General features: G+C 46.9%; 1 protein-coding gene and 1 long non-coding RNA gene across 3 annotated transcripts; one reads left to right on the top strand and one right to left on the bottom strand.

The window, feature by feature from the left end:
• Window positions 1–25,309: 25,309 nt before the first annotated feature.
• LOC141271754 (uncharacterized) lies at window positions 25,310–53,549 on the bottom strand. Of its 2 annotated transcripts, XM_073681857.1 has the most exons (9): window positions 53,412–53,464; window positions 50,001–50,086; window positions 48,761–49,635; window positions 48,194–48,304; window positions 47,713–47,856; window positions 45,416–46,064; window positions 31,838–32,079; window positions 31,303–31,478; window positions 25,310–28,736 (listed from the first exon to the last, which is right to left on the bottom strand). In XM_073681857.1, exons 3-9 carry the CDS (start codon window positions 48,794–48,796, stop codon window positions 27,113–27,115), a joined length of 2,982 nt encoding a protein of 993 aa, XP_073537958.1. In that variant the 5' UTR covers window positions 48,797–49,635; window positions 50,001–50,086; window positions 53,412–53,464; the 3' UTR covers window positions 25,310–27,112. The 2 variants fall into 2 exon arrangements, with proteins under 2 accessions (XP_073537958.1, XP_073537959.1); XM_073681858.1 differs by lacking the exon at window positions 50,001–50,086 and having other exon boundaries at window positions 53,412–53,549.
• LOC141271757 (uncharacterized) lies at window positions 26,443–57,290 on the top strand. Its single transcript, XR_012321931.1, has 3 exons — window positions 26,443–26,824; window positions 28,966–29,104; window positions 56,901–57,290. It is a non-coding gene; the product is annotated as an uncharacterized lncRNA (long non-coding RNA).
• The last annotated feature ends 14,799 nt before the right edge of the window (window positions 57,291–72,089 follow it).

The raw sequence follows: 72,089 nt of genomic DNA, 5'->3' as shown, positions 1-72,089 counted from the left end.
CTTGGCACTCTCTTGATGAGCTTCAAGAGGTAGTCACCGGAAATGGTCTTCCAACAATCTTGAAGGAGTTCCCAGAGATGCTTAGCACTTGTTGGCCCTTTTGCCTTCACTCTGCGGTCCAGCTCACCCCAAACCATCTCGATTGGGTTCAGGTCTGGTGACTGTGGAGGCCAGGTCATCTGGCGTAGCACCCCATCGCTCTCCCTCTTCGTCAAATAGCCCTTACACAGCCTGGAGGTGTGTTTGGGGTCATTGTCCTGTTGAAAAATAAATTTGGATTTGGTACACTAATGACATCTTGATGAGATTATCAGCAGTACTGTTATGAGTATTTCTTTTTACAAATCCTGCAAGGAAAACAGTGAAAGTAGCTCCGTAAAGCGTAATGACCTGAAGGCGTTTTCTGGATGCAATTCACCACAATGTACATTAATTCGATCATTGTCAGAATGCTTTCTAAGAGGGATATTCCTGATGGATTTGTTGACATCACAAATTGTGGAAAAAAGGTTGAAATCGTAAGTAGGTACAAAGTTCTCACCATATGATGAGTCTGTGTTGGTCGTCAGTTGACTTATCTGACCTCTAATATGGGTATACAGGTGATATAAGTGTAAATCTATACCTACCTGTATGCCTCATATTAGAGGTCTTGTTGCTATGAAATGTTTTTTTATTCCTACAAGTTTGATGCGTTCCCGTCCCGGGGCCCGCAAGAAATCCCGCCTCATGCGTGAATTACAATGTTCCCCCCTCCCCTGCCATCCGTGCAGTTGCCGCTGCCAAACCACACACCTGCGCACTTCTCCTTTTACCCAAGGCACACTTCTTCCTGCCATCTATGTTCATTGCACTGCAGGGATCTTGTGCGCAGTCGCCATGAAGTCAGTGACTCGTTAAATGGCACCTACGTATTATTACGACATGGCGATCACGCCGGGAGTCAGTTGATTCAGACAGCTGACACCTGGCACTCAGTGCCAGGAGTGGTGCCCGCACGGCTCCTGGCACTTTAACCCCGGCGATCGCAGCATTTAGAGACCGATCAGATGCAGGGAAGCCCCTCTACTCTTGGATCAGACACCCCGTGCCATCAGCACAGGATCCCGATCGTTTCCATAGCAAGTTACTTGAATCATGCTCAGTGCATGATCAAAGTAACTTGCGTCTGCTGCACTGACAGGTTATAATGCACAGCAGTGATCCTGCACTGCTATATATTATAGCTGCGATCAGACTGCAGAAAGTGAAAGTCCCATAGTGGGACTAAGTAAAAAAGTGGAAAAAAAAACAACAAAAGTACACATATTTGGTATCGCCACGTCCGGAACGACCTGACAAAACTGTCCCACTAGTTAACCCCTTTAGTGAACACGTTAAAAATAAAAAACTAAGCAAAAAACATTGCTTTATCATCAAACATCAAGTGGAATAAAACGTGATCAAAAAAACAAATGTAAATAAAATTTGTACCGCTGAAAACGTCATCTTGGCCCGCAAAAAACAAACTGCCATACAGCTCCATCAGGGGCTCCCTAAACACGACATGGCGTCCGCTAATTATTCAAGCAAATTTTACATTCAAAAAGTCAAATGGCGCTTTTTTCCTTCGGAGCCCTGCCGTGCGCCCAAACAGTGGTTTTCCCCCACATATGGCGTATTGCTTACTCAGGAGAAATTGCACAACAAATGGTATGGCGAAATTTCTCCTGTTAACCTTATGAAAATGCAAAATTGGTGGCTGAAAAACATTTTTGCGGGAAAAATTTGAAAAATTTTACGGCTCAATGTTATAAACTTCTGTGAAGCACCTGGGGGTGCAAGGTGCTCACCACACATCTAGACAAGTTCCCTGAAGAGTCTATTTTCCAAAATGGTGTCACTTGTGGGGGTTTCCACTGTTTAGGTACATCAGGGGCTCCCCAAACGCGACATGGCGTCCGCTAAATATTCAAGCAAATTTTACTTTCAAAAAGTCAAATGTGCTCCTTCCATTCCAAGCCCTGAAACACCGAACATGAGGTCGGTGAAAAACCTTTATTTCACAAGCAATTGGTTACATGGTGGCACTGCAGAAGCGGGTGCCCACACTACATAAAATACAATGAATGTATAAATACACAAATAGTTAAATATATAATATATATACATACATGTACATACACACACATGTATTCTGAACCACAAAGGAGCAAGTATGTACAAGTAGAATGAGGCCAAGTGTATAAAGCAATATACCTAGTGCAGCATGTCAATGATACTGGGGTAGCCTAAAAATAATAACAAGACAAGTGCCCAGAAGATGCTGGTTAGATGTTAGAGGAAGTGTTCAACGTGAGGGCCAGGTCAAAACTTGTAGACAAGCAGACAAGATAGGTAACATGCCTTATACTTCTGCTCTAAGGGGTCCAGGGTACCGAGTATGCGCCACGCTCTGTACCCTGGACCACTTAGGTAATAAGCCTTCTATGACGTCATATTTGGTGTTTCTGCTTTGGGTTTTGGCTTGCAAAACACAGATTTCATTAGAATAGATTGTGGGCTCCATTAGCTGAGCCCCTAAGGTGGCAGAAACACCCCCCCCCCCCAGGTGACCCCATATTGGAAACTTCACTGCCTAAGGAATTAATCTAGGGGTGTAGTAAGTATTTTGAACCCATAGGTGCCTTACAGAATTTTATAGCATTGAGTCATGGAAATATGACATTTTAGTGGTAAAAATGCAATTTTTGTATTTGCTACAAATTTGTCAGGTACACAATGGTTAATAGGTGAAACTGAACCCCATAATTTATTAAATAATATCTCCTGAAAGCGGTGATGTCCCATATGTCATCAGAAATTAGTTAGCCCACACCTCAGGGGCCACTCATTGCCATGGTGACCCGATGTCATCATGACAACATCCGGGTGACTAGAGCTAACAAGTTATTTAGGTCATGTGCAGTGCATGATCTACCTAACTGGTGTCAGTGCACCACTGACTGTTATAAAGCATAGCAAAGCTCCTGAATATATTATATATATATATATATATACATACATACAGTGCCTACAAGTAGTATTCAACCCCCTGCAGATTTAGCTGGTTTGATAAGATGCAAATAAGTTAGAGCCTTCAAACTGCAAACGAGAGTAGGTTTTATGAACAGAAGCATAAATCTTACAAAGCAAAAAGTTATGTTGCTCAGTTGAATTTTATTAAATTTTAAACATAAAAGTGTGGGTCAATTATTATACAACCCCTATGTTTAATATTTTGTGGAATAACACTTGTTTGCAATTACAGCTAATAATCATCTTTTATAAGACCTGATCAGGCCGGCACAGGTCTGTGGAGTTATCTTGGCCCACTCCTCCATGCAGATCTTCTCCAAGTTATCTAGGTTCTTTGGGTGTCTCATGTGGACTTTATTCTTGAGCTCCTTCCACAAGTTTTCAATTGGGTTAAGGTCAGGAGACTGACTAGGCCACTCCAACACCTTGACTTTTTCACTCTTGAACCAGGCCTTGGTTTTCTTGGCTGTGTGCTTTGGGTCGTTGTCTTGTTGGAAGATGAAATTACGACCCATCTTAAGATCCTTGATGGAGGAGCGGAGGTTCTTGGCCAAAATCTCCAGGTAGGCCGTGCTATCCATCTTCCCATGGATGCGGACCAGATGGCCAGGCCCCTTGGCTGAGAAACAGCCCCACAGCATGATGCTGCCACCACCATGCTTGACTGTAGGGATGGTATTCTTGGGGTCGTATGCAGTGCCATCCAGTCTCCAAACGTCACGTGTGTGGTTGGCACCAAAGATCTCGATCTTGGTCTCATCAGACCATAGAACCTTGAACCAGTCTGTCTCAGAGTCCTCCAAGTGATCATGAGCAAACTGTAGACGAGCCTTGACATGACGCTTTGAAAGTAAAGGTACCATACAGGCTCGTCTGGAACGGAGACCATTGCGGTGGAGTACGTTACTTATGGTATTGACTGAAACCAATGTCCCCACTGCCATGAGATCTTCCCAGAGCTCCTTCCTTGTTGTCCTTGGGTTAGCCTTGACTCTTCGGACAAGCCTGGCCTCGGCACGGGAGGACACTTTCAAAGGCTGTCCTGGCCGTGGAAGGCTAACAGTAGTTCCATAAGCCTTCCACTTACGGATGATGCTCCCAACAGTGGAGACAGGTAGGCCCAACTCCTTGGAAAGGGTTTTGTACCCCTTGCCAGCCTTGTGACCCTCCACGATCTTGTCTCTGATGTTCTTGGAATGCTCCTTTGTCTTTCCCATGTTGACCAGGTCTGAGTGCTGTTCACAAGTTTGGGGAGGGTCTTAAATAGTCAGAAAAGGCTGGCAAAAGATCTTTAATCCACACATGTGAAGCTCATTATTCTTGGTGCCTGAACTACTTCTTAATACTTTTGGGGGACCAAACAGAATTCTTGTGGTTTGAGGGGTTGAATAATAAATGACACCCTGAATTAACTTTTAACGTTATAAAAAAAAAAAAAAAAAAGCAAAAACAAAAACAAAACTTGCTGCAGTGCATTTCCCACTTCCAGGCTGATCTACAGTACAAATGTCACAATGCCAAGTTAATTCCGCATGTGTCAACCAGCTAAATCTGCAGGGGGTTGAATACTACTTGTAGGCACTGTATATATATATATATATATATATATATATATATATAACACATACATGCAGTTGTGCTCAAAAGTTTACCTACCCCAGCAGAATTTTTCATTTTTTGGCCTTGTTTCAGAGAATATGAATGATAAAGTTTTTTTGTTTTCTCCACTCATGGTTATTGGTTGGGTGAAGCCATTTATTGTCAAACTACTGTGTTTTCTCTTTTTATATCTTAATGACAACCAAAAACATCTAAATGACCCTGAGCAAAAGTTCACATACCCTGGTGATTTTTGCCTGATAACATGCACAGAATTTGACCCAAATGGGTTTGAATGGCTACTAAAGGTAACATCCTCACCTGTGACCTGTTTGCTTGTAATCAGTGTGTGTGTGTAAAAGCTAAGTGAGTTTCTGGGATCCAGACAGACTCTTGCATCTTTCATCCAGCCACTGACATTTCTGGATTGTGAGTCATGGGGAAAGCAAAAGAATTGTCAATGGATCTACGGGAAATGGTAGCTGAACTGTATAACACAGGAAAGGGATACAAAAAAATATCCAAGGAATTGATAATGCCAGTCAGCAGCATTCAAACTATGATTAACAAATGGAAAATCAGGAGCTCTGTAAAAATCAAACCACGGTCAGTTAGACCAACAAAAATTTCGGCCACAACTGCCAGGAAAATTGTTCGGGATGCAAAGAAAAACCCACAAATAACATCAGCTGAACATCAGGACTCTCTGAAAACTATTGATGTGGCAGTTTCAAGATGCACAATAAGGAGGCACTTGAAGAAAAATGGGCTGCATGGTCGAGTCGCCAGAAGAAAGCCATTACTGTGCAAATGCCACAAAGTATCTCACCTAGAATACGCCAAACAGCATAGAGACAAGCCTCAAAACTTCTGGAACAAGGTAATTTGGAATGATGAGACCAAAATTGAACTTTTTGGCCACAACCATAAACGTTACATTTGGAAAGAGGTCAACAAGGCCTATGATAAAAAGGAACACCATTCCTACAGTAAAGCACGGAGGTGAATTGCTGATGTTTTGGGGATGTATGAGCTACAATGGCACAGGAAACTTGGTAAAAGTTGAAGGAAGGATGAATGCAGCATGTTATCAGCAAATACTGGAGGCAAATTTGCACTCATAAGCCCAGAAGCTGCGCATGGGACCTACTTGGACGTTCCAACATAACGATGATCCAAAACACAAGGCCAAGTCGACCTGTCATTGGCTACAGCACAACAAAGTGAAGGTTCTGGAGTGGTCATCTCAGTCTCCTGACCTCAATATCATTGAGCCACTCTGGGGAGATCTCAAGCGCGCAGTTCATGCTAGACAGCCCAGGAATTTACAGGAACTGGAGGCTGTTTGCCAAGAAGAATGGGCAGCTTTACCATATGAGAAAATAAAGAACCTCATCCACAACTACCACAAAAGACTTCAAGCTGTCATTGATGTTAGAGGGGGCAATACACGGTATTAAGAACTGGGGTATGTGAACTTTTGATCAGGGTCATTTGGATGTTTTTGGTTGTCATTAAGATTTAAAAAGAGAAAACACAGTAGTTTGACAATAAATGGCTTCACCCAACCAATAACCATGAGTGGAGAAAAAGTTTTTTTGTTATCATTCATATTCTCTGAAACAAGGCCAAGAATGGAAAAATTCTGCCAGGGTATGTAAACTTTTGAGCACAACTGTAAGAGATTTCAAGAATGTGGAATGTTAATTGGAAGATATAGGAACTGCAAGTTGTCAGGCAGTAATGGGCAAGCTGAAAGGATATATAGGAGAGATGAATGTATGTGATCCCTATGGTATGTTGTTTTATTATTGTATGTACTGGTTTCTTGTTTTGTCAAAAAAAAAAAGAACTAATGAAAAAAATCTCAAAAATGTATTGGATTAAAAAGAAAAAGACTAAGAAAAAGTCTTCTCCACTGTGTGGGTTCTCTGGTGCCTAATCAAATCTGATTTCTGGTTAAAACATTTCCCACATTCTGAACATGAAAAAGGCTTCTCCCCTGTGTGAGTTCTCTGGTGCTTAACTTAAGCTGATTTATCGTAAAAACATTTCCCACATTCTGCACATGAAAAAGGCTTCTCCCCTTTGTGAATTCTCTGGTGGCTAACCAAAGATGATTTCTGTTTAAAACATTTCCCACATTCTGAACATGAAAAAGGCTTCTCCCCTGTGTGAGTTCTCTTGTGCTTAACCAAAGATGATTTCTGGTTAAAACATTTCCCACATTCTGAACATGAAAAAGGCTTCTCCCCTGTGTGGGTTCTCTGGTGCTTAATCAAATCTGATTTCTGGTTAAAACATTTCCCACATTCTGAACATAAAAAAGGCTTCTCCCTTGTGTGAGTTCTCTGGTGCTTAACCAAAGCTGATTTATCGTTAAAACATTTCCCACATTCTGAACATGAAAAAGGCTTCTCCCCTGTGTGAATTCTCTGGTGGTTAACCAAAGGTGATTTATGGTTAAAACATTTCCCACATTCTGAACATGAAAACGGCTTCTCCCGTGTGTGAGTTCTCTGGTGCTTAACCAAAGATGATTTATCGTTAAAACATTTCTCACATTCTGAACATGAAAAAGGCTTCTCCCCTGTGTGGGTTCTTTGGTGCTTGACAAAATATGATTTATGGTTAAAACATTTCCCACATTCTGAACAGGTAAAAGGCTTCTCTCCTGTGTGAATTCTCTGGTGCTTAACCAAAGCGGATTTATCGTTAAAACATTTCCCACATTCTGAACATGAAAAAGGCTTCTCCCCTGTGTGGGTTCTCTGGTGGATATTAAGATGTGCTTTCTGGTTGAAACATTTTTCACATTCTGAACAGGTAAAAGGCTTCTCCCTTGTGTGAATTCTCTGGTGCTTGACCAAAGCTGATTTCTGGTTAAAACATTTCCCACATTCTGAACATGAAAAAGGCTTCTCCCCTGTGTGAGTTCTCTGGTGGATATTAAGATGTGCTTTCTGGTTGAAACATTTTTCACATTCTGAACAGGGCTTCTCCCCTATGTGAAGTCTCTGGTGCTTAACCAAAGCTGATTTATCGTTAAAACATTTCCCATATTTGGAACAAAAAAATCTATTGTCCGCTGAGTGTATTTTTTCATGTTTAAGAAAATACTTTTCAAGGGTAAAACTATTTCCATTTTCTGAACATGAAAATGACTTCGTTCCTTTATGAGCAGTTTGTTTTGTAATGCTTATTTTTTTATTTTGATTTTCCTTAGTAGTCGGTAATGAATCAGAGGACAGGAGCTGTTTCATAGGACTAGATGATAGATCTTTGCTGTGAAGTGATGATGGGATATCTGGAGTAATGGCATTCACTTCAATTGTATCCTGTGGGATCTCAAGATCATCAGATTTAAAAATTGAAGATGTCAGCCTTCCCTCTGATCTCCTGGTACAGTCATCTGCCAAGAAAAAAACAATTATTAATTTTGAATAAAATATCCCTGAAATTTATATTTTTGAACATTTCTACTTAAAACGTCTGTAGAAACGACAAGTTATTGACAGAATGACAGAGAAACGTGAAAACCTCATAGAGCGTTGTGTCCAACTGTTTGTTCATTCCAAAATATGGAATAAGAAGCCATCAAAAAATGTTATGTAGGCAAAAATTATACCAATGAAAACTTCTTCTCATCAATAAATCAATCCAGCAAAGTCCGCTCTCCCAAAGTCAAATCTCCCCCTCGCTTCTGAGCCTTGCAGTGTGCCCAAACCACATTTAGCATCCATGTATTTGACATTACTATAGTGAGAAGAACCCACTTAATTTACGGTGTGTGTCTCCTGGAGCACAATCTGGGCACTCTGTGTTGGGTAATAAAATGGCCAATGTGGAATTTTCACTCTCCACCATCCATTGCGTGCTAATTTCCAGAAAGTGCCTGTGGAATCAAAATAATCGCTACGTCTATAGATTAATTCACTGCGGGTTATAATTTCCAAAATGGAGTCACTTTGTTATATCAAAGAAGTTGTCCAGTACTTTTTTTCAATTGCCCCAATGTCCCCCAATGTATTTACCCTGTGCCCATAAGTCTTTTTGTAATTACCTTATGCAGTCCTTCTTGCCTGTGAGCGGCACTATCTCTGGCCGCTCTCAGGCATCACGTGACCCCCGATAGCGTCACTCACAGGCAAGAAGGACAGCAGAAGGTAATTACAAAAATTCTTATGGGCACAGGGTAAATACATTGGGGGACATTGGGCAATTGTTAAAAGTACTGGACAACTTCTTTAAGGCTTCTGTAAATAGTGTGTCCAATCCCTGGGATCTGCTCCCCCGACGTCTGCTTCTGTCACCAGGCGCCGCCTTAATCATTCTGCAGGTAGCGCTGGTGATGGAGGAGACGTTGGAACCAGAAGCTCTGGGCAGCGCAGGCTCTGTCCAGCCACTAAGATTAGGGTGCCTGGGACCTGTAGTACCATACAGTTTGGCAGTATGGGTGTGTGTGCTGTCCAGCTGGAGTAATCTGCTTCATCCAATCGGAAAGCACCACACCCTACTAAAGCTTATGGTATATTGCCGGAAGCTGCCAGATACAGCCTTGTTCTCCTCTGGTTCAGTCCTCTGTGCTCAGCTCCCGGCTTGTGTATTTGTTTCCTGTTGTGACCCTGGCCCATTTACTGACTACTCTTGTGTCTTCTGATTGGTATTTTCTCTGCCCTCCTGGTTCTGACCCGGCTATCTGACTATTCTTATTGGGGTTAAAGGGTGATGAGCGAGGCAATCCCTGAGATCAGGAAAATGGAGTATACAGCACCAAGTCTGTTCATGGTAGCCATCTTTTGAGCTGCCAGATGACAATGAACAGTGCCCCCAATACATTGTGTCTGAAATATATTCCAGCAAGATCTGCATTCAGATAGCTAAATGGCGCTCCTTCTATACAACCAGTACAACCTTATATAGAGTATTGGTGGATTCAAGAGAAGTTGGTAAATAGTTTGTAAGGTCCATTTGTTTCCTATTATCCTTTGTGAAGAATTCCAAAGTTATCACCACATAAAGTGACACAGATTTGAAAATGCGCCCTGATAGGAACACAAAACTGGCTACAGGAGTTAAATCAGAGTATTTTGGGAACTAACTGCTGCAGTCAAAAACTGTGACTATAGACAATAACACATCTACTGAAATGATCAAACTCAACAGTCTCCATCAGTAAGTAGTGAGTAACTAGTGGTGAAACCTCTCTGGGGTAATTACAGTATGGCGCTTGGTGGCTGTTAGTAATCTAAACTATCGGAAGGGCCAATATTTTCTGTCAGATGAGTTTCTAGAAGAAATATTAGACATTGAAACAGAACTTTTTATAATAGAGCAGAGATGAGGTGTCTTAAATGTAGACCTCGGGCATTGGGAAGAGGTAATGGAGACCTTCTTTTAAAGACTACCAGGGAGTTACAGACTCACATAAGTGAGGCAGGCCGATCCCACCACAATCAAACAAAGTGAACCTGTAAAAAAAGACAGAATAAAAGATATGTTACATCCCCAACAACAAAGTATATATAAGGGAGAGCTCCAACACTAAACCGGAGTAGCACTCATTTATGGTGGACCATTGGAGCTACTAAGAGTCCTGACCAGGAGAGTAGAGAAAGTATTAGTGCCCCCCTTTCAGGAGAGATTGTGCAGTCATCTGAATTCCTTAGGATTGATAACATAATGGAATTTATGATGTGGAGTGAATCCATGAAACCAGGGCTGGAGCCATGCCACCACATCTCCTGCAGGCGTGAATAAATGTATATTACAGCCATCAGCCACACACAGCTTAGAGATTTATCAAGATCCTGTTTGAAGTTAGTCGGTTTAAAAAGAAATTGAAAAGTCAGGATAAAGGGAAACTCTGTTGTTATTGTACAGAAATTCACACTTGGCCTCACTGCACATTTAATGTTGTCGATCATAAAAGTGAAGTTTGTCCAGAAAGACTGGACCTGGTCTTGTAGGGATCATATGTGCACATTCAGCAGCACAGAAGGGAGAGAAGGTAGATTCATCCAATAAGATATCAGGGGTCTAGGAAGCCAACAGCATCATTACCCTCCGCTTTCTCTTACAGGCCCATCATAATTTTGATTTTCTCACTTGTCAGCACATATTACATACTCTGCCATTTGGCTTTGCAGTTTACAGATCTGGGCAGGTAACGGTCAGCATCTCCTAATCCCAGGGGGTAGGTGGATCCTCCAGGTTGTAAGTTCTACAGAAAAGATCTTTTACAATTACACAAAGTAATGTGAACATTTTCGGATGGAGGAAAATGTTGTGGTCTAGCGGTAAAATGGTGATCACACGATTGTGATACAGCTGGACTACACCAGCGATAAAACAGCCACAGCCGGTGACTGAGAAGAATCTGTGACTTCTCTGCATTTAGTGGTCACTACTCACCTGGGTAGTCATATGTAGGAATCTCCTTCTTACACCACTCATCACCCCTTAAATATGTCTCTGTAGTATTAATATGGGTCAGATCTTCACCCTGAAACAAATATTGTAAACATGGAGAAGTCACATCTATGATCAGCTCTAATCCTGCCATCTCCACCGTTCTCATTACACAAATATAAATACTGGTGGATAAAACAAGACTGAACACAAGACCTTCACAGCCATCTACACATCATAGGAGAGATCTCATGACACCTTCTCTCCATCTACCTGATGATCCTGAGGAACATTGGGATCTTCTTCTTTACAGTCATGTGGAAGAAGAGGATGGGGACATCTCTCTGGTGTTGTCCTCTTACTGGATAGATCTGGAGGAAACACATACAGGGACTGAATTCATTCTTTACATACAGATAATTATAGGCCGTGTGTATTTAGTCCTGTCTATTACCTGGTGATGTGAGGGGCTGGGGAACCTCCATCATGACGTCCTTGTACAGATCTTTGCGTCCTTCTAAATACTCCCACTCCTCCATGGAGAAATAGACAGCGACATCCTGACACCTTATAGGAACCTGACACATACAATGATATCGTCATCCCCCGATCCCTTGATAGCGTTACTGTATAATGTCCCAGCATTCCCAATAGTGTCACCTCTCCAGTCAGCAGCTCAATCATCTTGTAGGTGAGTTCTAGGATCTTCTGGTCATTGATGTCCTCATGTATCAGGGGGTGAGGTGGAGGTCCTGTGATTGGGCTCAGTGGTCTTCTCCATCCCTCAGACACAGGGTCCTGACAGCCCTCACTAGAGGTCTTCCTCCCTACTGTGTAATCCAGGTTATGGAGAGACACATTAATAAATCTCGCTCCAGACATTTCCAGAGTCCTCACCTCTCCAGTTCTGTCCATCTGTTATTCCCATAGATAAGAATGATGTAATGTGACGTCATCAGAATCTCTCACCTCTCCAGTAAGCCAGAAGAGGATCTCTAGGGTGAGGTGTAATAACCTCTCCGCCATCTTGTCTCTGTCAATATCCATCCTTGATAGGTGATTTAGAAAAATTCTCTTATATAGAAGCTCTTCACTGAGAGGATCTGATATTGTAGAGAGCTGAATGAGAAGAAGATGAGCCGATGTAACATCATAAAGAATTCTGTGTATTAATACAATTACTGGAGACAAAAAGGGAAATATATCAGAAGATGTGTAGATGTTGTATTCTCTAGTCTTTTATGGACTGGAACATAAGTTGAATTGCTGACTTAGACATCTCCTCCATACTTCCAATCACTGGCTAAGTTGGCCACTGGTTCAGTAAGAATCACCCAGAAACCCAAGCAGCAATGGTATTTTTATTATTTTCACAACATTCTGCTTTTGTCCCTGACATACTAATAAAACCTATATATTTTAGGCCACAGACAACAAGCAGTTTCTTCCTCGGAGTCTGCAGCTGAATACGTTTCTTATAGACTCATCTTCCATAACGCTAATTCTCGTCATATACATTACACGTGACATGAGAAATAACAACTTCATGATGAGGACGACATCTTCATCTTCTAATACGGCTCTAGAAACAAATTTGGCCAGAGTCCGTCACTAACTACATCATCACCGACTGTCTATATGAATGTTTCCCGTCTTTCCCAGGTTGTAATCTTTTATCACGTTAGATCTCATTTATAAGAGCTTGTTTGTAAGAACACCAAGACAGGAGTTATTTGATGCTAATGTCTCCATGTACAGTGTTTTTTTTTCCTGGATATCATGTTTCTAAAAGCATTTTCCTATAGGTTTCCATAAATTACATGAAAAACACCAAAAAAAGAAAACCAAGTGGTTAACACATAAAATAAAATTGGAGTTGGCGGGACTGTGACAACATTATACTGTAAGAGAGTGGGCTGTGCATTATACTACATGGATGACTGTGGGCTGTGCATTATACTACATGGATGACTATGGGCTGTGCATTATACTACATGTATGACTATGGGCTGTGCATTATACTACATGAATGACTATGGGCTGTGCATTATACTACATGAATGACTGTGGGCTGTGCATTATACTATGTATGACTGTGGGCTGTGCATTATACTACATGTACGGACTATGGGCTGTGCATTATACTACATGGATGACTATGGGCTGTGCATTATACTGCATGGATGACTATGGGCTGTGCATTATACTACATGGATAACTATGGGCTGTGCATTATACTACATGGATGACTGTGGGCTGTGCATTATACTACATGGATGACTGTGGGCTGTGCATTATACTACATGGATGACTATGGGCTGTGCATTATACTACATGAATGACTATGGGCTGTGCATTATACTACATGAATGACTGTGGGCTGTGCATTATACTACATGAATGACTGTGGGCTGTGCATTACACTACATGGATGACTGTGGGTTGTGCATTATACTACATGTATGACTATGGGCGGTGCATTATACTACATGTAACAGTATGGGCTGTGCATTACACTACATGAATGACTGTGGGCAGTGCATTATACTACATGGATGGACTATGGGCTGTGCATTATACTACATGGATGGACTATGGGCTGTGCATTATACTACATGTACGGACTATAGGCTGTGCATTATACTACATGTACGGACTATGGGCGGTGCATTATACTACATGTAACAGTATGGGCTGTGCAATACACTACATGTACGGACTATGGTCTGTGCATTATACTACATGGATGACTATCGGCTGTGCATTATACTACATGGATGACTATGGGCTGTGCATTATACTACATGGATGACTATGGGCTGTGCATTATACTACATGGATGACTGTGGGCTGTGCATTATACTACATGGATGACTGTGGGCTGTGCATTATACTACATGGATGACTGTGGGCTGTGCATTATACTACATGGATGACTGTGGGCTGTGCATTATACTACATGAATGACTGTGGGCTGTGCATTATACTACATGAATGACTGTGGGCTGTGCATTATACTACATGAATGACTATGGGCTGTGCATTATACTACATGAATGACTGTGGGCTGTGCATTATACTACATGTACGGACTGTGGGCTGTGCATTATACTACATGTACGGACTGTGGGCTGTGCATTATACTACATGTACGGACTATGGGCTGTGCATTATACTGCATGTACGGACTACGGGCTGCGCATTATACTACATGTACGGACTGTGGGCTGTGCATTATACTACATGTACGGACTGTGGGCTGTGCATTATACTACATGTACGGACTATGAGCTGTGCATTATACTACATGTACGGACTGTGGGCTGTGCATTATACTACATGTACGGACTATGGGCTGTGCATTATACTACATGTACGGACTATGGGCTGTGTATTATACTACATGTACGGACTATGGGCAGTGCATTATACTACATGTACGGACTGTGGGCTGTGCATTATACTACATGAATGACTGTGGGCTGTGCATTATACTACATGTACGGACTGTGGGCTGTGCATTATACTACATGGATGACTGTGGGCTGTGCATTATACTACATGAATGACTGTGGGCTGTGTATTATACTACATGGATGACTGTGGGCTGTGCATTATACTACATGGATGACTGTGGGCTGTGCATTATACTACATGGATGACTGTGGGCTGTGCATTATACTACATGGATGACTATGGGCCGTGCATTATACTACATGAATGACTGTGGGCTGTGCATTATACTACATGAATGACTGTGGGCTGTGCATTATACTACATGAATGACTGTGGGCTGTGCATTATACTACATGGATGACTATGGGCTGTGCATTATACTACATGGATGGACTATGGGCTGTGAATTATACTACATGTACGGACTATAGGCTGTGCATTATACTACATGGATGACTATGGGCTGTGCATTATACTACATGTGTGGACTATGGGCTGTGCATTATACTACATGTACGGACTATGGGCTGTGCATTATACTACATGGATGACTATGGGCTGTGCATTATACTACTGTGTATGACTATGGGCTGTGCATTATACTACATGTACGGACCAGGGGCTGTGCATTATACTACATGTACGGACTATGGGCTGTGCATTATACTACATGTACAGACTATGGGCGGTGCATTATACTACATGTAACAGTATGGGCTGTGCATTATACTACATGTAACAGTATGGGCTGTGCAATACACTACATGTACGGACTATGGGCTGTGCATTATACTACATGGATGACTATAGGCTGTGCATTATACTACATGTGTGGACTATGGACTGTGCATTATACTACATGTATGACTATGGGCGGTGCATTATACTACATGTAACAGTATGGGCTGTGCATTATACTACATGAATGACTGTGGGCTGTGCATTATACTACATGTATGGGCTGTGCATTATACTAAATGTATGGGTTGTGCATTATACCACATGTATGGACTGTGGGCTGTGCATTATACTACATGTAACAGTATGGGCTGTGCATTATACTACATGAATGACTGTGGGCTGTGCATTATACTACATGTATGGGCTGTGCATTATACTAAATGTATGGGTTGTGCATTATACTACATGTATGGACTATGGGCTGTGAATTATACTACATGTACGGACTATAGGCTGTGCATTATACTACATGTGTGGACTATGGGCTGTGCATTATACTACATGGATGACTATGGGCTGTGCATTATACTACATGTACGGACTATAGGATGTGCATTATACTACATGTATGACTATGGGCTGTGCATTATACTACATGTACGGACTATGGGCTGTGCATTATACTACATGTACGGACCAGGGGCTGTGCATTATACTACATGTGTGGACTATGGACTGTGCATTATACTACATGTGTGGACTATGGGCTGTGCATTACACTACATGTACGGACTATGGGCTGTGCATTATACTACATGTACGGACTATGGGCTGTGCATTATACTACATGTACAGACTATGGGCTGTGCATTATACTACATGTACAGACTATGGGCTGTGCATTATACTACATGTACGGACTATGGGCTGTGCATTATACTACATGTACGGACTATGGGCTGTGCATTATACTACATGTACAGACTATGGGCTGTGCATTATACTACATGTACGGACTATGGGCTGTGCATTACACTACATGTACGGACTATGGGCTGTGCATTATACTACATGGATGACTATGGGCTGTGCATTATACTACATGTACAGACTATGGGCTGTGCATTATACTACATGTACGGACTATGGGCTGTGCATTATACTACATGTACGGACTATGGGCTGTGCATTATACTACATGGATGACTGTGGGCTGTGCATTATACTACATGTGTGGACTATGGGCTGTGCATTACACTACATGTACGGACTATGGGCTGTGCATTATACTACATGGATGACTATGGGCTGTGTATTATACTACATGGATGAGTATGGGCTGTGCATTATACTGCATGGATGACTATGGACTGTGCATTATACTACATGGATGACTGTGGGCTGTGCATTATACTACATGGATGACTATGGGCTGTGCATTATACTACATGTGTGGACTATGGGCTGTGCATTACACTACATGTATGGACTATGGGCTGTGCATTATACTACATGTATGGACTATGGGCTGTGCATTATACTACATGAATTACTGTGGACTGTGTATTATACTACATGTACGGACTATGGGCTGTGCATTATACTACATGGATGACTATGGGCTGTGCATTATACTACATGGATGACTATGGGCTGTGCATTATACTACATGGATGACTATGGGCTGTGCATTATACTACATGGATGACTATGGGCTGTGCATTATACTACATGGATGAGTATGGGCTGTGCATTATACTACATGGATGACTATGGGCTGTGCGTTATACTGCATGAATGACTATGGGCTGTGCATTATACTGTATGGAGGATTATGGGGAGTGCATTATACTTCTGTTATGGGGCCCCATCACTTCTATGTTTGCCCCTGGTGAGTGTAATAGTTTATTTTTTTCTATACACTAAAGAACAGAGGCAGAACAGGGGACATATACCAGGTTGGGGCCAATGATAAGGGACATACATATACAGTGGGTACAGAAAGTATTCAGACCCCTTTAAATTTTTCACTCTTTGTTTCATTGCAGCCATTTGGTAAATTCAAAAAAGTTATTTTTTTTTCTCATTAACCCCTTTACCACCAAAGGTGGTTTGCACGTTAATGACCAGGCCAATTTTTACAATTCTGACCACTGTCACTTTATGAGGTAATTACTCTGGAACGCTTCAACGGATCCCCCTGATTCTGTGGTTGTTTTTCGTGACATATTGTACTTCATGATTATGGTAAAATTTCTTCGATATCACTTTTTCAATTTTCAAAATTTTAATTTTTATGCCCTTAAATCAGAGAGATATATCTCACAAAATAGTTAATAAATAACATTTACCACATGTCTTCTTTACATCAGCACAATTTTGGAACCAAAATTTTTTTTTATTGGGGAGCTATAAGGGTTAAAAGTTGACCAGCGATTTCTCATTTTTCCAACAAAATTTACAAAACCATTTTTTTAGGGACCACATCACATTTGAAGTCACTTTGAGGGGTCTTTATGACTGAAAATATCCAAAAGTGACACCATTCTAAAAACTGCACCCCTCAAGGTGCTCAAAACCACATTCAAGAACTTTATTAACCCTTCACGCGCCTCACAGGAATTTTTAGAATGTGGAAGAAAAAAATGAACATTTAACTTTTTTCACAAAAATATTACTTTAGACCCAATTTTTTTTATTTTCGCAGAGGTAAGAGGAAAAAATGGACCCCAAAATTTGTTGTGCAATTTCCCCTGAGCACACAGATACCCCATATGTGGGGAAAAAACACTGTTTTGGCTCATGGCAGGAAGGGAAGGAGCCATTTGACTTTTTGAATGTAAAATTTGCTTGAATAATTAGCGGAAGCCATGTTGCATTTGGGGAGCTCCTGATGTGCCTAAACAGTGGAAAGCCCCCATAAGTGACACCAGGGGGTATAGTGAACATTTTGAACCCAGAAGTACGACACAGAATTTGATAACATTAGGTCATCATATTGAATAAGTTGTCATTAGTCTTGAGCGCAAGTGATCGCTACTTGAGTTTGCATCGGGTCCCCGCCCGCATGTTTCACGGTTATTAGACACTCAAAAAAAACATGCGGGGATCGCTCGTGCATGGCAGGCAATCCCTGCAATGTTTTTTTGGCCACGAAGCATATGGCGCGGAGACTCGAGCATGTCACTCGAGCACCCGCGATACTCAGTGCATACCCGAGCACCCGATGCAAACTCAAGTAGCGAGCACTTGCGCTCAACACTAGTCGCCATATCGTCATTTTTTTTTTTTACTTTTGAAAAAAATCCCAACCTTAACCCCAGCCCTAATACAACCCCAACCCTAACCCTAGAGTTTATTTTTTACACCGTTTCTCATGTGGTATAAGTGATTAGACAACTTTATTCTTCGGGTTGGTGCGATTACAGCGATACCAGAATCATATCGGGTTTTTATGACTGACAGCTGTCACACACTAAAAGACACATATTTTGCAAAATCTAGTTTTTGCATCGCCATATTTTGAGAGCTATAATTTTTCCATATTTTGGCTGACAGAGTCATGTGACGGCTTGTTTTTGCGGGATGAGTTGATGTTTTTATTGGTACCATTTTCAGGCATGTGACATTTTTTGATCGCTTTCTATTCCGATTTTTGGGAGGCAGAATAAACAAAAAACAACAATTCAGGAATTGTTCTTTTCTTTCATTTTTTTATGCCGTTCCGCATGTGGTAAAATTGCTAAGGTAGCTTTATTCTTCGGGTCAGTACGTTTACAGCGGTACCACATTTATATAGTTTTTCTATGTTTTGGCGCTTTTACACAATAAAAGCTATTTTATAGAAAAATATATTTTTTTGCATCGCTTTATTCTGAGAGCTAAAACTTTTATTTTTTGGCTGATGGAGCTTGTTTTTTGTGGGACAAGATGAAGTTTTCAGCGGTACCATTTTTATTTATATTCGTCTTTTTGATTGCGTTATTCCATTTTTTGTTTTTGCGGTATGATGATAAAGCATTGTTGTTTGCTTCGCTTTTTATTTATTTTTTCTACTATTTTCACTAAAGGGGTTAACTAGTGGGACAGTTTTATAGGTCAGGTCTTTCCTGACGCGGTAATACCAAATATGTGAACTTTTATTGTTTTGTTTTTTCATAATATTTATTGATGGGTACATTATATTTTTATTTTTGGTGGATTATTTTTTAGATTTTTTTAAATTTTACAAATTATTATTTATTTTTTTTTTCCATTTTTTTAACACTTTTTTTTTACTTTTATACTTTTTCCCACTATGGGACTTTCACTTTTTTTACTCTGATCGCCTATATAGCAGAGGGATGGAGCACCATCCCTGTGCTATACAGGCTGTCAGCGCTACAGATGCAGAAGATACTTTGGTCGTGCAATGCACATGACCAAAGTATCCTCCTGCTGTCTGGTCACCCAGATGTTGTTATGACGACATCGGGTCGTCATGGCAACATCCGGGAAGCCGCGGCAGACAGCGTTAGACGCCGGCAGGAGAGGCGAGTATCGGCGATCACATCCCCTTGTCCCCGCAATGCTGCGATCGACTTCAATCGCAGCGTTGCGGGACCACTCCTAGCACATAGCACCGGGTGTCAGATGTGAGAATCAGCCGACACCCAGGCTGTGTGGGCGAAATCAACACGGCATACTAATATGTACCTGGCTCTTAAAGCCCAGGGCGCAGGTGCGTATTAGTACACCCTGAGCTTTTAAAGGGGTTAAAGTACACTCTGCACCCCATGTTGACAGAAAAAAAACAGAAATGTATACATTTTTGCAAATTTATTAAAAAAGAAAAACTGAAATATTACATGGTCATAAGTATTCAGACCCTTTGCTCAGTATTGAGTAGAAGCATCCTTTTGAGCTAATACAGCCGTGAGTCTTCTTGGGAATGATGCAACAAGTTTTTCAAACCTGGATTTGGGGATCCTCTGCCATTCTTCCTTGCAGATCCTCTCCAGTTCCGTCAGGTTGGATGGTGAATGTTGGTGGACAGCCATTTTCAGGTCTCTCCAGAGATGCTCAATTGGGTTTAGGTCAGGGCTGTGGCTGGGCCAGTCGAGAATGGTCACAGAGTTGTTCTGAAGCCACTCCTTTGTTATTTTAGCTGTGTGCTTAGGGTCATTGTCTTGTTGGAAGGTGAACCTTCGGCTAAGTCTGAGGTCCAGAGCACTCTGGAAGAGGTTTTCATCCAGGATATCTCTGTACTTGTCCGCATTCATGTTTCCTTCAATTGCAAGCAGTCGTCCTGTTCCTGCAGCTGAAAAACACCCCCATAGCATGATGCTGCCACCACCATGTTTCACTGTTGGGATTGTATTGGGCAGGTGATGAGCAGTGCCGGGTTTTCTCCACACATACCGCTTAGCATTATCAACAAAAAGTTCTATCTTTGTCTCATCAGACAAGAGAATCTTATTTCTCATAGTCTGGGAGTCCTTCATGTGTGTTTGTTCAAACTCTATGCGGGCTTTCATATGTCTTGCACTGAGGAGAGGCTTCCGTCGGGCCACTCTGCCATAAAGGCCCGACTGGCAAAGCGCTGCAGTTGACTTTGTGGAACTTTCTCCCATCTCCCTACTGCATCTCTGGAGCTCAGCCACAGTGATCTTGGGGTTCTTCTTTACCTCTCTCAGCAAGGCTCTTCTCCCACGATTGCTCAGTTTGGCTGGATGGCCAGGTCTAGGAAGACTTCTGGTGGTCCCAAACTTCTTCCATTTAAGGATGATGGAGGCCACTGTGCTCTTAGGGACCTTGAGTAATGCAGAAATTCTTTTGCAACCTTGGCCTGAATACCAGGGTCTGAATACTTATGACCATGTGATATTTCAGTTTTTCTTTTTAAGAAATTTGTAAAAATTTCTACATTTCTGTTTTTTTCAGTCAAGATGGGGTGCAGAGTGGACTTTAATGAGAAAAAAAATGAACTTTTTAGAATTTACCAAATGGCTGCAATGAAACAAAGAGTGAAAAATTTAAAGGGGTCTGAATACTTTCCGTACTCACTGTATATATCAGGATGGGGGGTGGTCAAAATCTCGCAACGAGTCCCATCAGACCCTATTTATGCATCTGATTATACTGTGTGGGGGGATGGCGGTACTATGGGAACTTTACACTATGTGGGGCCAAGAAAGGGGCCCTGTACTATGAAAACAATACGTTTCCTCCCTTCCTGCCTCCATAGTTGGGTCGTATGTATCTATTACAGGAAACAGAACAAAAACCTTATGATTCTTATAAAGGGGCAACATAAGACCCCAAAACAGTCTCTGTGCTGAAGTGGTTAATGCCCCCTGCGCCCAGTAATGGGGGATCTCCACATACCTCCACCTGCAGAGCCGCCACGGTTGCGTCTAGTTTGGAGTTGATTTTTTGTGGTCCTCAAACAATCAACTCCATTCTAGCTGATTCACCAGTGAGCCGTCTAAATCGGAGTTGATTTTTTGAGGCCTCATTTTATCAACTCCACTCTAGACGGCTCACTACTGAAGTGACTAGATCGGAGTGGATATTTTGTGGTCCTCATTCCAGCAACTCCACTCTAGACGGTTCACTGGTGAGGTGACTAGATCGGAGTTGAATTTTTGAGGCCTCACTGTAGTGACATGTTTTTGAGGACCTCATTTTAGCAACTCCACTCTAGCTGATTCACTGGTGAGGTGACTGGATCGGAGTTGATCTTTTGATGATCTCTCTGCAGCTTCTCCATTCTAGACAGTTCAGTTTCTACAGTGATGTTCCTCAAAAAATCACCTCCAATGTCCAGAATGGAGCAGATTCCCGGATCCTCATAGTCTGCAATGTAGTGGAATTGGAATGTACACACATTGTAGATATATATCAGCTTTATAATTCTAATGATTTCATGTTTTTATTTTTTAGGTACTTGCTGAAACTGTTATATTTATTACGTATTTCCAAAGGGCAAAATTTTATTTTTTTCATGATTAATCAAACTTGCATTTTATTATCGCTTTTTATAATATAAATAATCACACACAGCGCTGATCGTTCAGTTTTACGCGGGGAATAACATAACAGAGCGCAGCGAAAGAGTGCTCATAATTTACAACATTGTATTGGAGTGGATTTTTTGAGGACCTCATTTTAGCAGCTCCATTCTAGCTGATTCACTAGTGAGCCGTCTAGATCGGAGTGGATTTTTTGAGGATTTCCTGTAGCCTTCACTCTGTACAGTTTGGTGCTGAGGTGACTGAAATTGAGTTTTTCAAAGATTAGGTGTAGCCTCGTGAGGAAAAACATAACAGAGTGCAGCCGACAGTCCTCATAATTTACAACATAGGATTGGAGCTCCTCATAGATTCCAATCTAGTGGCATAGGAATTATATATGGATGTATGTATTGTCACTTTTTGTAACATAAATAATTACACACAGCACTGATTGTTCAGTTTTGGCCGAATTTGACTTTTACTGTATTTCCACCAATCACAGCCACAGCATCGACATTTCTGAAGAGTGGGCGGAGCTATAAAACATTTATGTGATCATTTTTGCCACTTTTGTGATGTAAATTATGATAATGTCCACCCGCTCTTCAAAATGCTGGGGCTGACCAGGACTTGTGGACAGACAAGAAAAGTAACATTTTGTCAAACATGAACAATCAGAGCTTTGTGTAAGTTTTTAAACTGTGAAAAGTGATAATATAAAAAAAATTTTTTTTAAGTTAACCAAAAAAAAAAAACTGGCCCAGCTTTGTACCTCTCACCTTTTATTAATACTGGCTTGCAAAATTTGTTTCTTAATGAATTGTGGCTGTAATCTTGTATAATGTCTGCCAAGAAATAATAAAACACCCTGCAGCAACTCCAATCTATATGTCTCAGCACAGAGATGACAAGATTGAGCTGCTGCCCTGAGGTCCATGATTTGTGGGCACAATGTACTGTGTATAAGGACGTCCTCTTTACAGAAACTTCAATCTAGATGTCTCAGTACAGAGGTGACTAGATCAGAGTTACTGCACCGAGGCTCATGATTTCTGTGCACTGTACTGTGTATATGGATGTCCTCTGTACAGCAACTCCATTCTGTCTCACTACAGAGGTGACTAGATGGGAGTTGCTGCCCTGAGGTTCATAATATTTGGGCAGGCAGTAATGTCTATAAGGGAGTCACCTGGAAACGGTGATCCCTGCACGGCCTTACTCCCCTGATGGTGGGGCCGATGAAACGCGTCGGGAGAAAACACACTTGAGATAGCGATTTATTGAGACAATTGGTCCGGAGGCTGGTATGTCACATGATGAGGGCATAGAGCTGCAAGAGAAAGTGTGGACAGTGAATAAACTCGGCGAGGTCGTTCGTCATTTCATAACGTTTTTTTAGCACACACAAGTCTTTTGATTGTTTTATCAGGTATATCCAGGTAGAAACTTTAATAGAGCTAATGTATCCTGACATCTCCTGGTGAGGGATGTCTGGAGCCAGGACCATCTTAAGTTCAAATCTAATGAGATAAAGATACTGCTGAGTTCTAGGCCCTATTATTGATGCTTTGCATTAAAGGCAAAAAAGAGGGAGGAGAGGGTTCAACTCACCATCCCCTCGGAGTTTGTTTGTATGCTGCGTTCTTCACCCCCGCCCTCTCATCAAGACTGGCATGAACATTAATCAGGTGCATAGTTCTTTTAAGGTGATAACGCAGCAATTTAGCTCGAGTAGTTAATATTTTGTATGCATTTATGTACAGTACAGACCAAAAGTTTGGACACACCTCATTTAAAGATTTTTCTGTATTTTCATGACTTTGAAAACTGTACATTCACACTGAAGGCATCAAAACTATGAATTAACACATGTGGAATTATATACGTAACAAAAAAGTATGAAACAACGGAAAATATGTCTTATATTCTAGGTTCTTCAAAGAGAATGCCAAGAGTGTGCAAAGCAGTCATCAAAGCAAAAGGTGGCTACTTTGAAGAACCTAGAATATAAGACATATTTTCAGTTTTTTCACACTTTTTTTTTTGTTAAGTATATAATTCCACATGTGTTAATTCATAGTTTTGATGCCTTCAGTGTGAATGTACAATTTTCATAGTCATGAAAATACAGAAAAATCTTTAAATGAGAAGGTGTGTCCAAACTTTTGGTCTGTACTGTACATAAATGACATAGCCGAGTGCTGTGATGGCCTATTTTTTATTAGTCCCATACAGAATCCATGAATGGATGGACAGACCTGTGCTATGTATACGTGAAAATTACTTAATTAAACATGGACAGTCTTTCCTAAGTAACATTGGGGTCCCTGGTGGTCCTAACCTCAGCAACTTATGTTTTATCCAATATGACTAACAGCACGTCCCTCACTCGGCCTGTGTTCATGGACTGTAATGTAATCAGGCCTAGGTCAACATTTCTTGTTGCATCTAGTGGATGTGAACCCTTCCCCCATCCAGAGGCTGATCCCAGTAGACAGAACAATAGACTCATATTTGGCCCAGTCAGTTGCGTGGTGACTCCCAACGCTGGAGGGTCTCAGGCTGCGGCCAGATCCTCGTGGCGTGTGTGGATTGATAGAAGTTGCCATGTGGGATTGTGTTGTGTCCCTCATCTGCTGGACCCATTGAACTCATCCAAGGACTATTTCTATATTTTCCCTGGCGTCGGATTACCGGGAGACACCCCCGGACTTGTTTCTGCTGTTATGGACTCTTTGCGGACTAGCAGAATTACCTTCATTCGTGCTGTTCCATTTTCCCTGTTCAATCCAACGAGATTTATTTGATCATCGGCCTGGTGTCCCTTCCTGCTCTGTCACACACCCCGTCACAGTGACCACTAAAAATTTAGTTCTCCAGGCCACCTGGAATGCAAAACCACCACAGAAGGTTGTGATGCACCAAGATTGCCAAAGAAACACTGCTGTGACCTAATAAAATAGTCTGCAGGAGGAACACGATCCACATTGTTGCAGATCTATTATTGTGGACATTTGTGTAGATACTTCTGGATTTTTTGAAAATATAACGTTTATACACCTTGATAGTTTGATCTCTATCAGTTACTGGTCATTAATGCCACAACAAGCTTCTCTCAAACTGTTTAATTAAAAAAAATATAAATAACAAAACATTGACAAAGGCAAAACGTTTGTACCAGAGTAACCTGTGATTTTAGTTACATATAAAAAACATCTATATGAAGAAGTTACTGACATTTGTAAAATACAAAAAGTAACAAACAAATGTAACATTACACAAAACATGTTGCTCATAGTTCCTGCCATTAGAATGAGGTCTGTATGTAGTACACTAAGATGGCACGGATCATCCACAATCAATGGAGGACTTCTGAGATATGAAGACTTTGAATTGATATTGCGTGTCATGGTGCGCAGGAGTAATGGCAGAGATCACATGGATCAGGTCACACAAGGAGGCAGGATCTGCTTTGAATGGTTTTTCCAAACAAAATACATTTTCATCAATAGATCTTGGGATAAGGCCGGCTTTCTTTCAGCTTTCCCGGCCCATTAAGATACTTTGTTCTGCCCTCAGCAGTGCAGAGAGAAGTGCACCTGCGCAGGAGCGCAATGGAGGAGACTGTGTATATGACATAGGACGCGTTATCCAAATGAAGCAGACCAGGACGCCATTCACAAAATAGGAGGCGTTGTGCCCAGATCAGCAAGGCCCAACAGACCAGGCTGCCCCTCCAGTGAGAATAAATGCTGTTTTTTAAATTATTACAGACTGGCCTGGGGACTTGTATACAGCCTTGTGGAATAAGGTGATGGAAGGTGAACATGATGGGGGACGACTACTGGGCGCTTCACAGAGAAGGTCCACAGCCTTGTATAAGACAAAAGGGAGCGAGAGAAGCTTTGAAGGGAATAGGAGCAAAAATTAATTTCCAATAATGTTGCCGAATGACTGGTGAACACATTTTTATATATAATAGTGTAAATTTGTGGGTACAATAAAGAGGTCTCTTGTACATGTAGCTTATACGCAATTTTGTGTGCATTTTTTAGGGGGGCAAAATCAATACTTTTGGGTGGGCAGGGGGGGTCAGGGCATAAAAAAAAATAAAAGTCAGTCATTGGATTTGAATAAATTTTCATAAAGCCAAATTTTACATACCTGTATCATTATTCCAAGACCTATTAAAGTGTATATTGTTCATGTGATAAACCCTTTACTGTTTTTGTTTGTAGCGAATATGTTAATGTGCAACAGATATTATACACACACACATAATATGCATATATAAATAGAATAGTAAACAACTATTTCAAGCCACTTAAAGTGGTAAAGTGCAAAGAAAAAGAAATCCAACTCGTAAATATTAAATTAAAATTAGTTCCATCAAGTTTGCTATAACCTAAGGTCAGCATTGGAAGACAGTATGATTATTTAACAGACATTTGAAGAGGAGGCCGGGCATTTGACCAGACCTTTCTATCAGCCTTGTCCAATTGTAATCTTCAAATCTACAGGAGAAGACTGATGGATGGGCCTAGTTACATGTGCTTTCACCAGCAGCCATTGCATGGAGTGGAGAACTGTGCAGTCTGTGAGGATAAAGTGTCAACTGTATAATAGTAAGTACCACAAAAATAGGTCCTCAACACATCTGATTAATCTTTATTTTATGTGCCTGACCTTATTAACTTATTCTGCAGCCACAATAGACACTGTAATACAGCAGCCATAAGAGATAAATAGTGCAAAATTTTCAATTACAACTAGTTTGCTAAATATTTTTTTCTAGGTCATAAACGTATGAATTCAAGAAAAGTAACTAGCAACTAGCCACAAAAGGTGGACAAGCTCTAAGTGTGAGATAGATATATATAATCTCTATCTATATCAAAAACACCCAACCCTACCTAAAGTAAATTTTTGTTTTTATTCTCTAGGCACATGGGACAGTAAAAGCGTTTTCTTGTTGTAACAAGTTTGTCATCTTTTTTGATATTTACACATGCTAAGTGAAACCATGATTTGCACAAGGAACATTCCACCATATGTTCATGTGCTTTGTACACGTGGCAAAGGCAGTAAGTTGTAAGAGTTAACCTTTTTTTATATATTTTCTGACGAAGCTTGGTTTCATAAGGAAATAATTCCAAACGACCCTTTTCTAGGCATAAAATTAGATGACTGCGCATCTCAGCCTGGTTAAATTCTACACTCTTTAGATCTACACCTTCGGCTAATGCCACTGCATTGGCAATTGCAAAAAGCCCACAATCATTTGCTCCATTTTGTTTCTGGCAACACATAATTGTAACATCCAGAATTTTATTACAGCCGTGGAAAAGTGGTTTGTACATTTTCAAAATTTGTTTTTTCAGAGTGTCAGAAATGGAAGAGGAGTGCAATGAGTTAAATACAGTGACCGAATTGTTGTTACATGCTGAAACTAGCCAATGTGCGCCAACATGGTGGATCTGGATGATATGGCTGCCAGTTACCAAAGGAATGTCAGAATGGGCCAACACTACTGTGTCCATCAAACCTGATACTTTAGGGCATGCTTTTATAATTAAATTCTGGCACGCATTAATTATATTATCGTCTAACCATTCTTGCTCGGTTATCAAGGCACGATCCCTGAAGCTCAATTTTATATTCTTTACAGTGACCCACACACAATCCAGCTTTTCTGTTGGGGGTGTTTGTGGGGTAGCCCCTTGTCCATCTACATTCACAGTTTCCCATACATCAGCTGTTTTATTCTCTGCCTTAGATCCTACTCTGTGAATGTCCATGTTTTTTTGTTTCCCATATTTTCTTACAGGAAGCTCCTGTATAGCTTTTGAGACTGTTATTTTTGGTGCTGGTTTCAGTGGCAAGCCACCTTCTTGGGGGATTTGTTCCCGTAATTGTAAATACAAATTACTTAATTCAACAGTGAGATGTTTCACAAAGTCTTGATTGTCCAAAAGATATACTGAGTCTATAAATCTTTTTAACACTTTGACACAATGGCGAATCAAATAGGTCAGCCGATTTCTCCTCCTAGAGGGCAATTCGTGCAGTGTTGGATCTGAACGGACACTATTTTGTGGTCTACACTCGTGTTCTTGTAAACCATTGTCACAATGCCTAGTGTTTGTGTCCACAAAACAATCACTATCCAGGATAAAAAGGGGGTTTTCAGAGTATGCTGGATTAATGTCATGCCACTGCCAATTTGCAACACGCAAAATTAAACACATGTGTTTACATGGTAGCAGAAATTTCTGCCAGTCTTTGCATGTGCAAGTGGGCCCATCCAATCCAACACAAACAGTATGCATTTTTTCTAAGTCAATTGCAGACTCGCTTTTAACTTCAAAAAGTCCCTTATCAGAGTCCAAACATTTAAGGTGTGACAAATCAAGGCCACTGTAGTAACGCTGCATTACATGGTCAATGAATCCACGAGGCCGATTTTTTAAAAACGATGGGACTTCTACGACGTATTTTCGGTAATAGTCAGAACTCGTTAAATTCATCTGTACGTATCTGTGAAAATAAAACAAGTCAGTTAAAAAAAAAAAAGCTGTTAACCTGAAGGTATAGGGTGAATTGACAGGTTAATAGGGTTTGGAAGCCGCACTGAAAGCCCTGCTGCTGTGAGTAGAGATGGGCAAACTGCTCGGTTTTACCCGGGTTTGTGAGCGGGGTTGCTTTGTTAAAGCAAACTGCTAATAACCATACTGATTATACTTACCGAGTCTGCGTTGTCTTCCAGCTCTGCTGCGGTGCTGCATCACTTTCGGGGGGAATAGTCACGTGACTGGCCACAGCCAATCACATACACTCAGAAGATAAGGGGCGGCCCAGAAGTGACGCAGCGATTCTTCACAGCAGGAAGAGAGAACGCCTACCCAGTAAGTATATTAGGTGTAGTAACTATTTGCTTGCTTTAACGGAGTAACCCCGGTCACGAACCCGGGTAAAGCCAAACAGTTCGCCCATCCCTAGCCATGAACAACTGAAGATGTTTCCTTAGCAGTGCATCAGTAAATAGTGCGCAGTGGCTGTAAACACATCCCGACACTGACTGACAGCTGGCTGTACAGTGCATCAGTAGAGAGGTTGTGGCTTCAAAATCTATCATTTGCCAATGGATGATGTGGATATTCATGTGATTAAAACAAAATTCTAATTTCATTAGTCTGCTACAACAAACAGAAAAAAAAAATAATTTGAAGTTGAAACACTCACTCTGGGGTATCTATACACCCATTTTTTGTTTTGTCATTTAAAAACAAACAAAAACAAATACAAGAACCTGTTTAATAGTAATAAATGAAGTTTTAAAACATAGCCTTCAAAAATTATGTGAAAAAAAAAAGCATTATATTTTGGACTTTTTGGTCCCATTCTTGGTTTTGCATAAAGTGGTTGTCCAATGCTTGGACTACTCCTTCTCACTCCCCATGTTCAACCCCAGAATAATAAAGCCTATACTCCCCTCTAGTGCCAGTCCGGTTCCAGTGATGTCCGAACTCGCGTTTCCATAGCCCAGGTGCCATTTTTATGACATGTGAGCTTCACAACCAATCATCACCAGTTTCCTTCTCCCCACCTTCAAATTCTTAAGTGAACTCTGCATCTGCCACCCACTTCATATCAATTGCTCCTGCATACCAAGGCAAGGAGAATGAAGGTGGAGGTGACTAGTCTCGGACCTTGCTTGTCATAACAATGTCATCTAGGCTCCAGGAAGGATCGTTCTGACATCGCTTGAACAGTGCCGGCCCAAGGGTATTTTTTTCTTTTTAGATGGGTGCGCACATGGAGAATAAGAAGTGGTTGTCCTACAAGTGGACAACCCCTTAAAGCTGGAGACACACTGGGCAAAATGCATGCGATATACTCGCAAGAGTCTCGCATGCCTCACCTGGCACGACCGCCAGCTCTCTGGACAGGAGTGTATCAGGTGCATGTGTTTCTGTAAAGCTGCTGACCCGATCCTGTCCAGAGAGCCGGTGGTCGTGCCAGTTGAGGCATGTGAGACTCGTGGGAGTATCTCACATGCATTTCACCCAGTGTGTTTCTGGCTTTAAAGCAACATTCCATGCTTTTTTTTTTTATTTATTGCACCACTGGAGTGGTGCTTTAAATTTAATTCCCCTGCCTCTTGTCTTATACTTACCCTCCCGACCCGTGGCTTCATCCTTTAAGTGCCGCGTCACTCCTATGGCAACATCTTTTGTATAGAAGTCCGAAGTAACCTCACAAGTGTTCAATGCAGTATGAGAGGCAGATCTAGGCTCTCGTAAAGATGTATTGATTTGTGACCTACAGCAACCCCATAAAAAACTGGAGCTGCTGGCAGATCCCAAATCTCCACTAACTGTAGTAACGCTGGAAACAGATGAAAACTGAGGCAGGTGAGTGTAAAGACTGGAGCCAGAGGCCTTGCATTTAAGCACCACTGTACTGTTAAAAAAAAAAAAAAAAAAGATAAATTGTGCTTTAAGTAATGGGCAACCCGAAATACGATCCATGATGCCTGAATCACAGGCAGCATAAAAGATACTGGCTACATTATATTGTAGATATCTTGGTTCATAGTAACTCTGTAAAGCATGCTGGTACCATGTGTCTTAGATGACAAGTGCTTGAAGCACGTCTGTCCACAGAAAGCTTCTGTACATCACACTTCAAAAACTGATAGGGAGAGACCTGTCAGTCATACAGAGCAGGACAGGGAGAATAGTTTGGGGAAGGACCTGCTGTTTGCACTTGTAATCTGAGACACGTGGTTCCCAGCATGCTTTTCAGAGTTACTAAGAAATGCTGCAACATCCTGGAGTAAGATAACACATCTGCAATATAATCTAGCCAGTATCATGTATGCTGCCTGCAGTTCGGGCATCATGGATCTGATGACAGGATCCCTTTAAAAAGGAATATTCAAAGATTAAATTGATTTACTAACTAGAAAAAAACCTATGTGAAAAAATGCAGGTAAATGGGAGAAGAAAACAGCTAAAAAATATTTAACACTATTGGTAAGGTTAAGTTCATGATATGTATGATTACAGGCATACACTAAAAAGTACTGAAAAGGACTTACTTTTGATACATATCTGTGAAAAATTCAAAATGCAGAACACGGATCAACTGGCTTAAATTACAGTTTTTCAGACTTGATAGATAAGAATGCTTCAAAGTCTGATGTTGCCTTTCTAGACCATTGTTGGTATTGATTCCAAATTGTTGTGTCCCAGTACGATACACATGTGCCCATTTCTTGTAAGAAAAAAAAAATCATGTTAGAGCATACTGATACGGCAAAGCAGCCCTATAAAGTAACAATTAAAAATAAAAAAATGGTGTTATGAAGACAGATTTTACTTACAAGATATAGATAACATACAGCTTGTTATGCCAAGCAAGCCTTTAACCCTGCTCTGCATATTGTAAAAACTATGTTTCTTTGTACTTGATGCAAAAAATATATGTTGTTTTGAGTAAAAATTTACTTGCCTGTGATTAGGTAGTATTTTCAATCAGATTTGAAATATTGGATATTAATATAATCATAATGACCCATAAAATAAATCTATAGTATCAATAAATCTAAAATCAAAAGATATTTGTTGGTTTACCTTTATATCCGGTAGCCATTTATGTGAGAACCACATTCTCAACATCTTATTTCTCTTCCAGACATTGCTAGATGTTAGAGTAGCCAAGGCTGTATCATGTTCTTCTCTTGAAGAAGCAAGAGCTATGCCCCGAAGCAAGGCCAGAACTTCTTTTTTATTTTCATGAACACCATGCACTTTTTGGTTAACCCATTCTGTCCAAGCTTTCTCCCGATGAAAGTCACACAACTTTATGTCAGCATCTAAACATAATATTTTAAAGAAAGTTACAAATTAACTAAACTATTACTTGTATCTAATATTTAAAGGGGCTGTCCTCTACTCAGCCAACCCCTTCTCAGTTTCTAAATTTACCCACAACAAAATAATACCTACATAATTTCTGGCACTGTTCCAGAGGTCAGCAATGGCTCTCCCAGTGCTTGCATGACATCCAATGTGTTCAATTAGCAACCGCTTCACTCACCCCTCCTAAGAAATCAGAAACCTGAAGTAACAGCAGTGGACACTGGATATGTCACACAATACCTCCCTGCAAGCAATGTTACAAGAGCTCCAGGAGAGACAGTGCTGAAACGGTCTCCAAGTAGTGGATAACCGTTCTAACCTATGCATGACCAAAAAAGGTCCAGAGCACCACAATAATGAAGATTTGCTTAAAAATGTGTGGGCCAGTACCCAACATTTCATTTCAAAATATCTATTTTTAAACCATTATCAATGTAACTACCTTTACTCTAAACTAACAAAACACTTATACTTATCTAGCTAACCCCCCCTTTTTTGGGGTTGAGGAGGGGGGGGGGTGGCGGCGAGGGGAGAGAGGGAATTCCTTCACTTTGTCTTGTCAAAGAACAGGATGTCACAGGAGACCAGGGTTGCAATTACATTTCTTCATCATCCCTCACCTGTACTGGAACACAATGCTATCAGGAGGAGGGGCTGCAGTTATTTACTATAGGAGTCTTGACTCTCAGCCGTCACAAGACATCCTGGATAGTGATGAGTGAACTTTGCTCGAACGTGTTTGCCCATTTCAGATTCGGCAAGAACATGGCCGATTCAGTTTGGGTTGGTCAGACAAGACCAATTTCCAAAAAAGTCAGCGAACAAAGGTTTGCTCAGTGAGTGATCGGATTAAAAAAAGCATTACTGCGTTTAAGTGATGCTTTTCTTCTACCTTCTGACTGTGTAGGATAACGGGTAGGATAGCGGGTGGGATGTGTTTGCATGTGTTTGTTGAGAGGAGGGGTGTGGGAACAGTAGTGTCAGACTATTTTTTTTCTCTTGCACGGCATTTTCTGTGTGCATGTTGCAGGTCAGCCGCCAATCAGGGCGAATAAAACATCCATAAGTTGAAGACACAAGGGCTTGTGTCATTTTATGGCTGTTTCTTTAGATACCAAAATCACGTCTGTAGGGATATAAGAAGCAGACATTTGCAGTCGCCACCATTTTCAGTGTTACTGGTTAGACACATTGCTGCTGCACTCCGTACAGCTCCATCCGCGTTACACAATTAGATAGCTAGTACTCCATCGCTTTTTAGCATTTTGTGCCGAGAACAAGTGTAATTCCTAAACCTGTGTGTGTTGCCAAAGCTGCGGTTTTTTTTGCATTCAGGAAGCGATTGCCATATCCATCAGTTTCCCCTAAAAAGGTTGAATTTGGCCTCAAACAAGTGCTTACCAAATCTGTGTGCAGAAAAGCCGAGTGGGAAATCCTGAGTAGGGATGGGTGAACTTGTGGTTTTTACCTGGGTTCGTGACTGGGGTTGCAGTGTTAAAGCAAGTTAATGGCTAATAATCAGGCTGATTATACTTACCATGTCCGCGTTATCCCGTTCAGCTGTGCCGCGACGCTGTGTCAATTCCAGGGAGAATAGTCACGTGACTTGCCACAGCCAATTACATACACCAAGATGATAAGGTGCGGCCTGGAAGTGACGGAGCGATGCGTCACACCAGGAAGAGAGAATGCGCACCCGGTAAGTATATTAACATTATTAACTATTGGCTTACTTTATCGCCGCAACCCCGGTCACGAACCCAAACAGTTTGCCCATCCCTAATCCGGAGGTCGTGGTGGAAAGGGGAAGGGGAAAAAGTTTATTGTAAAGGGGAACTAGTCTTGGTGTTGGAGGTGTATGTGGGGGTAGGTGCTACTGGTAATATTACTGAAAGCAGTAGTAACCAAACATTGGCTTATCGTCGTATCCCAAGCGAAGTGACAACTTCTGTTACTGGATGGCCTACTCCAGTCTCTGTTTGCCAGCAGCAGAGAAATACGAGTTGTGGATGAGGCCCAGAAAGAGCTTTTGCTACAGTTAATGGAAACCACTGCATCAAGTGGCCTGTCCTGTTCCTCCACCCCATCATCAAACAGTACAGTCCTCAGAGGTGGCGCCCCAATTACCCATGTGTCACACTCACAAGTCTCCAACCGCACAAATGACTGGGGAAACACAGATGACGGCTTCTGCTGAGATGTTCACACATTATATTCCATGGGCATCAGAGGTCTGCTCCAAACATACTCCAGAGGAGGAAAGCATCTGAACCGATGCCCAAAATCTTTTGCAATCTTTCTCTGGAGATAGAGGAAATTAGGTTCTAGCAGAAATCAAAACCCTGGTTGCCAGACGTTAACCCCCCGGGGTAGAGTTGATGGCGATGATGAGAGTCAGATACCTGAGGAAAACCCGCACTGTACGTTCAGAGCAGCAAGTGTAGGAGGGCGACTCATGGCGAGGAGTTGGACAACAGAGCGGATGATGAGGTTTTAGATCTGACTTGGAATGAGCCCAGAGTAACGCAGCTGACCAGCTCAGCAGAGGAGGAAAAAAGACAGATTTTGGTAAGAACTTACCTGTAAAATCCTTTTCAGCGAAGGAAGGAAGAGGGACACAGATCCATTACTAGTGGGTAGGCGGAGCTCCACAGGATAGTTCACCTCAGATTAGAAAAAAGTGACGACCGGCCCCTCCAGCTTAGACTCCTCCTACTCCCATGTCCTTCAGTCCGTACACAAGCTAAGGAAGAGCAGACAACACCAGCGGAACAACACAACCCCCTCCGAAAATTCAGAAATGCGAGAGAACAGGTTATGCATATAACAGAAAAAACACACAGTCCCAGGCACTACTCACTGGACCTGACAACTGCGATGAGCTGGCAATGCTGGAACAGAGCCCTAGATCGCCGACCCCAGCCCAGATGACCGCCATCAGAGAGGAGTCGCGCCGCATCTGGAAAACAATAATACACTTCTGCCATGGGAGGGTGCTGTGTCTCCCTTCCTTCCTTCGCTGAAAAGGATTTTACAGGTAAGGTCTTACCAAAATCCGTCTTTCAGCAGCAGAAGGGAAGGAAGGGAGACACAGATCCATTACTAGGGGGACGTCCCAAAGCAGTCCAGAACTCAAGGGTGGGAAACCGTGGCAGAATCGCCAACACCCCAACAACTTAGGCAAGCGCGCAACAAGAGCCGAAAACGAGATAAAGAGATAACCTAAAACCGCCGCCTGCAGGACCCTCCGTCCCAAGGCCGCATCGGCGGAAGCACTCACGTCCACTTTATCAAATTTAGTAAAAGTGTGAACGGAGCGCCAGGTAGCCGCCCGGCAGAGCTGCGCTGCCGAGGCCCCCTGACGAAAAGCCCACGACGAACCAACAGCTCTCGTGGAATGAGCTCGAACCTTAACCAGACAAGGCTCGCCCTTGAGCTGGTACGCCTCCAGGATAGCCGAACGTATCCACCGAGCTATAGTATCCTTGGAAGCCCGCACACCACGCCGACGACCAGCAGGAATCACAAAAAGAGTGTCCGACTTCCGAAACCCTTGCGTGATTGTAAGATAGAACTTCAACGTCCGCACCAAATCCAACGCGTGCAAGGCCCGCTCCTTTGGACTCTTCGGTTTCGGACAGAGGGAGGGCAACACAATGTCCTGATTGACGTGGAAACGCGACACCACTTTAGGCAGAAAATCGCAATGGGTACGAAGCACCACGTGATCTGAGTGGAACTCCAGAAAAGGGGGCGAGCAAGACAGTGCCGCCAACTCAGAAACCCTTCTCAAAGAGGTGACCTCCACCAGGAAGGCCACCTTCCAAGAAAGCAAGTAAAGCGTAGCTGAATCCATAGGCTCAAACGGTCCATGCTGAAGAGCCCCCAAGACTAGATTGAGCCGCCAAGGAGCCACAAACGCCCTCCGAGGCGGAAACTGACGTGCAACCCCACGAAAAAACGAATGCACATCCCTGCGCGAGGCAATAGCCTTCCGAAAAAGCACGGATAGTGCAAATACCTGACCCCGCAAGGTACCAACCGCCAGACCCTTGGCCAAACCACATTGCAGAAAAGCCAAGACGTTGGGAATGGAAAAAACCCTCGGGTTCCTTGACGATCCAGAACACCACGAATAGAAGGCCTCCCAAGTTCTGTGATAAATGCTAGTCGTAGCTGGACCTCTGGCCGCCCGCAAGGTGGCAATGACCTCGGCCGAAAACCCCCGACGGGTCAAGATCTCGGTCTCAAGTGCCACGCCGTCAAACGAAGTGACTTCAGGTCCGGATGGCGAATGGGCCCTTGGGTTAACAGGTCCGGGCGAAGAGGCAGTGGAAACGGAGGCGCCGCCAGAAGAGACCAGCATTAAATACCACGCCCTCCGCGGCCAATCCGGCGCCACCAAAATCGCCAAAATTCGTTCGAGTTTGATCTGCCGGATCACCAGAGGAAGCAAGGATACCGGCGGAAACATGTAGATCAGCTCGAAATGGTCCCACGGGGCTACTAGAGTATCTACCGCCACAGCCTCCGGGTCCCTGTACCTGGACGTGAACGTCGGAATCCTGGCGTTCAGCCTGGATGCCATCAAGTCCACTTGGGGAGTCCCCCAGCGGGAGCACAGCAGTGCAAAAACTTCCGGATGAAGACTCCATTCTCCGGGATCCACCTGCTCGCGACTGAGGAAGTCCGCCGTGATATTCAGCACTCCTGGGATGTGAATCGCGGAGATGGCTGGAACCCTGGACTCTGCCCATACCAGGATCCGAGAGACCTCCATCATGAGTCTGGAACTCCTCGTCCCTCCCTGATGGTTGATATACGCGACAGCTGTCGCATTGTCCGTCTGAATCCGGACCGGCAGACCGCTCAAAGGGACTGTCCAATGTCGGAGGCAGAGAAATATTGCTCTCAACTCCAGGATGTTGATAGGCAGAGACGACTCCTCTGACGACCAGACCCCCTGAACCCAGAGATCGTTCCAAACCCCCCCCAGCCAGTCAGGCTGGCATCGGTGGTAATGACCGACCACCGTGGGAGGAGGAAGGATTTCCCCAGGGATAAAGCCTCCGGACGTAACCACCATCCAAGAGACTCTCGCACCCTGCGGGAGATACCGACAGCGATCCAGCGAAGCCGCCAATCGATCCCAACGGGTCAGAATAAGATTTTGGAGACCCCAGGAATGAAATTGTGCAAACGGTACCGCTTCCATTGCCGCCACCATCAGACCCAGAAGGCGCATACACTTCCGAAGGGACATTGCCATCGCCAACCTCATAGCCTGGACATTGTGACGAAGGTTCGCTTGTTTGTCCGGAGGCAGGGACACCACTGCCCATACCGTGTCGAAAAGCATCCCCAAGAACAGGATTGACTGCGACGACTCCAATGACGACTTCTTCCAATTGACCAGCCACCCGAAGTCCTCCAGGTGCTGAAGGGAGAGATCGCGAGCTGTCACCGCCACCTCCGCTGTGGGCGACACAATTAACAGGTCGTCCAGGTAGGGGAGAATCGTAACTCCTTGCCTTCGATGGAGCGCCATGAGCGGCGCCAGAATCTTTATAAAAACCCTGGGCGCCGAGGCCAACCCGAATGGTAGGGCCACAAACTGGTAATGGGCCTGACCTATGGCGAAACGCAGGAAGCGCTGGTGAGCCCTGCCGATAGGGACATGCAAATAGGCGTTGCGGATGTCGATTGACACCAAGAAATAGTACTGTGACAGGGCCGCCACGACAGAGCGAAGAGACTCCATACGGAATTTCCGGGTACGAACATGAAAATTCAATTCTTTGAGGTCCAGAATGGGGCGAAACTTGTCCTCCTTTTTGGGGACCACAAAAAGGTTGGAGTAAAACCCCCTTCCCCGGTCCTCCGGCGGAACCGGAACCACCACACCCTGCTGCAGAAGAGAGTCGACCTCCCGCAGCAGTCAGCTTGGGCTTGGACGGGATGTGAGACTGACGAAACCTGTCCGGGGGTCGAGAATGAAACTATGAAATAGCCTGCCGACATAACCCGCGTCACCCAGGTGTCCGATACGTGGGACGCCCAAACCGACCCAAATTGTAGCAGATGACCTCCCACCCGAGAGCCCTCGAGTGGGTTCCTGGCGTCAGTCCGCCTTAGCGTGCTTTTTGTCAACCTCCCGTTTGTCCTGACGGAAATGTTTCCAGGGTGTACTGTATTTCTGGGTTGTCTTTCTGGAAGACGAGGGACGACCCGATCTCCAAGAGGGCTGACCGAACCGTCCCCTGGGCCGAAAGTACCGACAACCACTACCGGCACTTGACTTGCCAGATGTAGAAGCCGCTGCTTTCCGCTGCGGCAAAGCCGTATCCTTGTCCTTGGCCATCAGCTCCGTGAGGTCCGAACCAAAAAGCTGACCGCCCTTGTACGTCAGACTCCACAAACCTTGTTTGGATACTGCGTCTCCAGTCCACTGTTTAAGCCACAGTGCTCTCCTGACTGTGATGGCCGAGGATTGAGCCCTGGACAGAACCGAAGTAGTATCCCGCACTGCGTCCCTGCCATATCGGGCCGCCTCTTCCAACAGCTGGAAGAGCCTTTCCACCTCAGACAGCGGAGTCCCATCTTGCCACGCCGTCCGCAGCTGATCCAACCACCGCAGAGAAGCCTCACCAGCCCACATGGCCCCCAAGGCCGCTCGGAATCCATGACCCGCGGCCTCGTAGATGGACTTCGCCGCTAACTCTGTCCTTCTGTCCAAAGGTTCCTGTAGACTCGCCTTCCCTTTAAACAGGAAGCAAAGAAGATTTGCTCAGCTGAGACAATGGTACGTCCACTTCAGGAGAGGGAACCCAATTAGCGATAGTCTCCGTGGAGCAGGGATACGGGGCATCAAAAAACCGCATCTCCTGGAAGCGTTTATCCGGACACAGGAGTTCCTTCTCCACCGCCTCGTTAAGTTCATCGTGCGCCGGCAGCGTCGAACGAGCCCGACGCGACTCCTGATACAGCCGGGCCGACTTGCCAGGGAGCCTCGTCACCTCTTCAGACAGCTGTAACGCCTCCCGCATAGCCCCAATAAAAGAGTCCACGCGGCCCGAAAGAGAAGCAGAGCGACCCTGCCGATCCTCTTCATCAGAATCTGAGATCTCACCAGCAGAGTTTGTCGGTGATTCCGAAGCCTCCGACACTGCGCGGAGGAGACAGCGCCACCACAGGCCTGTGGCGCTTCTTGCCTCGTGACGTCGGTTGGGACTTAGCTGATACCCAATGACCCAGGAGGTCAGATAGACTGTCAATGGAGCGTGTGAGCGCCTCCACTTTAACATCACTGAGACCCACGACCAGTGTCGAACCTGATGCCGTCGAAGACCCCGGCGCATCAGATACGCGTGACCGATCCTGAAGCGGACCGGGGGAGAGGTCCGCGCCCCCTAGTCCCTGATACGACATGCCCCCACACAGTTGCGAGCGTCGCAGATAAGGCGGTAATAACCCCTTACAATGGGTACAGTAACCGAGGATGTGTGATTCCGCTACCACAGCCTGTTCCTACACAGAAAATCACCAAGCACTGAAGGGTTAAAGCTCCTCCTTAGAGGGAGAAGAGCTACCCCAGCTGCCTGCAGAGCAAAAGTTAACCTAACAGACTAGGGTGATTCACCCTCTGATCCCAGAAGCATGCACATCCAGAAAGGGTTAACTGCCCTGATGAGGCCAGACCCCGTTCAGAAGGGGTTAGCGCTGCTGACCACGCAATACACCTTTGACTTAAAAGGACAGAGATGTGCGAGTCCCAGAGCCTCCTCAGCAGAGGTAGCAGCGCCGGATATAGCACACCCTGTCTGCCTTAACAGGCCAGCAGTAAGGTGCTCTGCGCTGCAATAGTGAGAAAAAGGAATCTTCTGCCTTAAAAGGCAGAAGTGACTCACCAGCTGGCCGCGGTGACTGCTCTTCCCGGTGTCTGGTGGTGTAGAGAGCAGGGAGCAGGAGGCGCTGCACGAAGTATGGACGCCTTCAGAAGGACCCGGAAGAAGAAGGGGCTGGGTCAGCTCCAGCGCACGCTTCCTGCCTGAGACTAAGATGACAGGCAGCAGAGAGGCGCGAAGCCACGCCCCACGCCGCATACTAACGGAGTCCGCGGCTCCTCCGTCCCTGCTCCCCTGCTAGCAGAGAGTTACACAAACGCCGTATGCAGCGGTGATATCCTTCCTGCAAGGACAAAACAGCAGTCACCACTTGTAACAGTGGCTGCCGCCGCAGCCGCTGAAGCACTCAGACCTTGAGAGCACTTACCCAGCTGAGCGCCACAGGGACCCCCAGGGATATGTGGCGCCGTGGCCCTTTGCTCCCCCCCACGGCGGAGCGTGCAGGGACCCCACAGAAGCGGTGTGCGTCTCCGCCAGGGAGAGCCCTGTATCCCCCGGGGCCGGCAGGCTTCTGCGGGGACCTCCTTAGGGGGTACGCAGATCTGCCAGGGGAGGGTCAGGGGTCTCAGCAGCGCCGAGACCCCCTGAGACCTCTAGACCACGGGGGGTCCAGGTCTCCGGAAATGATAAAAGAAATTTTTTTTCTGAGGAGCTGCCAAGGCAGCGACTATCCTCTGCGACCTCAAATTTTAGACTGAAGGACATGGGAGTAGGAGGAGCCTAAGCTGAAGGGGCCGGTCATCACTTTTTTCTAATCTGAGGTGAACTATCCTGTGGGGCTCCGCCTACCCACTAGTAATGGATCTGTGTCTCCCTTCCTTCCCTTCTGCTGCTGAAAAGGAGGTTAGGTAGTGTGTCACCCTGGCCTGGATGCCACAAGTGTAATTAAAGCTGTGTCTGAGAGCAAGGGGGAGGTTCTCTAGTCAGGGGAACATTAGCATGCAATGCCTCCTGTCTCAGGCCAGTAGGGAGAGCTGGCTGCCCCTATAAAAGCTGGTACTGGGGGCAGGGTTAGGGAGAACTTGATGGCCTGTCTCAGCACTGAGACTTGTCCCAGAGCAGAGCAGGGACAGACAGTTGCACTGCACCTAAGAGGAAGTGTGGCAGGAGGAGAGCCACAAGCCAGAGACAAGAGGCGAAGCAAGCCTGTCTTGGCAGATAAGAGACTGACTTTACCAGACTTTGGTGTCTGAGGCTGGGAGGATTCTACATCCTCCAGCAGAGAACCAGTCCGCAAGGGACTGTATATTCCTTGGCCTAAGAAGCCTGGAGGCCCTGCCACAACCGAAGGGACCAGTAAAGCCGTACAAGGCTGGGAGCAGAAAAGAACCCACGTCGCAGGCCATACAGGCGAGAATACACGGAAAGCTCGGAAGCGTGGGCTGTTACCCTATAACGAGGAGATAGCCAGAAGGAGCGCAGAAAGCACGGTAGGCCTACAACCTCACCCTGACCAGGGCCAATTTCCCCGTTGCTCTCAGACATCCAGGTCCCCTCCTAGCTGGGACTGTTTATGGGTCAGTTTACCTATTTTAGTAAAGACCCTGGACTGCAACTTGTTGTCTGTGTGCTCCTTGCTCCTCCAGCACTATCGGCACCGGGACTCTCACTACCATTGCTCCCACCATCCATTATACTGCCCTGGGGCCGCACTCTTCCCGTGGGGAGTCACACCATCCCAGCTGCATATATCATCAGCCCCAGCGGTCTGCCCTGCAGCGGCGGTTCCTAATGACCGCAAATCCACGGGTGGCGTAGTCGGACATTATCAGCAGAACGTAGCAGACTACCATTGGCCTGACCACCCTGAGCCACGGAACCGGGTTGCCACTACTACTCCCATCGTTCCCCCTATTGCCCGGATCCGAGTGCCCCAAGGCCCAGGGGGCGAGTCAGTAGCATGTTCCCACAGAGACTGAGGGCTGCAAGCCCGACAAGCGCTGCATCCTCAGCCACAACTGTTTCTCTGGACTGATTACAGACACCGAGCACACCACTTGTTTGTAAACCCACCAGAACATCTCAGCCTGCACCTCCTTCACAGTGCAGCAGTTTGTCGGGTACATCCTAATCCACCCTCTGTCAGTACAGCAGCCAGCCCTCAGTCCCGCAGGTGTGGTCATTGAAAAGATTATTTTATTCAACACATCCCGTTTGAAGTTGACCATCTCCCATTTGTTGGCCACGGAAATGCTGGTGGATATAGATGGTTGCTGCAAGCTGATGGCCGTTGCAGACACCTATTATCAGTTTCCCAATCGCCACTACTTTTCAAAGAAAGCTGTGCCTGCGATACATTAGCATGTCGCAGACATTACTTGTACCTTGAGAAACACTGACAGGGTGCATATCACTACTGACACCTGGACGAGCAAATATGGCCAGGGGCGTTACATCTCCCTCACTGGCCACTGGGTGACTCTGGTGGCTGCGAGGCCAGGCGGGGGATGGGGCTACTCCAAGTCTTGTGGATTTCAAGACTTGGGACAAACTTCTGCCTGCACCTCTTCATCCAATGCTTCTGCCTCATCCAACTCCTCTAGGGCCTCCAGCTGCACCCTCGACTTCTTCCTTAATGTTGTAACAGTTCAACTCCCCCCTTCCCCCCAACTCTGTACTGCACTGCCAGGGCTCTCCGCCATTAGGCAGTGTTTAAATTAAAATGCCTTGGAGATGCAAGTCACACAGCTGAAGAGTTGTAGACGGCTATGCAAGCCGAGTTTGACCAATGGATGTCTTTGCTAAACCTGGAGCCAGGGAAGGCAGTGTGCAAACCTGGTGGTGGCTCTACACTCATGCCTTGCTCACATCCTCAACCTTGTCCAGCAATTCCTACGCCACTATGCCGGCCTGGATGAGCTGCTTCACAAGGCACGGTCGCTGTGTGCTCACTTCCGCCATTCTCACCCCACGGCTCATCTACTAGCATCGCTACAGAGGTCTTTTGGACAACCGGTTAACCGTTTCATATGCAATATGCCAACACAGTGCAATTCCACTCTGCACATGTTGCAGCGACTGTGGCAGCAGCGACAAGCCCTGGCATAGTAAAGATGCGTATAGTGACTCAAAGCAAGCTGAATGTGGTGCAAATGAATGTTCCAGAGTGGGCACAGAACAAGGACCTCTGCACCCTCCTTCACAGTTTCGAAATGGCTACCAAGATGGTTAGCACTGACGATGCAGTCATCAACATCACTGTTCCACTCATCTACATGCTGGAGAAAACTTGGAAAAATCTACAGGATGAGGTGGTGGTACCACAGGAAGAGGAGGAGCAAGAATAGGAGGACGTGGAAAGGGGATGAAGATCTCAAAAGGTCCGGACTCTAGTCACACAGCCAGGTGGCATGTCAAGGTGGAGTAGAGCGACAGAGGAGCTAATGGTACCAGACAAACTGGTGGTGAAGATGCAGGAGCTGAGGAACAAATGGAGGAAGATGAGGATGAAGAGGTGTTGGGCACAGAACAGTCAGGAGATAAGGAAGAAATGATTTCCCTTTCTGTTGTCCCAGGTTGGCGGGAGAGAACGGAGGAAGCAAGTGGAAATGTTCTCTCTCCGCAACACAAGGACTTGAGCCTCATGTACACAGACACATGAGCGCCTTCTTGCTGCACTATCTGCAATATGATGCCCGTATTGTTAGGATTTGAATTAACGACAAATAATGGCTTGCGACACTGTTGGATCCGCGGTTCAACAGTAAGTTTAGACAGATACTTCCTGCCCTGGACAGGGACGCATGCTGGAGTAGCCAAAAAAAAAAAAAAAAAGCTGCTTGTATACAATCTTAGGACTGATTTTCCCCAACACAGTACTGAGGGACACCGTACGCATGACAAATCTACACTAACAAACCGGGGGGACGTTGAGTCGTCACCATACATTGCTTCTGCTAATGTTTGTGTCAGCAATTTCTTGGAAACGTTTCACCAATTTTTTCAACCAGCCTATCCACCAGTATAAATGAGTACAATTTTGACACGTAGTGAACGATTGGAGAGGATGGTGCAGGAGTATCTAGAGTTCAATATCCATGCCATTGGCAGGAAGGGAGAAGTTGGACCCTTTTGCATTTTGGGCTTCAAAAAAATGGAAGAATGTCCTGAGCTTGCCAGTCATGCCTTGGAGGTTTTGTCATGTCCGGCAGCAAGCATTTTTTCAGAACATGTCTTCAGCGCTGCTGGCGACATCCTGACGGATAAGCACATCCGACTGTCCCCTGAAAGTGTAGACCACCTAACTTTCATCAAGATGAAGTCATAGATCTCCAAGGACTTTTCCACCCCAGTAGTGGACTGCTCTGAGTAGACAATTTACTTTTCAGTATGCTGCATTGATATTGCCATTCTCCAAATTTTATTGTGGGCCACTTGATGCCATTTTGGTGGTACCTGGCCCTAATTTTTTGAAATGTGGAGACTCGTTTTGGGGGTTTCCTTGTCTGTTTCCTGTATTTAGCAGGGCTGAGCACCATGCCTACATCTGAAGCTTGAAATACTGGGCCAGGCCTTTTCCATGCATGCATAATGATGAAAATTTTAACTCTGGAAAATAGATGGCACTTTTCCTTGTGTCTGTCCCAAATTTGAGCTGTGTTTGGCAGCTTTTGTGCCCATTATAATGTGTTTTGTAGACCCTTGATTTTGCCTCCTTTTGTTTTCAATGGGATTCAGAAGCTCGGCGAACTGTTCATCGAATAGTGCAAGTTCGACGAACCGAATTAGAGTGTCACGCGTGGAGCAATTCACGTGGACTGCGGAGCAGACAACATGTGACATCGAGCTTCCAAAGGCTCGCCCATCTCTAGTCCTGCATCTTGGGTGAAGGAAGGTGTCAGAGGTGAGAACAGCACCAACAATCTGCTTCTGTCACCACCCTCAAATGAAGTCAAAAGGAGCGTAGATAAAAGCAATCAGTGACACTAGAAACATCCTGTGATAATAGTTTGTTTGAGGGTGGTGATAGAACCTGTGGACTAGTGCTGATGTCACTGACTTGTATGTCTGGTCCCTGAAGAAGTAATGTTTCACAGTTAGAAGCTATAAAAACAAAAGATGGCACAGTACTGGCCTCTCCCGCAGCTTCTATCAACATGGATCCTGGATGTCCTCAGATACAATAAACTACATAAAGTAACTGCAGCCCTGCCTCCTGTTCCATTAGTGATGGATGTTGCTGAAAAGTGAGTGCATCCACACGCATCTTTCAAGGACTGTAACACTCTTCTCAATCCAAATACTACGGGAAGCAAAAAAAAATATTTATATAAAAATGTAGGGATTAGAGTGATAAGTGTAAGGTCTTGTGTAAATAATGTTAGTGACAAATGCTTGGGATGTTAAAAGATAACCTTTTATAAAGTTTTTTTTATCTTAAAATTACCTGCAAATACTTGTGCGATGGCATTTATTTCTTCTAAGCAAAAGTCAAGCATGAAACAAGATGGGTTCCAAGTTGGATTCCAGTCCTTAATCATTTTCAAAGCTTCTATGATATATTCAGTCCGTTCCTGTTGAACCACAAAAGCAGCTACCACAGTATAGCACACATTTGTGCGTACACAAAGAAAATATAAAGGTAGTGCATATCTTGTTGTCCTGTAAGTGGCATCAAGCAGTGTAATACTATTACCATAGGTTGAAAGGAGTCTTTTTTGCCAGTGTCTTTGATAGCACAAAAGAAATTTTTGCTCATCTTGGTCTTCCCCCTTTACAGAATGAGGACGACAATAAATGCTGGCTCTATTATCTTCTTGTTGCCACTTAGAAACCAAATCCAATACCTTGCTTTGGTCAAACACAGAGGTAGTGGTCCCTTTAGAAGTTCGACCCATTATATTTGTGATGTCCTTCAACGTGGGATAATATCTTCGTCTTGAGGATTGTGGAAGATCAAGCCCTGTGAAGAGCTCTTGAACGACAAAATGCTCCACGAGTTTTTTGATATCTCTTTTTTTACGAATACCACTCTGGTAAAGCTCCAAAATTTTGTCCACAACTCTTGGGTCGATTTTTTCACGGATATTAGCTACCTAAAAAATAATTACAACATTTTTTTTATCAGTCATATAAAAAACAAACTTTATATCGAATCCAGAATTAAAGTAAACACAACAAAATCTCATATTAACTTACATACAGATGGAAGATATGGATCAGATGGTTATCATCTGATTTAAGCTAGCTAGAAAGTGTCAGATAGGTTACTGAGCAGTCAGAGATGGTTGGGTCTGACTACTCACAAATCCACAGCCTGGGGTGTGATATGGTGGACAAACTCCAAGTGAAATTCATTATCTGTATTTGTAGAGGTAAGAATTCCGCGGTGTCATGCTCCATGTTTTTTTGTGTGCTGCTTTAACCTTGAAATGCCATTGTTAGGACTGTGTATCCTGTCTTACTGCAAAGAAACCCTTTTTATTTTTTATTGTTTGGGGATCACTTTATGGTGCTTTAATAAAGCAAACTGGACATTTTAAGTCGCTTCACGTGCCTACCTCAACCGCCACAATAATATAATATATACAGTACTAACAATTGAACCCTTCTACGCCCGGGTGGCGAGCATTTTTATTGGTATATGGTCTCCCATGCTGGTATGTGCTGCCCCCCTCCTGTCTCCACCATCCTATCCCGGTATGCGTGGCACCCCTCATCCCCCAATCCCGGTATGCGTGGCCCCCCTCACACCCCAATCCCGGTATGTGTGGCCCCCTCATCCCTTTCACGCTGTACACAAAAAAAAAAAAAAAAAAACACACTTATATTCACCTTTCTTCCCTGTGCTCCAGCGCTGCAGCGTCCTGTTCTGCCGCAGGCCGGGGGAGGAGTGCGGCACCGGAGCACAGCGCTGTCCGGCGCCATTTTGCTGAACACTGCAAATGTGTCTTCAGTAAAATGGTGCTGGATAGCGCTATGCGCATGCACCAATCCAACACCTCACTCCTGCCCCCGGTCTCCGGCCAGAAGAGAGGCACCGTGGCAACGCTCCTCCCGGTCAGGTAAGTATGTCAGTATGGCGCCAGAGATCGCAGTATGCGTTGTGTCTACGCATACCGCGATCTCCAGTGCCATACACTCCTCTTACCTGTAAAGGGTCCATGCCTGCTTCTGTCTGGAGCCAGACTGAGCGTCATGCATGCGCAGTCAGGATAGAGATAGAGACACATATATACATGTATATTATACACAGTCACACTGTGGCGGTTGAGGTAGGCACGTGAAGCGACTTAAAATGTCCAGTTTGCTTTATTAAAGCACAATAAAGTGATCCATTAAGTGATATGAATTTTTTAGCAAGAGGTAGACTTATGAGGGCCACTTGTGTTGGCACATTATAAGTATGTCCATTTAATATACTTTATTTGGAAGCCAAATAAATCTAAAAGGATAATTATGTGCAATGTAGAAAGAATGACAGATGTAGAATTACATGAAGAACACGGCAGCCAATCACACAGCTCATCCGCTCTAGCACTGTAGATATTGTTTAACACAGGTACTATAGTAAATGGCGACCAAATTGGTGAAAGGGAACCACCCATTAGATAGTTATGAATAATAATCCATATTATGATATAAAAAGTTTTTAAAGACAATATGGACATTTTTTGATAAAGGTGGGTTGAATCGGTGATCTAACCTCCAATTGTCAACATGTTTTGAAACACAATCCATTACCTCTCCAGCTATAGGGTGGTTTCTATGCTCTGACAGTTTTGGAAACTGAACAACATAACAGTGTAAAACTTTGTTGTCTTTTGTAATCTCTTGATTCATTTTTTTAGATGCCATTCTTTTGTGCCAAGCTGTGTTTCTTGTGATCTAAAAAAACAAAAAAAAAAAGAAAAATACATAGATGTAGTTTCCTTTCTCTTGACTATTTTGTGAAACTAAGCCATTTTATAAAAAAGTTAAAAGGAACATTCACATATTAGAAACTAATAGTTGAGGCATCAAGCAGTGCTCAGCATTAAAAAAAAAAAGATAAATGGACTAAAATGTGGCTCAAAATTGTAACTATAAAAAATAAAGCTTTGAGAAAACAAGACACACTCAGCCACAAATATGTCAAATTATAAATGTGGTGCAAGGAATTAATTAAAACACAATGTAAAATTTGTTTATTGGGAGGAGGTTACACATCAACTTTGTTACATACCTGAAAATCCGGATATCTTATGATATGATATACATATATTTTGGCAGGACAATCCATTTTTTTAGTGGCCTGGATTAGCTTTCTACATTTTATGTAACCATGATCACCAGTCTGCAGGAAGAGCATGGAAATTTTACAAAGATTAAAACCAAAATATTTTCAAAGACAAAATATCCAAATTCTCTCATGTGACATTGGGGGAATACATGACCTTTTGTTATTGTTGGTGGCCACTAGGAGGTAAGGCATTCTTCAGGGAGGAGGAAAGGGGGGGGGGTGAATTCATAATTTTTGGAAAAACCATGATAAATGTTACATAAACTAAAAGCATAAATTTTAAAACCGTACACGGAAGTACCCATATAGGATGTTTATCTAGAGCAGTACATTTTCAGTATGTAATAGATGTAAATAGGCTAATGTGTAGATGCATTATGGGTAACACATGACTTGTAACGCAATTTGACTGCACATCAAACCTGCAGGTCTGTAAATAGCATTAGAAATCATGATGACAGCTTACCTTTAAATAACAAACAGTAATAGTATGCTTATAAATGTCATTACCTTTTTATATATCATCTTCATATTAAGTGGATCCATAATTGATTGTAGTGCAATCTGATGTACTGTGCTGATTGTAGTGTGGTCATCTCAAAGAAACTTTGTAGGAAGAGGGCAGGAAGATGTAGGACAAGCAGATTTGACTGAGTGAATGGTGTTTCCACTGTAATTGAACAGCTTGCCCACCGCACACCAGGTCATAACATGGACGTCAGACATATTGCCATCCGGAACCAGAGACAAAGAAGACTTAACTACGATGCAAGTTCAGATTGTGTGTCTTGTTTATCATTTATAAAGGTTTAATGTTATATATCAAATGTACTGAGTATATGAGGGGTCGGCATGTATTATTCTGGACATGGTGTGTAGTATTTATGAACTTTGAAGTGTACTATGTGGTCAGTATACATTAATAATTCTGTTATCTGTTTATAAAGGTGTAGTTTTAATTTGGAGTCTGATTATCTAAATTGAGTTTATGATCTGGAGCATTTTGCCCTGATTCCATATTTTTGCTGTGGTGTATGTATGTATTAACATTATTCCGGCACAATCTGATGATCATCATGTTTTATTGTTTTTTTCAATTAAAAAAACAACCCGGCTAGCAAGAGTTCAATCATTCTACAAATGTGTGCCATTGATATAGGAGACTAAGCCCACAGATGAAGCGTTGATTAAAACGTCATTTGTTCTAAAGTATGTTGTAGCCATAGTATTGCGGGTGGACAGGTTCGCTCTTGCTCTACAATGTCAAAGCAGGAAGTTGAATGGAAAGTTTGTCTTGTAAGTCGAAAGACTAAGAGGAGCCCAAAACATCTTTATATCAAAATCTGTAGAGACGAATCACATTAAGGAGTTGTCATGTTTCACAGCTAATTTGAGAAAGAAAAAATAAGAATAAAAAAAAAATAATCAAGACAAGATGACACCTGGTACCATTTTTTTTTTTAATTTTGTGATATTAACAATGTGATATTAACAATGTTCATTTTAGAGAGTTGTAGTTAAATACAAAACGCAACCTTGAATTAGTTCAAACAGAGCGTTTGTGCTCCGTTTTTGGTGCAGTTTCTGCATCAAAAAACAGATCATTTTTGGAAAAAAAGCATCAAATGCATCATGCGTCTGTGTTGCTTTTTTGCTCCATTTTATTAATGCTGCACTTTTGCTTTTTCAAAGCAAAAATGCAGTACTAATCCATAAAGGGCAGGGAGGACACAGGCAGACACTTTATTACCTTCCCCAATGTCCGGTGTCCAGCGATGAGTTGTTTCCAGGTTTTGCACAGTAACAGGTCACCTGACAGTCACATGGCCAGGTCCACTGAACGTTTGTCGCGTGGAAAGTGCAGTAAAAAAAAAAAAATAAAATAAAAAAAAAAAAAACATCAAAGGGACTGTGTGAATACCAATCTGTGTTGTTGTTTTTTTTTTTTTTTTTTTTTTTTATGTATAATGAAGAAAGCGCAGCAGAAAAATGGAGCAGTAATTGACGCTCATTTTGTGGATGCACTTTCTGCGCCACTAATACAGCAGTCAACAACGCTGACGTCTGCACGGCAAATTGAAAATCACATTCACTTTGCTGGCAGACGCAGTGACTGATCCGTTTTTGGTGCAGTTTTCCAAGGAGGAAAAAAAACAAAACAAAACGGATCAAAAAAGATCACTGTGAATGAGACCCAAGAAGAAAAGTGGTGGAATGATAGACATCTTGCTAGTATGTAAATTTGGCAAAAAATGAAACTATCAAAACATCTTGATTTATTTAGTATGGAGTATGAACACCATGTGCAGACATCCCTGCTCTTACAGCCTCAGCTGCCATCACTAAGGTTATTAACAGGAACCTGTCAGGTCGTTTTTACCCCCTAACCTATCACTACCTGTCCCCTGCACCTTCCTAGCACATCCCTAACCATCTTCGTCTGACCTAAAACTGCCCTATATTGGCTGTGAAAAAGGAAGGTGCAGGGACAGGTAGTGATAGGTTAGGGAGTAAAAAACGACCTGACAGGTTCCCTTTAAATGGTCATCTGGGAAGGTTCTGCCACCTGGACCCGGCAGCGACGCGAGAAGACTCCACGGACCCGGCAGCGACGCGAGAAGACTCCACGGACCCGGCAGCGACGCGAGAAGACTCCACGGACCCGGCAGCGACGCGAGAAGACTCCACGGACCCGGCAGCGACGCGAGAAGACTCCACGGACCCGGCAGCGACGCGAGAAGACTCCACGGACCCGGCAGCGACGCGAGAAGACTCCACGGACCCGGCAGCGACGCGAGAAGACTCCACGGACCCGGCAGCGACGCGAGAAGACTCCACAGACCCGGCAGTGACGCGAGAAGACTCCACGGACCCGGCAGTGACGCGAGAAGACTCCACGGACCCGGCAGCGACGCGAGAAGACTCCACGGACCCGGCAGCGACGCGAGAAGACTCCACGGACCCGGCAGCGACGCGAGAAGACTCCACGGACCCGGCAGCGACGCAAATATATTTAGGCCACACAGGTTGCTCATACTAGTTTGAGGAACATGAAGCCTGGCTTTGTCATGTGTAAAAAACTGCTCCTGGGAGACTTTGGAAAAATGGCCGCACCACTGCTTACACATGAAAAATAAAGGTAACGCCAAGCTGTTAATTCACCTGAAATGAAGACTAGAGGGGTCTAGCTACCATAGATTATGCCACTGTACCATAATCCACGGAGTAGGACTGGTGTGACTATAAGCGTGGGTAGCTGTGCATGTGATACTCTATACAGAATTAAGCAAAATTAGGCCCATAGGATGTCAGATGGCCTCCTACAGCAGAACATCTCTATACATCATCATTTATCTATCTCTGCACATCTTTTACACAAACCATTCATTTCTTTATCATGTATTTGTTACGTTATGTGTCAGACAGATGTCACACGGATCACATTTGTGTGCGGTGTGTCATCTGTGCTAGTTGCAAAAAAAACTGACTTGTCTCCGTGTGGATCACATGGACACGTGCATGGTTAACAGGGACATGGTCTGTAAAAATATACAGCTATGAAGATCCTCATTGATTTTAATTCGTATGCGTGTGAACGTGTCTCCAGAACTTGTGAAAATGGACACCACACGTACTGGATACATAGACATGTGAAGCAGGACTAAGATGCAGCAGGATGAAGATACGGGAAGGAGTGGTTTCGGTGGAGTTTTGAGTGAGTTGCCTCACAGGCCAGTGCAATGCATGATGGAAATTGTAGTAATAGAAGCAGAAAGTCAGGGGAGGAAGATGTCAATTAACCCCATCAGAGATTTATCAGCAATGAGGATGTATTGTTAGAGCATGATCAAAAGATAATATTGCTAAAATAAAATAATGGAGAGGCACATAATAGCAAGATTTCTGAACAAAAAAAAAAAAGTTATGGTACTGGACAACCTCTAATCTTTGATAACTCCAAAAAAGAAACTGCATCTGGGTAAGGTCTGGTGAGTGTTGTGTCCATTCATCCAGGCCTAGTCATATGCATCTGCACAGTACAGGAGCGCACACAACTGTGGTACAAACACAGCCACCACGTGACAATGCATAGTTCTCAGTGATTTTGGACAGACTGTCAGGGTTCTTCTCGTTCATAGGAAGTTGACTGGCAAATATATGTGTGTAGTGTTTTAAACATTTTTAGTCATTAAAAAAGACATACATCTATAAAATTGTAACACTATATTTACATTTTTATTACATAATCTATTTTAGTACATAAATATAAAATCTAATGAAGACATCTATATCGAAAGTCAAAAAAATTTGTATATATTATACTAAAATATATATAATAAAATGAGAACACACACCTTGGTGCTGCATATTTGCACAGACCATGGATCTAACACTATATTCATGAGCTGTGAATGCTTATGCTAGCGTAATTATGGCCTAACCTCATTTTTGGGTACACCATTTTTTTTTGTATCAGGGTAACTTCTGTGAAGGAAATTAGGTAATGAACTTTGTTCCCTATTCTGAGAACTGAACCTTGGTAATCTGTCTATTAGACTTATTTTGGGAACAATATTGGGCTGTAAATAACGATAAATCCAGCATTGTAGATCCATTAAAATCTAAAAAACTTTAAGCCATGAGCTGAATTACAACAATTCAGTCACAATCCATCAAGCAAAAAAGGATTTAAAAAATCTGATGTTTTGTTGCGGAAAGACATATCTATTTGCATCTGGAACATGCCTCACAGCATGATGCGTGCACTCATGGAAGTGGGGAGCTGACTTCTGTATGTTTTCAGAATTTTGTTGTGGTAGGATATTTAGTTATTGCGCTTGGTTAAGATACAGCTTTTACATACTAAGTTTAGTTCTGAGGCAATAACTATAAAGGAAGTTTGGATTGATACAGTATTTATGTAACAAGGCAGGTACTTGTACTGGAGTTATAGGACAAGATTTGTAATGTCTTATTTCCATGACCGTGTTATGAAACCCGCACACCTATGATGCACAATGTGCAATAATATCTATATAACAGATAGATTTAGGATATTGCTAACTAGGTGCACTCTGAAATTTTAACCAGTATATCATCAGGATTAGTAAAGAGCCAATATAATAAGTTGAACTACTTTATAATACAAATTTAATTGTACCTGTTTTTGATGTGTCGCCTGGACATATCGCTTTTTTTGTGGAAGAGCCAAATCCTTTCCAAGATGGCAGCATAACACTTTTCTTCCAGCAATGCCAAAAGGTACTCCGGTATATTCAAGTAGAGACACATTTTTAACTCGTGGACCGTGCCAATGTATTGAGATTTTAGAAGAAGGTCTAAAAGCTAAAACAATACAAGTTTTAAAACATTTATATGGATAAGTTTGTGAACTTACTGGAAAATCAGTCATTGGGAGACAAGTAACCACGCTCTGCCATCTACAAGGCTGACACTGAGAAATATACTTAAAGAAAAAAAAGAAAAAAACAGCTACTTCTCAAAAGGATACACGTGCCTACTGGCACCAAGTTAATCTGAAAAAGTGAGAAATTTGAAATGGGAACAATTAGGGATGAGTGAACTGGACTTTTATAGTTTGGTGTTAGAAAAGTTTGGGGAAGTCTGTGTTTGGTACTGTGTTCAGAGTTCCGGTGCTTTAAGTATGCAAATCACAGGAGTGGGCATCGCTTGCTGCGGGTACACTCAGTGCGAGCCAATTGCAGTGTTTGATCTGCTGCTTTGAGGGTAAAATAAGAGTGATCGGATGTAGTGTGTACCAAAAAAAAATAAAAAAATTACAAAGCCTTGCCCTCCCTCCCCCCGTGTTTCGCTTATGGCAGGCTTTGTGTGGGCAAAGAGCCGAACGACCCAATCAGTGACTTTCAATGAGGTTCAGGTCAAATTTGGTTGCAGAACAGAACTTTGTAAGGCTGATTTCACATCAGCGTTTTGAGCCTTTTGCAGCAGATCTGGCAGCCTTGCCGCATTACAGGTCACTTGCGGCAAGCCCCATTCATTCCCTATGGGACTTGTGGTCGGGTGCGGCAATTGCAGTTTTGCCAGATACGGCAAATCCGGCACTTGCGGCAAGTTAAAAACAAAAACGCTAGCAGCGTTTTTAATTGCTGCAAGTGCCGGACCCGGCAAAACCGCAAGTCCTATAGGGAATGAATGGGGCTTGCCACAAGTGACCCATTATGCGACAAAGCTGCCAGATCTGCCGTAAAAGGCTCAAAACGCTGATGCGAAAGGTGCGTAAGAAGTCAAGCTGAGCCACCAGAACCTGAACCTCCACAAGTCTGATCAGTAGTAACAATAAAAGAAACAATGGGAACTAGTCACAAAACACATGAAACACCCAAGGAGATATTCTGTTAACACCTCTACGACCTGTGACGTACTGGGTACATACTAGGTTGCCTCCCTCCCTTTTATGCTGGCTCACATCATTCCCTGCACATACTGGCTGATCTGATCAGCTGATATGTGTAGCTAACAGTTGTGGGTGCATAGGAGATAAACCCACACCTCTTAACCCCTTAGATCAAGACGTCAAACAAGGACAGCGCAATCGAAGGCTACATTCACATGCTGCATTTGCGCTGCGTTTTTTTGAGGATCCGCAAAACAGATGTGCTTTTCTAAAAAAAAAAAAACAAAAAAAAAAAACACATCACCATTCACACCAGTGCGCTATTCAGGATGTGCTTTTTTTGAGCCCATACTACAATGTGGGCAATGGAAAACACATCCTCAAAAGCGCAAAAATAATTGTTCATTCTTTCTGAGGATCCGCTTTGCAGTGAAAACGCATCCTCAAAAATACGGAGTGTCGGAACGCAAACTTGGAAAATGTCTTGGCTGGGAAAAAAAAATTAAACAGGAGCTGGGATCGGCGGGCGCTGGGCGGGCCCCTGTACATCCGGGTCCCGTCACGCCCCTGCTTTTACTGTTATGTAAGTGGTGGAAAAAAAATGAAGTTTTTAAAGAAAAATAATTACACTTTTGCGCCAATTTCGGTGACCCGTAGCGTTCTCATTTTTCAGGATGAGGGTGATTTCTTATTTTTTGCGGCTTGAGCTGACGCTTCTAACGATACCATTTTTGAGTACATCCGATGTTTTGATCGCCCATTATTGCATTGTATTGCAATGTTGAAGTGACCAAAAAAAAACCCTGGAAGTTTAGGCGTTTTTTTTTCCGCTCCGCAGTTTACAGATCTGATGAATTGATTTTATACTTTGATAGATCGGGCATTTCTGACCAAAATGTGTATTTAATATTTATTTTCAATGGGGCAAAAGGGGGGCATTTGAAATTATTATTTTTTTTCATATCTGTAAAAAAATTTGATTTTTTCTTTGTTACACTGGCCCCTAGGGGACCTCAGCGTTGCAGACTACGATCGCTTCTCTTATGTTCAGATTAGCTACTGCACGTCTGTACACAAGAGAAATGATCCTTTTCTGGCGGCAACGTCACTCAGACTTTGCTGGCAGGAAGCTATTGCAGACAGCATCCGGGGAGATCACAGGACCCCAGTTGGTCGAGGTAACAGCCTATGGGGAACGGTGCGATCCCCGACAGTGATTGCCAACACGATCCAAAGGATTAACAGCACAAATCCGATCGCTGATCAGATCGGTGCTGTTAGCTACACATGTTAGCTGATCAGATCAGCTGAGATGTGGGTGATGATGCCATCTGAGAGCGTGAGGGGGCGGGACATGGCCAAGGACGTATATATACATCCTTGGTTGTGATTGTGTTAAAAACTTTGGTATTTTTACCACCACTTACATAAAGTAAACGTTTGGTATCTACGAACACGTACCGACCTGAGGCATCATACAGTCACATCAGTTTTACCATATAGTGAAGATTGTAGACAGATTTTTATAATAAAAAAAAAAGTTGTGAAATTGACTTTTTTGGGCAATTTAACCGTACTTGGAAATTTAACGCTTTTCTGTACACTATATGGTTAAATAAATGATGTCATTCAAAACTACAACTCGTCCTGCAAGCCCTCATTTGGCTATATTGATGGAAAAATAAAAATAAATAAGTTATGGTTTTTGAAAGAAAGGGAAAAAAAAAAATAAAAAGAAAATAGCAAAGGTGTTTCCACCCACACAACCTAAAAATTAAGTAACTTTACTATGTTTACATAAAATAAAAATATGCAATGTGCATAAATGAACGTCAAACATCATACTAACACAATTCATTTAATAAATTATGTAATTTTAGTTTAAAACACATACCTTCATCTCCAAAGTTTTTTTGTTTTTCTAAAACAATGAAATTTGATGTTGTGCTCTCTTCAAAATCAGTAATAGCTTGTGCTACAGCATCTAAGGATTCAAAGGTCTGTATCACTTGGATTTCTGAAGACTCTCGAAACACCTAGTAAAGTACGGCTAATTAGTCATGGCCAATAGTACAATGTGAACATCAGGCTTTTAATTATGATTGAATATAGATATGTTCTTTCTATATTAAACAAATTTATCCAATTCATTATATATTCTAGGAGTCAGTCGGTCCAGTTTTATACAGACTCCAACTCCACAGCTCTGCACACTGCCAGTGCTTTGTTTTGTTGAGGGGCTTTTAACCTCTTTGTGCTTCCTGTCCCCATTAGGGTGTGGAGACAACCTCCATATGCTGTCATGGAAGGTTCCTAGAAACTGAATTAACGGTAAGAATAATTCTATTTTTGAGGGTTTTAAGCTGCACCAGATTATAAAATGAACCCCAAATTTAAATAAAATATATATTTTTGGGGACTGTCTTATAATCTCAATGTCCATTTTATAGTCAATGTAGCTTACCAAGGAGAGAGGGGGGCGCAATGGAGCGACGTCACAGGAGGCAGGGTCCCTGCTGAAGGAAGTTAGCGGGGGCACAACGCTGCAGGCTCAAGCATGGGGCATGTCGCCGGCATGAGGCGTGCGACATTAATCGCCCACCAGTGGAAGTGACGGGCTTAATGAAAATGGCAGCAGAGAGCAGATAACTCAATCTGTGAGAGCACTGCCTCTGCAGACATTTTCCTTAACACCATTCCTTTGACTGCCTGAAAATCAATGGCACCAACCTCGTGCGCCCGACACCCCCCCCTCCTACCTGCAGCACTGCCCAACGTTGCACTCGCTCACTTCCTTCAGCAGAAACCATGCCTCCTGTGACCCAGATACACCACCCGCTAAGCTATATCTGGATTATAAAATGCACCCCCATTTTTCAAACAAAAAAGTGTCTTATAATCAAAAAAATATGGTATATTTTCTGTGAAGCTTTGAAACACTGCAAAGAAAAAGTAAACCTGGATACAATCGTCAAGCTAGAATGCAATTCATGCTGACTGTTTTGAGCAGCATGAGTCATATGACAGATTACCTTTAACATAAGGAACAAAATAATTTTTTAAAAATATAAAATGATACCTTGATTTTGTCTGTCTCCTTAGAAATATTTTCTACGTCAGTTCCTTCGGTACCCACTCCATCAGGTGAAATAGAGACCTTGACCTGATTATCAGTCATTACTGCTTCCTAGAAGAAAAGTGATGTGTAAAAAACAAAAAAAAAAAAAAAAAAAGGGATGGTGCAAAACACCCCCAAAGCAAAAAAAAAAAAAATACCTTCTTGTTGTCTACATCCACTTCTTTACAATCAACAGCTTGTCCCAACTGCAAACCAGAGCTGTTTTCAGCCATTTCAATTGTACCTATAGTGAATTTAAAGAAAAATAAAAAAATAGGTAGATCTGGCAAAGAATAATATCTACATTAAATCTTTAGGTCATCTATACTTGTTTAGGTTGACTTCATGTCCTTGCAGCTGTGTATCTGCAATAGCTTGTCACAGCAAAAGTACAGAGAGCGTCCCCTGCCTCCCAAACACACTGGTGTCACTGGTCATTCAATGGATGGAGCCAAGCATTGATTCTCAGAGGAAGGTTTACGGAGGGCAGCCAGATAAGAAAACCTGGGCTGGAATAAGGACAATGCAGTAATAGTGCCGCAACAACAATATTTTTGTGTTGTTGAACCACCATGTTACTACAACACATAAATAGAATTGTTTACATCCATAGGTAGGCTAGCCCAGGGCTGTCTGTGACTGCGCTCCAGGCTGTCAAACCTGGAAAAGCAGTTGTGCAAAACAACAAGATCAATAATACCCAACATCACAGCCAAACCAAAGAGAAGCAGCTCCAGCCACCAAAGTAGGGGGAGGGGGGGGGGGGGGAGTTAATTGTTTGACTTAATATAGTAGGGGAAGTGTACAGGTGATAAGTTTGTGAGGCCCCTGAATGATAATAAAATGGCCCACGGCAGGAAAGAGGTTGCCCACCCCTGGCCTAGACCTTTAGGAGGTAGGGAAATAGGATTTCTATTCGCCTACTTTGAAAATGCCTTTCCAGATGGTCCCATTCCCTGGATAAAATAGTTTCAAACTCATTGTGGTAAGAAAACAACCGAGGGGTATGATTTGCCTTTTGAAAGATACCAAAGGCTCTGTGGGAAGCACTTCATCTTCCTTGACCTTAAGTGTCTGGTTGACTACTAAGATCAGACTGTTCACCATATCCTGAAGCTTGGATGGCCCGGTCAGAGTCTAGATCAGAGTCCAACTTAGTCAGAAGCCTGAACAGCCTGCAGCTTGAACGATGAAGAGCAATAGACAGATGTCAACCTGGAAAATGTGGAAGTCCAGGGAGAACCAGAAGAGTAACTGGAGGGTGTCTGCTCTTTGGATCTTCTATGCGATCTGCACTGACGGAGTGCATCAGGAAGGAAAACCGAAATACCTCGTGGAGCATTCAGAACACAAGAGGTGGCTGAAAAATTAAAGTATATTTTGGATTGAAAGACACACTTTCCCCCAAAATTGGGGTGGGAGCACTCGCGGTATAAACTTTAGCTGAGAGAAAAAAGTAAACTGATTGGCAGGCAGAGAAGGAAAAAATCCGCAAGAAGAGGGAGCGTGGCAAGACTGCAAAGCAGTGTGACCATGGGGGAGTAAGCCTCCGTGAAGTGGAGAACCCTACTGGAAACGCTACAGCTCCACTCATTCATTGCTTACAAAGGGCTGCGGAAGTAAAGCCCCCGTCTCACATAGCGAGATCGCTGCTGTGTCACGGTTTTGGTGACGCAACAGCGACCTCACAAGCGATGTCGCTATGTGTGACACTTTGCAGTGATCAGGCCCCTGCTGTGAGGTCGCTGATCGCTGCAAGGTGTCCTGGACCATTTTTTGGTCGTTGGCCTCCCGCTGGCCAGCACACATCGCTGTGTGTGACCAGCGGGACCAACGATCAGGCTGGTATCCATGGTAAACATCGGGTTACTAGGGGCACGCGCGCACTTAGTAACTAAGTAACTTAGTAACTAAGTGCGCGTGCCCCTAGTAACCCGATGTTTATCATGGATACGACTCTGCTAAGGTGAACGGTAACCTCCCGCGCACCGTAGCAGAGTGGTATCCATGGTAAACATCGGGTTACTAGGGGCACGCGCGCACTTAGTAACCCGCTGTTTACCATGGTTACGAGCCTGCTCCTGCTTCAGCAGCAGGCTGGTAACCGGAGCAGGGCATCGTGGAAAGATTCCCCTGATCGCTGGTGAGCCTACCTGTTTGACAGCTCACCAGCGATGTATTAGCGATGCAGCAACGATCCCTGACAGGTCGTATCGTTGTCGGGATCGCTGCTGCATTGCTTAGTGTGACGGGGCCTTAAGTGGAACAGATTCACTGGCCTGCTGAAAGGAGCCCTGGGATAGGAGATACACAAATCCCCAACTACACTTGTGTGAGATATGTTTAACCCAGGTGTACTTACTGTTCACTGTTGTATGATCTTCCAGCTGGATCCATGGATCCTAGGCTGAAGCCCTGTAGAATGTATGATAGTAACAGAAGCAAATTCCTTTTTATACCACAGTTTTCATAATTTTATTCTGAATTATGTAGGGAGAGGGATTGAGGAAATCCACGTGTCAGACAATCTACAAAGTTACACACAAATTAGGACTCCGGTCCTGTGACATGAAACAATGGCTAACTTATCTTGATTTACCAAAGGAACAATATTTGTAGACTGGCCTAATCAAGAACAGTTCACACTACACAAACGGCCAGATGCTGAGTCATCACACAATCCTCCCCCCTACACACAGACATTTATATGTACCACCACCTTCCTTGTGAAAGCCCCCCTAAGTGCAGCCCTATGCATGTATCATCAGCACAATCTAACTGTAAGATAAATACCATACATCACCCCCTTTTTTAGACTAACCTTTTGCAACATGACCTCTTTCCCAGTGCAATCCCCAACATGCAGCGCCATCATGACTATGCAAAACACACTGCAAGCAGTCCTGTGCAGGCAACATCAGCAAATTCCCTGTGCAACCGCCAACAACATGCAGCAACATACCTGCATAACCCCCTTCACTGTGCAAGCACACCCAAGAAGCAGCCCTGTGTATGCACCATCACCCCTTTTCCTGTGGAAGACAATGAACATGACCCATGCCCCCTCACGCCAGCCACGCAGGCCCCTGGACGCCCCGCTACATGACCCATGCCGCCTCACACCAGCCACGCAGCCCCCTGGACGCCCCTCTACATGACCCATGCCCCCTCACGCCAGCCACACAGCCCCCTGGACGCCCCTCTACATGACTCATGCCCCCTCACGCCAGCCACGCAGCCCCCTGGACGCCCCTCAACATGACCCATGCCCCCCTCACGCCAGCCACGCAGGCCCCTGGACGCCCCTCTACATGACCCATGCCCCCTCACGCCAACCACGCAGCCCCCTGGACGCCCCTCTACATGACCCATGCCCCCTCACGCCAGCCACGCAGCCCTCTGGACGCCCCTCTACATGACCCATGCCCCCTCACGCCAGCCACGCAGCCCCCTGGACGCCCCTCTACATGACCCATGCCTCCTCACGCCAGCCACGCAGCCTCCTGGACGCCCCTCTACATGACCCATGCCCCCTCACGCCAGCCACGCAGCCCCCTGGACGCCCCTCTTCATGACCCATGCCCCCTCACGCCAGCCCCGCTACATGACCCATGCCCCCTCACGCCAGCCACGCAGGCCCCTGGACGCCCCTCTACATGACCCATGCCCCCTCACGCCAGCCACGCAGGCCCCTGGACGCCCCTCTACATGACCCATGCCCCCTCACGCCAGCCACGCAGGCCCCTGGACGCCCCTCTACATGACCCATGCCCCCTCACGCCAGCCACGCAGGCCCCTGGACGCCCCTCTACATGCCCCATGCCCCCTCACGCCAGCCACGCAGCCCCCTGGACGCCCCTCTACATGCCCCATGCCCCCTCACGCCAGCCACGCAGCCCCCTGGACGCCCCTCTACATGCCCCATGCCCCCTCACGCCAGCCACGCAGCCCCCTGGACGCCCCTCTACATGCCCCATGCCCCCTCACGCCAGTCACGCAGCCCCCTGGACGCCCCTCTACATGCCCCATGCCCCGCCACGCAGCCCCCTGGACATGCCCCATGCCCCCTCACGCCAGCCACGCAGCCCCCTGGACGCCCCTGTACATGCCCCATGCCCCCTCACGCCAGCCACGCAGCCCCCTGGACGCCCCTGTACATGCCCCATGCCCCCTCACGCCAGCCACGCAGCCCCCTGGACGCCCCTGTACATGCCCCATGCCCCCTCACGCCAGCCACGCAGCCCCCTGGACGCCCCTCTACATGCCCCATGCCCCCTCACGCCAGCCACGCAGCCCCCTGGACGCCCCTCTACATGACCCATGCCCCCTCACGCCAGCCACGCAGCCCTCTGGACGCCCCTCTACATGACCCATGCCCCCTCACGCCAGCCACGCAGCCCCCTGGACGCCCCTCTACATGACCCATGCCTCCTCACGCCAGCCACGCAGCCTCCTGGACGCCCCTCTACATGACCCATGCCCCCTCACGCCAGCCACGCAGCCCCCTGGACGCCCCTCTTCATGACCCATGCCCCCTCACGCCAGCCCCGCTACATGACCCATGCCCCCTCACGCCAGCCACGCAGGCCCCTGGACGCCCCTCTACATGACCCATGCCCCCTCACGCCAGCCACGCAGGCCCCTGGACGCCCCTCTACATGACCCATGCCCCCTCACGCCAGCCACGCAGGCCCCTGGACGCCCCTCTACATGACCCATGCCCCCTCACGCCAGCCACGCAGGCCCCTGGACGCCCCTCTACATGACCCATGCCCCCTCACGCCAGCCACGCAGGCCTCTGGACGCCCCTCTACATGACCCATGCCCCCTCACGCCAGCCACGCAGGCCCCTGGACGCCCCTCTACATGCCCCATGCCCCCTCACGCCAGCCACGCAGGCCCCTGGACGCCCCTCTACATGCCCCATGCCCCCTCACGCCAGCCACGCAGCCCCCTGGACGCCCCTCTACATGCCCCATGCCCCCTCACGCCAGCCACGCAGCCCCCTGGATGCCCCTCTACATGACCCATGCCCCCTCACGCCAGCCACGCAGCCCCCTGGACGCCCCTCTACATGACCCATGCCTCCTCACGCCAGCCACGCAGCCTCCTGGACGCCCCTCTACATGACCCATGCCCCCTCACGCCAGCCACGCAGCCCCCTGGACGCCCCTCTTCATGACCCATGCCCCCTCACGCCAGCCCCGCTACATGACCCATGCCCCCTCACGCCAGCCACGCAGGCCCCTGGACGCCCCTCTACATGACCCATGCCCCCTCACGCCAACCACGCAGCCCCCTGGACGCCCCTCTACATGACCCATGCCCCCTCACGCCAGCCACGCAGCCCTCTGGACGCCCCTCTACATGACCCATGCCCCCTCACGCCAGCCACGCAGCCCCCTGGACGCCCCTCTACATGACCCATGCCTCCTCACGCCAGCCACGCAGCCTCCTGGACGCCCCTCTACATGACCCATGCCCCCTCACGCCAGCCACGCAGCCCCCTGGACGCCCCTCTTCATGACCCATGCCCCCTCACGCCAGCCCCGCTACATGACCCATGCCCCCTCACGCCAGCCACGCAGGCCCCTGGACGCCCCTCTACATGACCCATGCCCCCTCACGCCAGCCACGCAGGCCCCTGGACGCCCCTCTACATGACCCATGCCCCCTCACGCCAGCCACGCAGCCCCCTGGACGCCCCTCTACATGCCCCATGCCCCCTCACGCCAGCCACGCAGCCCTCTGGACGCCCCTCTACATGACCCATGCCCCCTCACGCCAGCCACGCAGCCCCCTGGACGCCCCTCTACATGACCCATGCCTCCTCACGCCAGCCACGCAGCCTCCTGGACGCCCCTCTACATGACCCATGCCCCCTCACGCCAGCCACGCAGCCCCCTGGACGCCCCTCTTCAAGACCCATGCCCCCTCACGCCAGCCCCGCTACATGACCCATGCCCCCTCACGCCAGCCACGCAGGCCCCTGGACGCCCCTCTACATGACCCATGCCCCCTCACGCCAGCCACGCAGGCCCCTGGACGCCCCTCTACATGACCCATGCCCCCTCACGCCAGCCACGCAGGCCCCTGGACGCCCCTCTACATGACCCATGCCCCCTCACGCCAGCCACGCAGGCCCCTGGACGCCCCTCTACATGACCCATGCCCCCTCACGCCAGCCACGCAGGCCTCTGGACGCCCCTCTACATGACCCATGCCCCCTCACGCCAGCCACGCAGGCCCCTGGACGCCCCTCTACATGCCCCATGCCCCCTCACGCCAGCCACGCAGGCCCCTGGACGCCCCTCTACATGCCCCATGCCCCCTCACGCCAGCCACGCAGCCCCCTGGACGCCCCTCTACATGCCCCATGCCCCCTCACGCCAGCCACGCAGCCCCCTGGACGCCCCTCTACATGCCCCATGCCCCCTCACGCCAGCCACGCAGCCCCCTGGACGCCCCTCTACATGCCCCATGCCCCCTCACGCCAGCCACGCAGCCCCCTGGACGCCCCTCTACATGACCCATGCCTCCTCACGCCAGCCACGCAGCCCCCTGGACGCCCCTGTACATGCCTCATGCCCCCTCACGCCAGCCACGCAGCCCCCTGGACGCCCCTGTACATGCCCCATGCCCCCTCACGCCAGCCACGCAGCCCCCTGGACGCCCCTCTACATGCCCCATGCCCCCTCACGCCAGCCACGCAGCCCCCTGGACGCCCCTCTACATGACCCATGCCCCCTCACGCCAGCCACGCAGCCCTCTGGACGCCCCTCTACATGACCCATGCCCCCTCACGCCAGCCACGCAGCCCCCTGGACGCCCCTCTACATGACCCATGCCTCCTCACGCCAGCCACGCAGCCTCCTGGACGCCCCTCTACATGACCCATGCCCCCTCACGCCAGCCACGCAGCCCCCTGGACGCCCCTCTTCATGACCCATGCCCCCTCACGCCAGCCCCGCTACATGACCCATGCCCCCTCACGCCAGCCACGCAGGCCCCTGGACGCCCCTCTACATGACCCATGCCCCCTCACGCCAGCCACGCAGGCCCCTGGACGCCCCTCTACATGACCCATGCCCCCTCACGCCAGCCACGCAGGCCCCTGGACGCCCCTCTACATGACCCATGCCCCCTCACGCCAGCCACGCAGGCCCCTGGACGCCCCTCTACATGACCCATGCCCCCTCACGCCAGCCACGCAGGCCCCTGGACGCCCCTCTACATGACCCATGCCCCCTCACGCCAGCCACGCAGGCCTCTGGACGCCCCTCTACATGACCCATGCCCCCTCACGCCAGCCACGCAGGCCCCTGGACGCCCCTCTACATGCCCCATGCCCCCTCACGCCAGCCACGCAGGCCCCTGGACGCCCCTCTACATGCCCCATGCCCCCTCACGCCAGCCACGCAGCCCCCTGGACGCCCCTCTACATGCCCCATGCCCCCTCACGCCAGCCACGCAGCCCCCTGGACGCCCCTCTACATGACCCATGCCCCCTCACGCCAGCCACGCAGCCCCCTGGACGCCCCTCTACATGACCCATGCCTCCTCACGCCAGCCACGCAGCCTCCTGGACGCCCCTCTACATGACCCATGCCCCCTCACGCCAGCCACGCAGCCCCCTGGACGCCCCTCTTCATGACCCATGCCCCCTCACGCCAGCCCCGCTACATGACCCATGCCCCCTCACGCCAGCCACGCAGGCCCCTGGACGCCCCTCTACATGACCCATGCCCCCTCACGCCAACCACGCAGCCCCCTGGACGCCCCTCTACATGACCCATGCCCCCTCACGCCAGCCACGCAGCCCTCTGGACGCCCCTCTACATGACCCATGCCCCCTCACGCCAGCCACGCAGCCCCCTGGACGCCCCTCTACATGACCCATGCCTCCTCACGCCAGCCACGCAGCCTCCTGGACGCCCCTCTACATGACCCATGCCCCCTCACGCCAGCCACGCAGCCCCCTGGACGCCCCTCTTCATGACCCATGCCCCCTCACGCCAGCCCCGCTACATGACCCATGCCCCCTCACGCCAGCCACGCAGGCCCCTGGACGCCCCTCTACATGACCCATGCCCCCTCACGCCAGCCACGCAGGCCCCTGGACGCCCCTCTACATGACCCATGCCCCCTCACGCCAGCCACGCAGCCCCCTGGACGCCCCTCTACATGCCCCATGCCCCCTCACGCCAGCCACGCAGCCCTCTGGACGCCCCTCTACATGACCCATGCCCCCTCACGCCAGCCACGCAGCCCCCTGGACGCCCCTCTACATGACCCATGCCTCCTCACGCCAGCCACGCAGCCTCCTGGACGCCCCTCTACATGACCCATGCCCCCTCACGCCAGCCACGCAGCCCCCTGGACGCCCCTCTTCATGACCCATGCCCCCTCACGCCAGCCCCGCTACATGACCCATGCCCCCTCACGCCAGCCACGCAGGCCCCTGGACGCCCCTCTACATGACCCATGCCCCCTCACGCCAGCCACGCAGGCCCCTGGACGCCCCTCTACATGACCCATGCCCCCTCACGCCAGCCACGCAGGCCCCTGGACGCCCCTCTACATGACCCATGCCCCCTCACGCCAGCCACGCAGGCCCCTGGACGCCCCTCTACATGACCCATGCCCCCTCACGCCAGCCACGCAGGCCTCTGGACGCCCCTCTACATGACCCATGCCCCCTCACGCCAGCCACGCAGGCCCCTGGACGCCCCTCTACATGCCCCATGCCCCCTCACGCCAGCCACGCAGGCCCCTGGACGCCCCTCTACATGCCCCATGCCCCCTCACGCCAGCCACGCAGCCCCCTGGACGCCCCTCTACATGCCCCATGCCCCCTCACGCCAGCCACGCAGCCCCCTGGACGCCCCTCTACATGCCCCATGCCCCCTCACGCCAGCCACGCAGCCCCCTGGACGCCCCTCTACATGCCCCATGCCCCCTCACGCCAGTCACGCAGCCCCCTGGACGCCCCTCTACATGCCCCATGCCCCGCCACGCAGCCCCCTGGACATGCCCCATGCCCCCTCACGCCAGCCACGCAGCCCCCTGGACGCCCCTGTACATGCCCCATGCCCCCTCACGCCAGCCACGCAGCCCCCTGGACGCCCCTGTACATGCCCCATGCCCCCTCACGCCAGCCACGCAGCCCCCTGGACGCCCCTGTACATGCCCCATGCCCCCTCACGCCAGCCACGCAGCCCCCTGGACGCCCCTCTACATGCCCCATGCCCCCTCACGCCAGCCACGCAGCCCCCTGGACGCCCCTCTACATGCCCCATGCCCCCTCACGCCAGCCACGCAGCCCCCTGGACGCCCCTCTACATGCCCCATGCCCCCTCACGCCAGCCACGCAGCCCCCTGGACGCCCCTCTACATGCCCCATGCCCCCTCACGCCAGCCACGCAGCCCCCTGGACGCCCCTCTACATGCCCCATGCCCCCTCACGCCAGCCACGCAGCCCCCTGGACACCCCCCTACATGCCCCATGCCCCCTCACGCCAGCCACGCAGCCCCCTGGACGCCCCTCTACATGACCCATGCGCCCTCACACCAACCACGCAGCCCCCTGGACGCCCCTCTACATGACCCATGCGCCCTCACACCAACCACGCAGCCCCCTGGACGCCCCTCTACATGACCCATGCCCCCTCACACCAGCCACGCAGCCCCCTGGACGCCCCTCTACATGACCCATGCCCCCTCACACCAGCCACGCAGCCCCCTGGACTCCCCTCTACATGACCCATGCCCCCTCACACCAGCCACGCAGCCCCCTGGACTCCCCTCTACATGACCCATGCCCCCTCACACCAGCCACGCAGCCCCCTGGACGCCCCTCTACATGACCCATGCCCCCTCACACCAGCCACGCAGCCCCCTGGACGCCACTCTACATGACCCATGCCCCCTCACACCAGCCACGCAGCCCCCTGGATGCCCCATGCCCCCTCACACCAGCCACGCAGCCCCCTGGACGCCCCTCTACATGCCCCATGCCCCCTCACGCCAGCCACGCAGCCCCCTGGACGCCCCTCTACATGCCCCATGCCCCCTCACGCCAGCCACGCAGCCCCCTGGACGCCCCTCTACATGCCCCATGCCCCCTCACGCCAGCCACGCAGCCCCCTGGACACCCCCCTACATGCCCCATGCCCCCTCACGCCAGCCACGCAGCCCCCTGGACGCCCCTCTACATGACCCATGCGCCCTCACACCAACCACGCAGCCCCCTGGACGCCCCTCTACATGACCCATGCGCCCTCACACCAACCACGCAGCCCCCTGGACGCCCCTCTACATGACCCATGCCCCCTCACACCAGCCACGCAGCCCCCTGGACGCCCCTCTACATGACCCATGCCCCCTCACACCAGCCACGCAGCCCCCTGGACTCCCCTCTACATGACCCATGCCCCCTCACACCAGCCACGCAGCCCCCTGGACTCCCCTCTACATGACCCATGCCCCCTCACACCAGCCACGCAGCCCCCTGGACGCCCCTCTACATGACCCATGCCCCCTCACACCAGCCACGCAGCCCCCTGGACGCCACTCTACATGACCCATGCCCCCTCACACCAGCCACGCAGCCCCCTGGATGCCCCATGCCCCCTCACACCAGCCACGCAGCCCCCTGGACGCCCCTCTACATGACCCATGCCCCCTCACACCAGCCACGCAGCCCCCTGGACGCCCCTCTACATACCCCATGCCTCCTCACACCAGCCACGCAGCCCTCTGGACGCCCCTCTACATGACCCATGCCCCCTCACACCAGCCACGCAGCCCCCTGGACGCCCCTCTACATACCCCATGCCTCCTCACACCAGCCACGCAGCCCTCTGGAAGCCCCTCTACATGACCCATGCCCCCTCACACCAGCCACACAGCCCCCTGGATGCCCCTCTACATACCCCATGCCCCCTCACACCAGCCACACAGCCCCCTGGACGCCCCTCTACATACCCCATGCCCCCTCACACCAGCCACGCAGCCCCCTGGAGGCCTCTACAACATTTATTCACATGGTCAGTTCTCCCCACCTCAGTCCACTCCGGATCCGCATCAGTCCTCACAGCAAAACACGAGTTCCTGAGCAGAGTCCTCGCCAGAGCACAGGTTGTTACACAACTCAGTACAGGAACCTCAGCAGAGTCCTGGAGTCCTCTCCACAGCACAACTCAGGAGCAACTACAGAAACAACTACAGGAGCTCCTCATCACCAGTCCTCCCGTCCCCGCACAACGTGCGCACTGCTGCGGCTGCACTGCTAATTTCCACTGGGCTGAGAAGGCTCCGCCCCTTCCGGTGACGTCATGATTTCATGATATCACTCCTCCCCCTCAAGAAATCAACTCCAAACTAGACGCTACCGAGCCGCCACCACATATATGGCTGTTCTGTGCACACAGGACCTGTGATGAGGTCACAGGAGGGGAGGAGTCAGGGGTCACATGATCAGGGGCCTCAGTGGATGCAGGACTCTGCTGTGCTGGTTGTCATGGTGCTGGATGAGCTGAAGTTTATGTGTGGGGTCAGGAGGGGTTTACAGTGTGGATGTAGCAGAGCCGCGTGTGTACGAGGTGTACGGAGCAGAGCCGTGTGTGTACGAGGTGTACGGAGCAGAGCCGCGTGTGTACGAGGTGTACGGAGCGGAGCCGCGTGTGTACGAGGTGTACGGAGCAGAGCCGTGTGTGTACGAGGTGTACGGAGCGGAGCCGCGTGTGTACGAGGTGTACGGAGCAGAGCCGCGTGTGTACGGAGCAGAGCCGCGTGTGTACGAGGTGTACGGAGCAGAGCCGCGTGTGTACGGAGCAGAGCCGCGTGTGTACGAGGTGTACGGAGCAGAGCCGTGTGTGTACGAGGTGTACGGAGCGGAGCCGCGCGTGTACGAGGTGTACGGAGCAGAGCCGCGCGTGTACGAGGTGTACGGAGCAGAGCCGCGTGTGTACGAGGTGTACGGAGCAGAGCCGCGTGTGTACGAGGTGTACGGAGCGGAGCCGCGTGTGTACGAGGCGTACGGATCAGAGTCGCGTGTGTACGAGGTGTACGGAGCGGAGCCGCGTGTGTACGAGGTGTACGGAGCCGTGTGTACGAGGTGTACGGAGCCGTGTGTACGAGGTGTACGGAGCAGAGCCGCATGTGTATGAGGTGTACGGAGCGGAGCCGCATGTGTATGAGGTGTACGGAGCGGAGCCGCGCATGTACGAGGAGTACGGAGCGGAGCCGTGTGTGTACGAGGCGTACGGAGCAGAGCCGCGTGTGTACGAGGTGTACGGAGCAGAGCCGCATGTGTACGAGGTGTACGGAGCGGAGCCCCGCGTGTACGAGGTGTACGGAGCGGAGCCGTGTGTGTACGAGGCGTACGGAGCAGAGCCGCGTGTGTACTAGGTGTATGGAGCAGAGCCGCGTGTGTACGAGGTGTACGGAGCGGAGCCGTGTGTGTACGAGGTGTATGGAGTGGAGCCGCGCATGTACGAGGCGTTCGAAGCAGAGCCGCGTGTGTACGAGGCGTAAGGAAGCGGAGCCATGTGTACGACGTGAGCGGAGCCGTGTGTACGAGGTGTACGGAGCGGAGCCATGTGTACGAGGTGAGCGTAGCCGTGTGTACGAGGTGTACGGAGCGGAGCCGCGTGTGTACGAGGTGTACGGAGCGGAGCCGCGTGTGTCCGAGGTGTACGGAGCAGAGCCGTGTGTGTACGAGGTGTACGGAGCAGAGCCGTGTGTGTACGAGGTGTACGGAGCAGAGCCGTGTGTGTACGAGGTGTACGGAGCAGAGCCGTGTGTGTACGAGGGGTACGGAGCGGAGCTGTGTGTGTACGAGGCGTACGGAGCCGCGTGTGTACGAGGTGTACGGAGCAGAGCCGCGTGTGTACGAGGTGTACGGAGCAGAGCCTTGTGTGTACAAGGTGTACGGAGCAGAGCCTTGTGTGTACGAGGTGTACGGAGCTGTGCCGCGTGTGTACGAGGTGTACGGAGCTGTGCCGCGTGTGTACGAGGCGTACGGAGCGGAGCCGCGTGTGTACGAGGTGTACGGAGCGGAGCCGCGTGTGTACGAGGTGTACGGAGCAGAGCCGCGTGTGTACGAGGTGTACAGAGCGGAGCCGCGTGTGTACAAGGTGTACGGATCGGTGTATATATGGAGCCCTGTGTGTACGGAGCCGCGTGTGTACAGTGCCGTGTGTGTACGCTGTATACAGCTGTATACTCCCAGGTTCGGTGGGAGACACTGCGGCTCTTTATCAGACTGTAGAAGAACTCACACTGGACACTCGGTAAAACTGCGCTCGGACGTCTCTTGTTTCTCGCACAGATATTGATAACATAAGATGGAGTCAGACGAACCCTCCTACAAAACCTGATCACAAAGTCATGACTACAGGACTGGATGAGAAAGGGATTTATTCTACAAGAAACGCTGGGGCCACAAATGAGGGAATCCGGGCCCCATGGCTGGATACTCCGGACCCCCAGCGTGTTAGGAGCAGACGGGGTCTTTGTCCCTGGAGCTTCTCTGCTCGGTATAATGAGACTCTGATCTTGTTCTTATAAAGAGGGTTGGAGTAAAATAGAAGCTGCCTGAATATGAGGACCTTGTCTGATCTCTATGTCCTTGTGTACAGAGCTATGGAGATAGCGCTATTCTCTGTATAATAGATGTGATGTCGCTGGAGCCCTCACATTCATGTACAGGGGTCTCTGTAGAGATAATCTTACCCCAGCATTATGGATTGGGAGAAAGGGATTGGGGACATTTTATTGTAATTTCCATTTATAAAAAAAACTAGAATAAAAAATAACTGGTTAATAAAAAGTGTTTTGTTTTCCCACCATGTTGTCTGTAGTAGAAAGGAGCCGAGGCTGAAGATGCTTTATCTCCTGAAGTCTACAAAAGAGGGAAGATTGGCAACTCTGAATGTCCTTCTCTATTTTGGGATTGGGAGTTAGGAAAAGGGGCAGGAGAACATTTTGGGTTTTGATTTGGGGGCAAGAGATGCAATATTTGTCCATATAGTGTAAATATATGAATACAGTTAGATCCAGAAGTATTTGGACAGTGACTGAATCTTTGTGATTTCAGCTCTGCAGGTCACTAATTTGGATTTAAAATGAAACAACTGAGATGCAATTGAAGTGGAGACTTTCAGGTTTAATTAAAGGAGTTGAACAAATATATCTTGTTAAACATTTAGTAATTGCAACCATTTTTCTACAAAGCCTCCTCATTTCAGGAGCTCAAAAGTAACTGGACAAATTAACTTTACCATAAATAAAATGTTCATGTTTAATACTTTGTAGAGAATCCTTTGCTGTAATTACTGCCT

This window comes from Phyllobates terribilis, unplaced genomic scaffold, assembly GCF_046119375.1.
Source record: "Phyllobates terribilis strain yellow unplaced genomic scaffold, ASM4611937v1 Scaffold_5__5_contigs__length_657084704, whole genome shotgun sequence".
NCBI classification, from domain to species: Eukaryota; Metazoa; Chordata; class Amphibia; order Anura; family Dendrobatidae; genus Phyllobates; species Phyllobates terribilis.
This window is presented reverse-complemented; position numbering and strand designations above follow the sequence as displayed.

Excerpts from the sequence above, each read along its gene's own strand:
- LOC141271754 (XM_073681858.1), bottom strand. The coding sequence starts at position 48,796 with ATGGATCCACTTAATATGAAGATGATATATAAAAAG. Across the intron at positions 32,080-45,415 it reads CATCGCACAAGTATTTGCAG|ATGCTGACATAAAGTTGTGT; the intron begins GTAATTTTAAGA and ends TATTATGTTTAG. Across the intron at positions 31,479-31,837 it reads AATGGCTACCGGATATAAAG|AAATGGGCACATGTGTATCG; the intron begins GTAAACCAACAA and ends TTTTCTTACAAG.